The 57037-nt window shown below is 38.8% G+C and overlaps 2 protein-coding genes across 2 annotated transcripts in view; one reads left to right on the top strand and one right to left on the bottom strand.

Moving 5' to 3' along the window:
* Positions 1-242: 242 nt before the first annotated feature.
* On the top strand, positions 243-31623 carry fez1 (fasciculation and elongation protein zeta 1 (zygin I)). Its single transcript, XM_042498607.1, has 10 exons — positions 243-510; positions 5422-5782; positions 10484-10571; positions 14518-14604; positions 18620-18785; positions 22782-23086; positions 23767-23847; positions 25715-25790; positions 25893-25958; positions 30583-31623. The coding sequence occupies exons 2-10, from the start codon at positions 5451-5453 to the stop codon at positions 30597-30599; spliced, it is 1218 nt and encodes a 405-aa protein (XP_042354541.1). The 5' UTR covers positions 243-510; positions 5422-5450; the 3' UTR covers positions 30600-31623.
* A 6020-nt stretch (positions 31624-37643) lies between these two features.
* esama (endothelial cell adhesion molecule a) overlaps positions 37644-57037 on the bottom strand; it is a 75424-nt gene continuing 56030 nt past the window's right edge. Inside the window, exons 2-7 of the mRNA XM_042499717.1 lie at positions 45699-45853; positions 42817-43018; positions 41446-41601; positions 40961-41083; positions 40621-40747; positions 37644-38744 (exon numbers count right to left, since the gene is read on the bottom strand). Of these exons, the coding sequence (XP_042355651.1) occupies positions 38216-38744; positions 40621-40747; positions 40961-41083; positions 41446-41601; positions 42817-43018; positions 45699-45853 (1292 nt within the window). The 3' untranslated portion in view covers positions 37644-38215. The remainder of the gene's footprint in view (positions 38745-40620; positions 40748-40960; positions 41084-41445; positions 41602-42816; positions 43019-45698; positions 45854-57037) is intronic.

The raw sequence follows: 57037 nt of genomic DNA, 5'->3' as shown, positions 1-57037 counted from the left end.
TTTAACATTTGAGGTACACGGATAAACATTGTGCTGCCTTGCTACAGAAACATCTCCTTCCCCCAACACTCCTCCTTGTGTCCTCATGAATATTGGGGAATTAATGTGAGGGAGGAGGGAGGAGGCAGGGACAAAGGGAGAAAGCGAGGATAGTGAGGGAAGAAAGGGAGGGGGAGAGCTGCTATCGTCAGAGGCCCGGCAGTGCGCAGGCTCTGTGAGTGTTGGGCTGGCTGCCTATTGATTGGAAAACAACGGGCTGTGGGAGGACAGATAAGGGTGGCTGCGGGCTAACGGGTGAGGGAAGGGATACGGACCAAAGCTCAGACCACGCTGCCATCTTTACCTCCCTGATTTTATTTTTTTCTCTCTCTTTCATCCTGGAATGAATGTAACTGCTGCTGCTCATCGGTGGCTCTTGCAGTGGAGGGAGGCTTAGACACACATTCTGCCTGTCTGAGAAGATCCTGCCGACAACGCCAAGCCATAACAAGAGTGGCACGTCTACTGCAGGTAATCTGTCTTCTTACTGTAGCTGCACGCTATCATCCTGCTGTTCTTTCCTCCAGTCCTGACCTCTCTGAGGTCCTCGTTGTGCATCATCCACCCTCCATCCTTGCCTTGTAACCATGGTTTCCTCCATCTCTCCTTCCTCGCTCCTTTTCTCTCCCTCCCCCACTCTCCTCTTTTTTCTCTCCCTCTGATGAGCTGATGACATGCACTTGCTTGATTTCCATTTCTGCCACAATACCCTTATTATTGATTTGAAGTGGAATCCATTTTTTTATATTTATGTGGGACTAAATAATGATTTTACAGGCAGTTTGAATACAAATATGATTACAATTCTACTTGGAGTCTTTAATTTTAGCGAGGAGAAGGGTCATTATAGATGTGATTTCATTTCATAGTCCTGACACAAGGCAGGGTCACCATAACTGATTTAAATAGCAATAATCATGTGTTGACATTCTTACAAGATTCCTATTTCAGAATTAAATTAACCAAAATGTGAAAAATGGACTCTGTGTATGACAAACTCTATTCTGTCAGAGGAAAAATGCTTAGAAAACCTGCACCGAATGGGTGTTTGATTTGTTGTTTGGTCATGTTATTGTTGTTATCCCTCCTCCAGTAGCTGTTTCTCTCCATTGCATTAAATGACCTCTGATGAGCTCCTGTGATTGGCTCTTTTCATACCTGCATGTTTGTGGACCCAAGAGACGCACCTGAGACCACCACCACTCTCTGTGAAGGTCACATCCAGAAAAAAAAGGCTGACACACATTCTAAACACACTATGCAGACATTTAATACCTGCACCTCTCACACACCTTCATCCTGCTGATGCTGTCACTTCATGTGTCTCTTTTTGCCGGAACAAAATCAGATATTCTAGGGCCAACCAGCAGTAAATAGAAATGTTACAGCATGACTGAGAAGTGCTGTTAGGAAATTTAATTTGTGATTTTTCACCCCTGCCAAATTTTCAAGCAACGGACATCAGTGGCTCCTGCAAACAGTCCCCATGGCAAGGTTAGAGTCAGCGACTAATGTTCCTTATTTGAGTTGATCAAATAACCTTAATTGGATCCATTGACGGAGGCAAGTTGTCAGTCACTGTCACACAAAGGGGTGATCCATTTCTGCTGCAAGGATTTATTCAACACAGAGTCATTTTCTCAGCAAAGAAATGAGAAATGAATGTTAGCCACAGATGAAGTAGATGCAGTGAAAAAAAAATTAAATCCCTTTATTATTACAGAGAAGAGAGAGAGCTACAGGGAGAATGGACGAGACCCTGAAAAGCACTATCTGGCTGATGACGGAGCAGCACTTTGCTGAGTGGTGTGATGAGAAGGAAGAGGCTTGCACAAGCTTGTTTTCAAATGGGCTCCTCTGTACTCACCCACTTAGACCAGGCCACGGTCCAGCAAAGCACAGAGGATGAGATTTAGGCCTCACTACTGTAATTACACTGCGTCAGATGACCTGACCGATGCACAACTTCTCTGAAGAGTCTGGCTGCTTCTGTTTGCACCCAGTTTAGTCATTTCTGCTGTTTCATACATTTAATTTCATTCCTCTCTTACTAATGGCCCTTAAGAGCTCATTATTTTATCTCTTTACTGTACAGTCAAATTATCAAATTATCGTAACAAAGAAGTAAAAAGTGACTATTAAAATTATTTACTGCAGTTACTGCGAGCTGCTTTCTCGTAGTGTCTGTGAGCTATAATCATCATTGGATTAATTCTATATAATCTATCTAATAGGGAAGCTGAACTAATAATCAAAACAAGGAATCTATTCAAGAGCAAGGAAGTTTAGTTTTTTTAAGTACTACCTGTAACATCAGCCCTATGTAACTTGAGCAGATTGGCATGATTTCTTTTAAAAACATGGGAAGAAGACAGAGAGCAGCAAAAGAAGAAATGACCCAAATGTTAGCAAGAAATTAGGAAAAAGTAAAAGAAAATTACCTGAAAATTAGTTTAAAAAAGAAAAAGTAAAATCATATAAACAAGGGAATTACCTGAAAATAGTATTTAAAATAATTTAACTATGTAATCATGATAAAAATAAATATAGTTTTTTCTAGCTTTTTTTGTGCCCCCACCCTAGACATTTTGCCAAGTTTTTCAAAAATAATTTTATAAATCTACTAATTTACTGTTAATTTGTTATATCTGTTAGCTGGCACTTGTTTTTACATGCCCTGATGAAGACTCTAAATTGTGCATAGGCGTCAGGATCAATTATTAAAGCTTTTTAACAAAACAACCTTTGGAATTTTGTGGCTTTGACCTATTGAAAAAAGATTTAACAAGTCTAACTTTACCCTTCTTTTTTCGTCATATTTGTCCTTGTCTCCTCCAAAGAGCACCTGTTTTTGAAAACTACACGTGAAGTAGTACTCCTCTGCCAAACTTTTTTATAAACAAAGTAATTACCTGAAAACAGTGTTTAAAATAATTTCAACTATATAATTCTGATAATAATGTAATTTTTCCCGAGCTGTTTTGTGCCTCCCCTACACATTTTTCCCTAGCTTTTTAAAAATTATTTTCTAAATCTTCTATTTTCTTGCAATTTGTGGAACATTTTTACCAAGTTTCCTTAGGGTTCAAGGATATAAATACTTGTGAAAGCCATCTGAAAGCAGCACAAGACAAGTGCTCTAGGTTTCAGAGGGTTAAACCAACCCTTGCTTGCCACTTTCCAAAACACAGAAACTTCTTCTTGACATACCTGGATCATGTGATTTATCCCAGTAGAACCATTCCAGAGTGAGCATAACTCCCACTGTGAAGATGCCAACAACTTCATTTGGTATAAAATATAAAACGTATTTTTAATGATAATTGCTGTTTGTGGAAGAAAATTAATATTTTTTCCCCCAAAATCTACTCCACTTCATTTATGTATGAGTAGTACGCACATTTTCTTACCCCAGAGTGTCAGCTATTTACAGTTCAACAAGAAATTATTTATGTTACTGTTATTATCTGCCATGGGAAGACTACACACAGGCCAGATCTTAATTGTAAACAGTTATTTATTAGATCTTGGAATGTCCTGAGTTCACCCCAAAGATATCGCAGAGCTCCACTGTGGGAAAGAAAAAAGGCTTTCCAACAGTTAATGATCTGTATTGACCAGAACAAACTGCAAATGGTGTTTTTGTAGGGACCTCATATCTCTGTGAGACAGAACAAGTTGATAATAAATTAGACACAATGGCACCAAAATTTTCTTGACTGATTTTGAAGGAAACATTTCAGTATACCATATATTGCCATGGTGTAACCCTCTGAAACCTTGAGCAACATCAGTTTTCTTGTGCTGCTTTCAGATACAATTCATGAGCATTTACTACTTACTTACTACTTCCCATGTTTTTGTAAGAAATCAAGCCATTTTTTCTATAGTTTCAACTGGTTAACTATATTCTCCTAAATGGTGTGCCAGGCTGCCTTATTTGACAGGCTAAAATTGGAGACATTTGAATCTCCTGGGCCTCCTGATTCCTTACCTATCTGTAATGTGTTATAGTTAGGTTTTGAAGTAATTTTCTGACGTCTGTCAGAAGGCCAGGAGCCCAAAAGTGCTTTGATAGGTATCATTGTGCTGGCAAGATGTATCTGTGGAAGTAGACCACAGCTAATATACATGCTGGTATTGAGACTGGAAAATGAGCTTTTTAAGTCAGAATCTTTTTCAGAGCAGCATTGTGAGTGTCCGACTCAATCAATGACACAGTTTAGTAAAGGACAGATTTTGTACCCAGATGTTTATGAAACCTCTTGGCCATCAGGATAATTAGCCTTACTGTAATATGTTATATACCATGACAGCTCCTATAGTTTCATGTCCCAGAATCTTGGAAACCTCATCAGTTAAATCCCAAATGATTTACTTAATTAACTGTGGTTTACCAGTACAGCCAACTGGTTTGGCTCCCTTTGGGACTTGGTCCCCTTCTGGCAAATTTACCTCCTCTTTGTCCAGACAACATGGCGCCATAGATTCCACATGAGGTGGGACAGGCGTGATTTAGGAGACGCCAGATAAATCTCTTGGGGATGAAGGTAAATCTGACAGATGAGGACAGACTGTTTTGCTTTGTTTTTCTTTGAACACACATTTGAAACTTAAAACAAACTGCAAATAAAATGTCCACACTAGTGTTGCACAATTAATCTATATTATCAAAAGTGCAATATGACCAAGGGAAATATCCAAACTATTGGAGCAGCAATTTTTGATAAAGCTAGAATGTGTCACAACATACCAGTTTAAATGAAGCATTGTAGTGCTACAGAGAGGCCTCTGCCTGCAAATCATATTCAAGATTTACACTGTAAGAAACGAGATTTTTTAACTGAAAAAAGTTTTTGTCCAAACTGCCTTAAAATTTTAAGTTGACTGGCTTTGAGAAGAGGAGAAAGTAATTTATTACAAAAGTTGAGGTGATTTATTACAAAATAACCTCAACTTCAAATTCAGTCAACTTAGAATTTTAGAGTAGCCCAGATACTAGCCTTTTTATGTTAAAACAATTAGTATCCTTTCACACTTTCTGGGAACATGCTTGTTTTGTGCAGACCCCAGCAAAAATCACATCATTATCATTATTATATTTCTTCAGTGAAGCTGAAATGCAAAAATTCCCACTAAATTTGCAACTCATATTGCAATCACAATACTGTTAAATTAAATTAATTGTTTTTACTTGAGTTTTAACTTGAGAAGACAAGTTGAGGTAATTTTGTTATGATTAAATGTGTCATCTTAAATTCCGTCAACTTAAAAATGCAAGGCAGCTCAGACACTAACATTTTTTAGTTAAAACAAATAGCAATATGGGTTTTTTTTTGCATATTGTGCAGCCCTAATCACCTTCTCTTTCTCTCTGTGCAGGGCTCAGAGATTGACAGACAGGGGACACCATGGAAGCCCCTCTTGTGTGTTTGGATGAGGAGTTCGAGGATCTCCGGCCCTGCCGCATGGATGAGCTGGACCACCCAGCGCTCAAACACTCGTCTTACTCCAACACCACCACCACCACTGTCCCCCTGGCCTCCATCACCCGCGAAGACTTCTCAGAGCTGGAAAACTTCTCTGAGATGATGAGCTTCAAGTCGATGGAGGACCTGGTCAACGAGTTTGATGAGAAGCTCAATGTTTGCTTCCACAATTACAACACCAAGACGGAGGGCCTGGCGCCCATACGCAACCAGTCACACAACCAGGAGGATGAGGAGAGGCTGCAGGATGAAGAGTGAGTGACCACAGTTATTATCTTTAAAATATTCACAGCACATGGTCCACATACTGGAAATATCCAGCCACCTCTTGTGGCATTCTTCAGTCTGTTAATATGTATTTAAGTCTGCAATGTGCACAACTGAAGTCTTAAGACTGATTTACAGTTTTGCAGCCTACGGAAGTGGCCAATGTAGTTGTGAGCATTTATATCCTACATGTTTTGTGGTGTGTCTGTGTTGCTCTGCAGCTACATCCCCGAAGGACTAGTTGGCTATGGTGTTTTTATGCTCGTGTGTTGTGTTTCTGTGAAGTGTAGTTAAGTTTAATTGAATCAAAATTCACATTAAACATAGCTTAATCGCAACAATATTAAATATGAGTACAAAACCAGGCTCCATCACCTTCAAGGTTTACAGACAAAACACTTTCTTGCACATTTGCTAGATATGCTTTCTCCACAAATGCAACATGCTAACACTTTGAGCATAAGTCTTAGACATTTTGCGTTGTATAAATTAACCCTAAGGCTAGCAGACTTTACCTCTACTCATATCAAGCCTGAAACAGTGGATACATTTAACCAAGGTAAAGTTACAAAACTTGGCTCCAATATGCCACAAGATTCACAAAAAAATTGTCCTATAATAGAAGGATGCATAAATTAGGAGTCTACACAGAACCTGTGCCTAAGATAGGCGACACTGTAAAAAGAAACCATTTGTTTTCACTTCAAAAGGTTACTGAACAGGCTGCCATAATTTTTTAAGTTGACTGAATTTGTGAAGACAAGTTGAATTATTACAAAATTACCTCAACTTGTCTTCTCGAATTCATTCAACTTACAATTTTAAGGCATGCAGACACTAGCTTTTCTAAGTTAAAACGATGTTGTTGTTTTTTTACAGTGTACCCTGTCCATTCCACACAGATGTATAAATCCTGTTTTAATGGTTATACTATTGTTCAGTTACATACACTGGCACCTACAGCATTAACCCTTTAAACCTGAGCAAGTTGATTTCACTTTAAAAAAACATGGGTAGAAAACAAACTCAGGGAATTTTGTAAGATTTGGCACCCCTTAATCTCCTATTTGACAGGCTAAACTAATTCAAATCCTATATATGAATTACACTATGCGTAACATTAAGTAGTTCTCCAGGGAAGGGTTGAGGGCTTGAGACGGAGGATGGGTGGGTCAGGGTTTTTCATTGTTTTTTTTTTTCTTCTCCATTTATTTATTTATTTTCTTTCTATGTTCTGTGTTCACTTTATAATGTGAGGACAATTTATTTAAAAAAAACCCAAACAAATAATTAGTAGCCCTCCTCACTGTTGTTCTTACTGTTTGTGATAAAAAAGGAAGAGAAAATGTTTTTCTGGTTGCCATGTATCATGATGCCACTCTTCACGAAAAAAAAAAAAATTTGAAACAAAAAAAAACATGTAGAAAGCAATAAGCAGCTTAACAAGTAATGGCCCAAAAATTAGCAGGGAATTAGTAAAAAAGTAACAAGAAAATTACCTGAAAAAAGGCAAACAAACAACAACAAAAAAGAGTAAAAACAAAAACAAGAAAATGACACAAAAAATCCTACAAAATATTTATCAATTTTTTCTGTAACATAATTTTAGATGCATGGTTATAAATATTGCACATAAAGTTTTTTGGACATTTTTTCCTGGAATTTTAGAATGTTCATCTTTTTTTAACCAATTTTCAGGTCATTTTCTTGTCATCTTTTAGTAATGCCTTTTCCCACATTTTTCAAAGGAATCAAGGAGATTCAAAAAACAACATGCACATCCTGTAGTCGGTACTGGATCCAAGATAAACTTATTTTCACAGAATAAAATCCTTTAAAGGGGAGCTTCTCAGTGTGCGGACCTCTATTTTTTCACATTTAGAAAGGAATCAACCAATTTGCTTAGGTTTCACGGGTTAAATAGCTTGGGAAAGGCATCTCAACACAGCACAAGAAAGCTGTTTTCATTCCAGGTTTCAAGGGATTAAGTAACGTAACATAAAAAGTATGTGTATCAGTATTTTTGGCTTTAAAACAGGAACATAAATTGATGAGCTCAGATACATTGACATATTAAAAGTTCCACAGCCAGGCTATCCCTTCAGCTCTTTAATTACTCACTAGCATTAGGCTGCTATTAATACCATACACATCAAGGCCAAACAATGGCTCAAGCATGTCACACATGACAACTGCCAAAATATTTCCACACACAGACCGCAGCATCCCAAACAAGCAGTCAATCAGCAGTATGACCCCACCCTCCCCAGTTCCACTGTGGGGCTACATGCTGAATTATTCAATGTGCAGCGTTGTACGCCTCAGTTAGCTTTGGCTCTGTTGGTGTTTCTCTGTCTCTGCCTCTCCACCAGCTGACTGCCAGATCCTCCGCCTCCTCTTGCTTGCAGGCTCTGAGGCGGAAACACACGTCCTCACACTGGGTGGATATGAATCAGGCTAAAAATAGCCCGCCTGTAGGTGTAAGAGGAGAGTTTTTGGAAACATGATTTTCAAACACTATTAAATTGCTTCTAGAAATGAGTCCTTAAAGCTTTGGCTGATTTGTGAGCACAGGACACAGGGCTGTGGGTGGATATGAGTCCACAGAACCAAACTAATCTGCATGTTATGACCAAGACAGGAACATACTTCCTTACACTAATTTACAATGGCACAGTCAAACATAACAACTGTTCCAACCTCCATTTTCACAAAAATTCTGGCAAGGATCAGTCTGTTCTGTGAATTCAAGATCAATTTGCGTCTCATTTATAGATATTTATTCACCGCAAGCAGCTATTAATAGAAACTAAGACAGTACTGATGTTCACTGACAGCCAAGTCTTGTGTTATGGCAAAGAAAACATTTCTCTTTTCAGTAGAAGATTTGGTCTGATTTAAAGGGATAATGGTGATAAATAACAGCAAAAATCTGCTGGTTGGTTGAAAACAGCACATTTTGGCCTAATCCCTGCAGTTAGAAATGCAGATATGAGTGAGTCGGACAGGCTGATGGAGACCTAGAATATTAAACAGAATGGTTTGTGTTCAGTGGCTGCGGGCCAGCAGATACAGCAGGACAGCTTTGTAACATGGAGATCCAGCTCCTGCTGGCCTGATGACGAAACCGTGTCCCTGTGTTATGCATGCAGTATGAGCTGTCCATATGTTGTTGTGGGTATTGTGGTGATTCAATTCATTTCAAATGTTTAGTTCCATTTAAAGGAAAAGGAACAATTTGACATTTTGGGGAAATGTACTCAGTTAGATGTGAGGACAATATTTATTGTTGTCAGTTACACTGCACAGCTACACAACAAAGCTTCAGCCAGCAGCCTGTTAGCCTAACTTAGCATAAAGACTAGAAACAGAGGGAACAGCTAGCCTGGTTCTGATGCATTGTTATGGATCTTGCTGCCCTACTGTGCTGTGATTATTTAGAACTAGCTCTAACCATGACCTCTTTACACTAACCCCAACTGTCTGCAATCTCTAGACATCGATATGATGAGTACCAGCCAATCACAGCACACCGGGGCAGGACTTGCCAAAAATATGGAGTGAGATATATAGTAGCACAGTTCTGACCAAAGATTTAAAAAAAAAAAAAAATGCTTCCTTGGAAGACATAGTCTTGCATACCCCCCTCTACATTTTCACATTTCCACTTCAGTTTTCTTGCAGAGTAAAGAAACAGTGTATAGAAATGTACGGGGAGCTGGTACTGGTAAGCACATGTTTTTATCTTTGGTCAGAGCAAAGTAAGCTGTTTCCTGCCTTTTCCTGTCTTTATGCTAAGCTAAGCTAACAATTATAGATGATAAAAGCCCCCCAAAAAATAACATTTTAAAAAAACAACAAAAACACTGCAACTTCCCCAGAATGCATAGGGTCCATTTACAGAATGGTGTTGTTTTAGTTTATCAAACTTTCAGAAAAACATTAGAATATTCTTAGCACAAAATTATTAATATGCTTCATATACTTCATTTTTTCAAGATTTGTTCTTAATTTTCTTTCAATACAACACTTGTTATGCTTCGTTTTCATCACAGAGCAAAGTGTTAATGTGCTGGTGCATACAGTAATGGCATGCAGGCATGGCTGGTGAGGTCAGTTGTCAGCTGAATGGTGTCCACTGTGTGTCGGGGTGTGGGCAGTGCCACTGGGAGCAGGGCAGCAGGCCTGAGCCAACCTCTCAGCAGAGGAGGAAAAGCACAAAGGAGACTTCTCTTCCCAGTTTGATGTCATTGTCTCAGACAGATGCTTGCTGCGGGTCACAGTCAGGGACCACTGGTACAATGATGTGAGGAGCTTTATCTAAATCTCTGCTAAGGATACCTTTAACTGAGTAGTAAGCTGTTTTTTTCTGTTGTGCATTGTTCCTCTGCAGTCTCCAGCTCTGCGTATTGACCACCATCATTGACTTGCCACATTGAAATATTGACTGAGCTGCAGGCTGCTGAAGACAGGGCTGAGTGGACCGTCTTATAACCAGGGAGATAAAACACCAAACTCTAGCCTAATGCTGTTATATAACGGTCTTACAGCCTGTATGGATACACCAGCTTAAAAATGGGCAGTCTTTAGAGCGAAGCCAAAATAATGTCTTGATGCTTGTTTTGATATTTTTGAGCTACTTGAAAGCTAACATGTGTGCATATATGTGTCTGTGTGTTGTTTTGTAGTGTGTGGGATGCTCTAACTGACAACTACATCTCCACCTGGGACGGCAACGACTCAGAGGGACTCAACGGCAATCTTTCTGACCAGGAGGTACATGTCATTCCACATTTTTCTGTTTGCTTTAGATCTGGGAAATGTACCGTTAGGCCCAATAATAAGTAAACTTTCGTTTGTATTTTGGAAAAATGACCTTAATTGGGTTTTTGTAGCCTTTTAGCAACACATACAGTAAAGATGATTTTCTTTATCTGACCAAAGACAGCTATTTAGAAATGAAAATGTACTGTCTGCCCCATTAATTTAAAGGGGAAAAAAATCATTTTTTCTCCTTTTAATGTCCTGCTCAGCCGTTTGGTAGAACACATTTTAAGTCACTGTCTTAATGAAAAATATGTTGACCTTTAATCAACCTGACTGAGCTTTCTCGATCATTCAGTTTAGGCTAAAATATTGGTAGTCTGCCTTTTTAGTCCACCTCCTACAGGCTCTGTGTAAAGGTATTTTAAAAGGTAGGCATGTTTATTCGACATAGTTTCAGAGGTCTAACTGAAAAGATGTAAGTAACTTTATTCATGAAATATAAATCATGAAGGGTCAAATGATTTTTTTAAAACATGCTCTACCAATGGTTGATTTATCCCTTTATTGAAAAGGTAGTGAAGATAAAAGTGACTTTAAACTAAGCTTCGTTGTTGTTAAATAATACATTTAACAACTTTATCTATTATAAATATATTGGAAAATAATTTTACAGGTATGATTAATATATATTTATTTTGTTGTCTAAAGCCAAGCTTTACCAAACAGTTGAATTGGCCTTTTATGGTAAAGGTAGTGATGCTAAGATGATACATTTACACTTCTTTTTAATGAAATAAAAAGGGATCAGTATTCACTGTTGTTAATACCAAATTTTCGACAGTGTCTGAGATGTTTTCAAAGTACTGTAATGTAAGATAATGGTAAATGAACAGCCATCTCATCTATTTGGTAGAGGCCTGAAAAACAATGGGGTCTGTTAAAAAAGTAAACAATATTACATTAGTGAGGACTTTAATTAAATTACAATCTTGTAAAATGAAATGAGTTAAAGCTATGGTTTTGGTAAATAAAAGAAATAGCTGTTTTTCATTTTGAGGAGCTAACTGGTCCATTCTCTCTGAGACATAATATCATGCTGACACTTGAAGACATGCTCGCTCAACCTTGACTGGTGTTCCATTCAGCAGAGACCTCCGTCTTCCTCCCCTCCCCTAATTGGCTCTCACATACAAGTAGACAGCAGGCATTTAGCAGTCTAGGCCATGTTTGTGCTGGTCAAGGCCGGAGCAGATGTTTTTAGCCCAGAGGGAGGGAGCTATTGCATCATAGTGCTCATATTCAGATAGATCCTCCCCTCAGTTGGGTTGTTGGGAGTCGCTCTTATTTAGAGGGTTTATACCAAAAGAGGCCAATAGTAAATATTTCACAAAGGACAAATATTTTTGTGGTTTTATTCTACCATGGTGTCTTATAAGGGATACTTTGCTCATTTTCAACCAGCTTTGTACCATAACAATCTCCCAGCTCACATTTGTGGGATGAAGTTCTTTGGCAGATTTTCACTGGCTCTCGGGCTGTGTCAAACCAAAGATTGTACCTCCACATTTCCATATGTACGCCACCATGAACACAAGGAGTAAAGAAACAGATTGAGAGACCCACCATCTCTCTCGCTCCCTCTCTCTTAAACTTAGACCATTTTCCTATCAAACTGTAAAACTAGGCAGTGCTGCTCAAATATAACACACCATTCTGTTACTGCATTGCCTACTTCTCATCTAAAATGTTTTCAGAAACACATTTTAGCTTCCTTTTAAACTGTATTTTGAGATTATTTGTTGCATTACATCACCCACCAGAGCGATCATTTATTGGTCTGGAGCGGTGCAGTGCATTCTGGTAGATGTAGCTTTTTTACCTCTTGAGCAAAAGCGTCCCTATTCTTCTGCTTTCTCTGGTCATGAAGCAACAATTTCAAACGTATTTGTCTTTGTGAACTGCATAGAAAGCTCAGTTTTATGAAAATACCATCTTTCCTGCAGTGAAAAACTTTTTAATCTTTGTCCTGACCAGGTTCTTGTATTTACTCCAAGTATACCATAACAACAAATATTTCAGAGAAAGCACATGCCTACAATGACATTGTTAATATGTTGATGTTTAGTATGGATAATATTAACCATAATCATTATCTTAGTTTAGCATGTTAACATTTGCCTTTCACCACTTAACACCAAGTACAGCTGAGACTGATAGAAGTATCATTTCTGCAGGCTTTATAAATCATAGAATTTGACCAAATACAAAATTTGACCTGATGATGGCTGTAGATCAGGGGTGGTCAGTTATTTTTCCTGGGGCGCCACATGAGAAGCCCAGATTTTTGCCGTGGGCCAAAGAATTCCTCAGCACATATTATAATTAAAATCACTCCAAACAGCACCTTATTAAGACAACTACATCAAGAGTCTGTAAGCTAGTGTACAGAACTGAGTGTTTGGGGTAAAAACATATCCATTCAAAAAAACAAACAAAAAAAATCTCTCAGCATGCCAAGAGATACAAAGATACACTGAAGGTCCTTAAAAGCAAGATTTAACCTGATCGGGAAAAAATCCTAACCAGTGCTATCTCCTGACCTAAACACAGATGCACATTACTTATTTTACCGCTTATCAGAACATTAATTTGTTTGTCACTTTGTATTGTCAGTGTAAAAGAAAAAATAAAGAAAAGGAAAATTGGGGGAGAACAAGCCTCACAAAATACTGTGAGAGCATCCTTTGAGCTAGTCTTCTAATGTGTGGGAAGCTCTCTTTAAAGACGAGTGAAATGTTAGTAATGTCACTGATTTGAAGCACTGTGCAAGCAGTGCATAAGACTGCAAGCCTGCGAGTTAAAGTTTCTCGTCCCTTGGGATAGTGTCCACGTTATATGTATAAGGAGAGGAGACTGTGAGCATTCCTGGTTCTGCTGCTTTTATCATCGCTACTTCTGACATATTTCCATATTTTTTCGTGTTTTGTCTCGAAGTGACGGCTCAAGTTATAGTCTTTTAGTACGGCAACATGTTCATTGCAAATTAACCATACTGCTTTGCCAATATCTGTGAAAAAAATATGTAGCAGTCATGACTAAACACTCTACGTTCAAGATCGACGTTATGCTTTTTTTCAACACTTATTTCGAGTAGCAGAAATTCTCCAAATTGTAGCTCCCTGCGTCTGTGATGCACAAACAAAATGAAAGTCCTGTACGCTCACACAAACTGACACGCCTCAGTCAGATGTCAAAGCAGCTGACGCTACTTCTGACACAGGAAGAAGCAGACTCACAACAGACAAGCATTTCAAAATAAAAGCCACTTTACTTTATTTCATTTTATTTATTTATTTATTTTACTGGTTCCACACACACAATTATGTGGTTTCCTCCCAGGCCAGGCAGAACCATCAAGTGGGCCGGATCCGGCCCACGGACCGTGTGACGCCCAGGTCGGCTCTAGATTAAACATTCAGGGATTACCATTGTGAGTCTAAATTCTTAAGAGCAACATGATTTTTTTAGACCAAATTTCAAGACAAGTTGTGTAATTTTTCAAAAACAAAAATGTGAGCTGGTGGTGCTAGAAGAAAATTGTCTGGGAATCATGAATATCTGTACAAAATTTATGGCATTCTATCGAATTGTTGCGATATTACCATCCATAGAGCCAATGTGAAATATTCAGTCACATTTCATCAACAACAGAATCCAACTTTTTGAAAGTCATTTTGTGCAAATCAGTAAATGAATAAGGTTTAACCTATTAAAACACTTTTACAAATGGCATAGCAAATTGCTTTTTTAAAAGTGATACTAAATAATGAAAAGGTTCTTTCAGAAAATTACTGTAGATTTAGTTCATCACTCCAAATCAGACTGGCTGCCTTTGAGTCTAAGTAAGTATACTGAAGCAGCCATTTGTTCTCATGTTTGGCCTCCCATTCTGCAGATCCACGAAAAAGAGGAGGAGGAGATGAATGAGAAGAATGACAACGCCAACTGCCTGAAAGAAGAACCTCTCATCACAGCTGATCAGGTGTGTGTGCGTGTGTATGTGTGTGCGTGTGTCTGTGTTTGTCTCTGTGTGTGTGTGCTTAAGATTAAACAGCAGTGTGCCTGTGTCCTGTTTGATAATGAGAAAAAGAAAGCAGGGTGTAACATAAGACTCGGCTCAGAATCGTGCTTGGCCTTTTGATCTTTTACCAGCCACTTTACAGTCATATTGTTTTGTTTTTTTTAATTACCATCATATTCTTTTAAGTATCTGTACCCTTACCATTCAGATTTTTTCTTTTTTGTTGGTCAGCAGCGGCTGCAACTATGGAGGGAAAAGGTCAACAATACATGAATCTGGGAAAGTATTGGAAGTGAACAAGTCCCCATTGCTGCGGTGGCTCCCTCCCGTGCAAGTTTGAATGCAAGCTGTAATGAGCTGTGTCTGTAATGATTAAATGAAACTCTTTATTGATTGTGCTAGCTAACATTAGCTGGTACAGTAACTTACTGTTACATTACAGCACTTGATTATATATAATATGTGAATTTGAATAACGGTAAGATCACCATCCATATAAAATACCTTCATCACTAACTGGGGACCACTGCCTAATGTCCAACCCTCCATGCTGTTGTCACTATAATGTTATAATGTCATTGTGTAATACTGTATCTACAGCTGTCACTGTCAGCAGGCAGCAGTCAATTGCCACCACAGCAATGCCGGCGCCACTAGATGGCGGAACACACAAATTGGTTGCTGGAATCGTCTATATGGCATGGGTCAGGGCCTACCTGTGCCTTCAGGAAACCAGTGGTGGATGAAGTACCTGAAAGCCATTCTTGAATAAAAGTATAGACATTTTACCAGAAAATGACTCTGGTAGAAGTTAAAGTCACCTATTAGAATGTAACTTGAGTAAAAGTCTTTAATATTATTAATAGAATAGAATAGAATATCTTTATTGTCATTGTACACGTACAACAAAATTGGATGCAATCCCCATCAAGTGCAAAAACCATTAAAGTGCAAGCTTCATAAACAAATAAATGAATAAGAATTACTCTAAAACTAACCATAAAACTATAATAAAAATAAAGAAGAAAAGGAAAAACACAAGCATAAAAGACGTTTTCACAGCTCGCTTGTACGACTCAAATCCACAGTTCATATTTGGACGGTGTTAAGTACAGTTATGACTCTAGGGTAAAAAAAGAAGACAGTGTGTAAATCTGTTTGTCCATGTTTTCATAAGTCTGTAACGTCTGCCTAAGGGTAGCAGTTCAAACAACAAATGGCTTTACAGAGGAACTGTAAAGATCTGCCAGGGAGGGGAGAGGGCGGCCGATGATCTTCTGGGCGGTGGTGATAACCCTCTGAAGCGCTTTCTTCTCTGCTGCTGTGCAGCTGGCAAACCACAAACAGACGCAATATGTCAGTATGCTCTCCATGGAGCAGCGATAAAAGGACACCAGCAGTTTTTGAGTGAGATAGTTTTTACTGATGGCCCTCAGGAAATACAGTCTCTGCTGTGCCTTCTTCACCAGTGCTGTGGTGTTAGCACTCCAGGTCAAGTCCTCCTCCATGTACACGCCCAGAAACTGGAAGTCCGAGACCCTCTCCATATAATCCCTGCTGATGTAAAGGAGCTGCATGACTGTTTTGTTCCTCCTGTAGTCAATGATCAGCTCCTTGGTTTTGGTGGTGTTGAGGACCAGATTATTGTCTGTACTCAACACAGACAGCTGCTCCACCTCGTCCCAAAAGGTGGACTCATCTCCCCCAGAGATGAGTCCAACTATGGTGGTTTCATCCACGAATTTGATGATGCTGTTGCTGGATCGGGGGGAGGCACAGTCTTGGGTGTAGAGGGTCTAGAGTAAGGGGCTCAGCACGCAGCCCTGTGGGGAGCCAGTGCTGGGGCTGAGAGCCGAGGAGATGTGGGGGCCTACTCTCACCCTCTGAGAGTGAGCCGACAGTTAGTCCTGGATCCAGTGGCAGGTGGAGTGAGGTAGACCCATGTCTGTCAGTTTGGTCATCAGTCTGTGAGGGAGGATGGTGTTGAAAGCACAGCTAAAGTCCACAAATAGCAGCCTAGCGTAGCTCTCTGCTGCTCTAGGTGTGTATAGGAAATGTGGAGATTTGTGGCTATGGCGTCCTCTGTGGACCTGTTAGCTCTGTATGCAAACTGGTGTGCGTCAAACACGGATAGGAGGCTTGAGATGATGTGAGTTTGGACAAGTTTCTCAAAGCACTTCATAATGACAGAAGTGCCACTGGACAGTAGTCCTTCAGGCTGCTGATGGTGGTTTTTTTCTGCAGTGGAACTATGGTTGAGGACTTCAGGCAGGATGGGATGGTGGACTGGGATAGGGACTGGTTGAAGATCTTGGAAAAGACCCCAGCCAGCTGTGCAGCGCAGTCCTTCAGCACCCGTCCAGAAATGCCATCAGGTCCCACAGCTTTCCTTTGGTTTACCACCCTTAGAGTGCGACTCACCTCATGTTCCTCCACCATGAAGATGTGACTGCTGTGGGCTCATAGATGTAAAGTGGCTGCCTCTGGTGGCTTCACCTCAAAGCGGGCAAAGAAGTGGTTCAGCTCCTGTGCCAGTGAAGTGTCACCATGCATGGCTGCAAGGTTGCTGGATTTGTAGCTGGTGATGTGCTGAACCCCTGCCACACCTGCCTTTTGTTGTTGCTGTGGAAGAAGTCCTCAGTCTTCCTTTTGTAAGCAGCCTTGGCCTCTCTGACGCCTCTTTTCAGGTTGGCTCTAGCAGCGGTGTAATGTGCCCCACCACCAGACCTGAAAGCTGTGTTTCTGACCCTGAGCAGGCACTAGACTTCTTTTGTCATCCAGGGCTTCTGGTTGGGATAAACCTTGATAAGCTTGTCCACAGTGACAGTGTCCATGCAGTACTTAATGTAGCACGAGACCGTTTCTGTGTACTCCTTCAGGTCCTGATGTTCAAAAATATCCCAGCTTGTCCTCTCGAAGCAGTCCTGCAGCTTATGGGGGGGCACCTTCGGGCCATGTTTTAACAGTCCTAGAGTTGGTAGGAGCACTTTTCCTGAGGGGGGTGTACACTGGAATTAAGAGCAGCGACACTGTAATTAAGTATCAAAAATTATTTTATGATATACCTAAGTATTGAAAGTAAAAGTGCAAGTAAATGCTGATAAAACAAGCCGTAATTATTTTGTAATATATTGGAGTAAAAGTATACATTTTATTTAGGAAATGTAGTGGAGTAAAGTGAACATTGACAGAAATATAAAAGCTCAAGTAAAGTACTGATACTCCCTAAAAATACAAAAAGTACTATAACAAAGTATTAGTACTTTATTGCATTACACCACTGCAGGAAACACAAGGACAATTTTTAAATCAGTGCCAATAACTGCAGATAACCAGTGCAGGAGGCCAGAATAGTGGACATGTGCTGACATTTTCCAGGTCTTGTTAGAGCCACTGTGTTTGCACAAGCTGGAGGCAGCTCAATGATTTCTGGGACAATCTGGTGATAAGGAGTTCTGGTCATCTAGATGGCTGCAGACCAAAGCAGGTATAAGGGTTTGTCAATCGCACATTGAAAAAGATCATTCAGTCTTTGCAATGCTTCCGGACAAATATATAGATACCAAGATAAGAGCCCTGAGGAACCGCAGGCACAGTCTTTGTGTTGCTAGCTGTGCCTCTTCCATTCATATGTTGTTTTCTTTGCCACTGACTTTTCACAGAGGGGCTCTCAATCATGTCCAATAAAGCATATGTGCTGTGGAGTGTCGGGCTGTTCTTATATCATGCTGGTACAGCAGTTTTCACAGATGCCTGCCTCCGCTCTACACTGCTGTTACCTGTAGAGACATCAATAATGGATTTAAGTATGATATGTACACTTCTACAGAAAGCTTCTGGCATTTGAGTGGCCTTACTCTACTGGTAAATGGACGGTTATGGATGTGTGTGTACTTAGCCCCGTCTCCAAATCTCTTTCCTGCCCATTCACCCATCTCTCTTTATCCTTCCATTTCACTCTGTCTCTCTCGTCAAGGTCATTGAGGAGATAGTCGAGATGATGGAGAACTCTCCAGATCCCGGCGAAACTGAAGAGGAGGATGAAGAGGAGGGCAGCCACTGCTCCTCCAGGACTAACCCCTCCCTGCTGGAGGAGATCAGGCAGCTGTCCCAGGCCTCCAACAACAACTGCTCATATGAAGGTAAAAGGTTTAATGCAACTTCTTACTTGACACTGGATGGTTTGGGATGTGAAAATACTGCATTCCTGTCAAACACTGGGCCTTAATGCAGCAACATTCTCTTAAATGTCTTTTATATTTTCTCCTAATTTTCTGGTAAGAGAGATTCAACTCCAGATGTACCAAATGGTCTTAACCATCTAAATTTGCTCTTATCAGGTGTGCTCATTATAACCTGTTAGCAAGGCAATGCCCCCTAAACTCCATGTAAGGGCAGGATTTGTGCTGTGTGAAAAGACTAACACATGCCAAGACTAGAGAGATGGCACTAAAAATGGCTGTAAGAAGAAGAAGAAACTCAGCAGCAGTGTAAATGACGTACTGTTAAATGTGATTTTCCAGAGTGTCAGTATTAGGGTTACGGGGAAATAAAAAACCAAGCAGTGAAAAAACATTAGTCGTGTCAGCAACAGTGGTCCAGGAGGTATTCAGATCATTTATTTAAGTAAAAGTACAAATACAGCACTGTAAAAATACTTTGTTACAAGTAAAAGCCCTAAATTGAAAACGTTACTTAAGTACGGGTATGTAAGTACAATCAGGGAAATGTATTGATGTATTAAAAGTAAAAGTAATCATGTAGAAGAGTTTAAATATGTATTGAATAATACATCAAAAATGTCAAAAATAACTAAAAAGAAAAGTAGTATAGGTATATTTGAGAAGCTAGAAACATGATATGTGTTTTGCATAAAAGATGACTTAAACAATTCTAAAAAAAAATAGTTGCCAAGTAATTTCCCAATTTACTGACTGATTGTTTGAGCTGCACTTATATATTTGAATCCCAGGCCTGTTTTACACAGCACGCATCAGCAGTGTGTGAGCAGCGCCGAACATGTTTACTCTGCATGTTAACAAGTTAGAGCATCCACACTGCCCGCCTGAGCAACGCTTGTCGGGCACGTATCAGCTGTGTGTCAGCTGCAGCACATCTAGAGAAATTGTGGAAAAAGTGACATGAGATTAAAAAACTCAACTGAGATAAAAGTTCCTCATATTTGTACTTAAGTAAAGCACTTGAGTAATTGAACTCAGTTTACATTCCACCACTGGTTAGCCAAAGGAAGCGCAGAAACTGAAATTATAGCAATTGGGATCAGTTGAAAAGGCAGAGTAGGCTAGTATTACTTATGTTTTTAACTTTACTTATTCAGTCATTATAATTAATATAAAACCAAGTCTAAATTAGATATACAATATTCATGCATTATTTTCCTTGCAGAGGGGCACAATTTGTAGAGTGAAAAATAAACATGTTTTGTAATGTATTTTTTATTTGAGTTTTTTTTTTGGGGGGGGGGGTTGTCTTTATCTGACAGGACAGTTGTAGTGTGACAGTGGGAGGGAGAGGGGATGACATGCAGCATGGGGCTAAGGTTGGAATCAAACCTTAGGCCACTGCCGTGAGGTCATAAGCTTTGTGGAAGGGGTGCCAGTTCTACCAGTTGAGCTACTGTTTTTCTGTTCTCTTGGTAAGGGCGACTCGATCACTCCGTTTCTTACTTAAAAGAAGAGCAAAAATGAGAAAATAGCCCAGAAATCAATGACAAAATAAGAACAAATCATGACTATGAACAAAAAAAAGAGAAAATCTGTCTAACGTTTTTTTGCACAAGGCCTGTTGTTCCTTGTAGATTGCCCGGCCAAAGAAGCTGCTTGGTTCGCCAGCAGGGCGATCACTCCTTCTATTGGTAGTATCCTTTTGGTGACAATTAATATTTCTCTTTGAAGCATGTTACTTGATATCATTAAAACACCAAATGATGAGACCCCCCCCCCCCCCCCCCAGGCTGGACATTAATATCATCATTCCTTTTTTATCCAACATTAAGGCCAATTTCGAAGAGTGCATAGACACCAGGGTCAAGGACAAACATGCACATATTGCAATACATGTCCATCTCGTGTACTAAGTTCTCTTATATTCAGTCTTCACGTCTTATTATTGGGGAAGAGGAGAGATACGCATCAGTATTCATGTTCAGCCAACCCCCCACCCCCACATTTCAAGTCTTAATTTAGTGATCCACATGGTTACATTAGTCATCTCATTCCAGCAAGTCCATAGGTGAGAGTTCAAGAGAACAAGGTGTTTTCTGCCATAAGGCGTCCTATCACCCAACATATTGTTGATCCATGTAGTGACCGAGTTGCATTAAAAAAGCATATGAGGGTGAGCGTCTTTAAGGTCACACAGACGTGTACATTAATTGATTTGTCTAATTTGTTAGAGTGCACCAGAAGCAGAATCAGCTTTAATGGCCAATAAGTGAGACAGTTAGAACAAGGACAGCAAAGGTGAACATGGACATTTGGCTACTGTGTACAGATATAAATACAAACAGAAAAGTACAGAGGTGTGTGTGTGTGTCTGTCTCTGTGTGTGTCTGTCTCTCTGTGTGTGTGTTTGTGTGTGTGTGTGTGTGTGTGTGTGTGTGTGTGTTTGAGTTTGAGAGAGCGAGAGAGAGAGAAGCAACTTGTACTGCTGGTTTTGAAGGTGCTATGGAAATAGCTAATTTATTGCACATTTAATAAGCTTTGGAGGAATTTAATCTTTTCTGAGGCAAAAGGATAAATAAATTTAAAGTAGTGGTGATTAAAAATATGTAGTTTGATCCTAACACACATCTGTCTTGATTTCATAATAAAATGTATTAATTTTTTCAAGTCTGATAGCTTGAAAGAAAAATCATCAACAGGAGCAGGAATGAGCGTAGGATCAAGTTGTTCATATACTGTATACTCTGTACTGTATATGAGCTGTAAATTGATTTTAAAGTATAATGATGATGATAATAATGATACATGTTCAGATTTGGATTCACTTGTGCTTTGTTTAGTAAGAACCTAATTGTTATGAGATTGATCATATAGACAGCAACATGCAGCAAAACTGTCGTCACTTAACCTGTGATATTGCCACACTGCCACAGAGACCAAATAGCAAAACAATTAAGACCGTTTTTGTTGCTAAAAGTCCTGCTTTAGTTAACTCAATCTTTTGCTCGTTTGTTCAAACTGAACCACTTACAGTGAATTTTCGCACATTACGGCCTACAGGTTAATTATGCTGCTCTACGGTTTACTGCACTGCCCCTCATTCTGGTTTAGTAGGAGCCAACAAGCTACCCAGCTAGCAACCTTTGTTCTATAAACATTCTGAGAATAGTACAATGCAATGTTTTAGTATCTTCAGCACTTGGCCTGCGGCCTCGTGCCTACAACCGAATCACAGCCGTGATGATATGAGCACAACATCACTCCCTCTCCTGTGATATTGCTTAAACATTCTATGATCTGTCACCTCTCAATATCACCTAAACATCCTCAGAATGTTGCAGTTAAAATTATGTCTTAGTCAGCTTTTAACCTTACAGGAACAATATTATTTTTTCTTAAAAGGTTCTTTAAACATTTGAGTAAAATGTTTTCTTTGAATCATTATTAAAACTAGTAGGTAAAGTTAGCCAGTGTTGCTACTAATAATGCTGTCCCGAACCAACAGTGTTTCTGAGGAAACAATGTGCCGTATATGTATTTGTAACTTACAGAATGACCTACTCTACATATAACTACAGTTTTACAGGTTGTTTATTTAATTTTCACACATATCTGACCTGAGAAGAGTCAAAAAATTGCTTTGTAAGGGTAGGTACCAGTGAGAAGCCTAGTTCATCAGATCAGTCTGATAGGATGAGCTACTGGTAGCTCCTCCTGAGGGGGCAACACAAATTTTCAGAGGACAGGGCTAAAAGAAAAGGATATTTTGTTATTTTGCATTTCATGTCTTTTATGTTTTTTTTCTTTTTTTGAAAAGTTAACCAGTTAATTTCCAATCAGTGAGCATTGTTCTTTCAAAAGTAAAATTAGCTGAAACTTACATCCCTAGTCTGAACCTATGGTTGAGAAAATAAAACCCAGCTATCCCTCTCTATGCCTTCATCTCCTCTGCAGGCCTGAGCCTGATGCCCAGCTCAGCGCTCGTCGAGCTGCTGCACAGGGTGGAGGCCGCCATTCGCGAGTACTCAGAGGAGCTGGTCAGCCAGCTGGCTCGACGTGAGGAGCTGGAGTTTGAGAAGGAGGTGAAGAACACATTCATTACTGCCCTGATGGAGGTGCAGAACCGACAGAGGGAGCAACGAGACAGCAGCAAACGCCGACGCCGGGACAAGGCCCTGAGCCTGCAGGGGGGAGGGACAGCTCCTGTGAATACAGCCTCCACAGGCCACACTGAGAAGACTGGGAGCATGCCTGTCAAGGTGAGAGGCAGGGAGGGGTGGCCTATAGTGACTTACACACCTTTCAAATAGTGTTTGTGTGTCACAATTTAGGCCCTTTCACAAGAGTTTTGCAAACTTGAGTTTTCATCAGTGTTATTACAGTTAATTCTACCACAGTAGGCTAGATTTACCAAGAAAATAATGTTGTGCAAATGTGCGCTGCGGTTTTCACTGAGTTAAATGAGAAAAAGGTGAAACCACAGCGCCTGACAGCTCTCCCTCTCCCCTCCCTCAGACTGGTAGCATAATGGATCTCAGGTCCATTAGCTTCTAAGTATCTTCCAGGAAAGATCCTTAAGTGACCTGTTGTCTTAATACAGGAACAGCCCAGTCTCCTCCTGGCCAGTAACAGGGAAACAACCTAATGGATTTTCCCTTCATTCAATGCAACAGCAGTGTTTTTATGTGGTGACTGCTGGGTACCTGAGGCTGCAATACTAAAGTAATATGAATGTCGATGGCATGATGATGCTGATGCAATATAAACAACAAAGCTAATCCTATTTCACCATGATGTCTGTGTGAGATGCTGAAGGGTCTGCACTCTGATGAAAAATATTCTTGATCATATGCTCAGTTTAATCAAGGAAATGATGATCATTTGTTGCTAATAATAGCATCTATGTGTGCGCGTGTGTGTGTCCTGGTTTGACCTATAGCGTTTCAGCATGGAGGGACTGTCTAACATCCTGCAGACGGGCATCAGACAGACATTTGGAAGCACAGGGAATGACAAACAGGTGAGGTCAATGGTCAATTGTTTTTTTTTTTTTTTTTTTAAGCTTACAGTGTGGCATAGCTGCACTTAGCTACAAATGAAGTTCACTATGCAAACAACACAACTGTTACATGGCGAAACAGGCACTAGCCATTGGACAGCAGTATTTCTAAGTAATCATTTGAATAACACTGACAGGTCATTTGCTCAAAACAGCCTTTATTTATATAGGCACACGTGTTATATCAACGTGGATGCAGTTTTATAGCAACATGTCCATAGAAATGTAAACAATCATGATCGACATGAGTTACTTACAGGAGGCCACACAAACTGTTGTGGTGACACTGATTGATTGCAGCGATGTTACCACACATGGTGTTTGTCATGTATGTTCCAGCTATGGTCTAAGCTCATGTATGCATGCCACTGCCCCGGTTCAATACACAGTCTCACAAAGGAATGATCTGCCCCCTTAATGTAATCTAATTTCTGTTGATTTATACATGAATTTAGCATTTTGTGTGTCTAAGCTGATCATAATTGAAAATGTAGGTCTGTTTTGCTTGCATGAGAATACATTTATAACTTAGCTTTAGAAGTTAATTTGTCTGTTTAAAGATCTGTCAATAACAGTGGGTTCGAATACTGGGTTTTGAATTTTGCTGTTTACCCTTGTGTTTAAGTTACAAATTGTGCCTTTCACTTAACCTTTTTTTTTTACTTGTTTGCAGTGTACAGACTGACTTTTAAAGAAGTTGTTCTCGAAATACACTTAATTACTTTATTGCCCCGAGTTTACTAAATAAGAATCTACCAGCAGCAGCTGCTTTGCTTAATGTAGCATACACACTGCAGCGCATTGCACCTGCTGGCACTGAACCTTTCAAAATTCAGTGAAGCAGAGTTCATGAGCATATTTCGGAGTTGGGATTTCTATCAGCTAACTAACCTCAGAATAAAAACTATAATAACAGAGGCGGGCTAGCTCTTAATCCCTGTTTCCAGTCCTAAAGCTAAGCAAAGGACCCATATCGTACAAAGTCAGATTTCCATGTCTTTTTAAATTATAAAGCAGGAGTAGGTGCTGTGTAAATATTGTGCATAGAAATGCACACAGTCCGCATTCAGAAACCTTCACCTCTGAACTAGCTGTCATGGCGTCCATAAGTTTGTGATGTCATAACTACACTTAATAATACTAAGTAATACTAAATTATAAACTAAGGAAAGTGCAGCTACAGTGCCGCCACAGTCATTCCCTGGCTGCAGTGATGGGACAGAGATGCCAAGAATGCAGATCTGGAAGACTCCAAAACACGGAGCAGGCTGGGCTTTTGTGAGAGGGGGCCTTTAGGAGACAGGTGCTAAAACAGAGCATTATAGGGAGAGGGTGAAAACAGTATTGAGACGGACAGTGTGAGGAAAAATAACATGTTTTTGAACATAAACCACATAAACATGTTCTAAGAGAGAGCCCAAATACAAGAATGAAACTGAAAATTAGCATAATGTGTGACCTTTAAGCAAACCTTCTTGAGTCGAGCTGTTTAACAGAAACATAGGGTACTGTATGAGATGGTATTGATCTTTTAAAAGTAACTCTTAACCCTTCGAATACTGAGCAAATCGACTTGATTTCTCTCAAAAGCCTGAGAAGGCAATGAGCAACTAAAGGAAAAAAAGAACCCAAAATTAGCAAGAAATTAGTAAGAAGTACAAGAAAAATACCTGGATTTTTTTTTAAAGAAAAACGTGTAAGTTAAAAAAAAGGGAATTAATCTGGAAAAAGTGCTTGAAAATGATAATTTTCTGATTATTTTATTTTAAAATATCTAAAGACTATTGCTGTGTTGACATCTGTGAACACTGAACCGTTCTGTTTCCAGTATCTAAACACAGTCATTCCATATGAGAAGAAGGGCACCCCTCCATCTGTTGATGACCTGCAGATGCTCACAAAGAGTAAGTATAGAATCCAGGACATTTGTATCAATGGAAAATCATAATAACTGGCTGGAAAAGTGTATACCTAGGGTTGAGATACCTTTTATTTCTTTCATGTAGTTCTTTATGCCATGAAGGAGGACAGTGAGAAGGTGCCTACTCTGCTAACTGACTACATATTGAAAGGTAAACACATCAGTTTTTTTACTTATAAAAAGTGAAGCCCTATTTTTGTACTGACATGTACAGCAAAAGAACACACACTAAGACCACAGTAAGAATTGCACCATTTCTCTGATTGGAATAATGAGCCTCATGCAAAAAAATGAACACATTTTCTTAGATTTTTGGGGTTTTTTGTGTTTGTTTTGTTAACCCCCATTGATTTTTGGGATTCACCTTTTTTCTTATTTTGCTCTTCTCTTAGGGAAGAGAAATGTTATGACTTCAAGAGCACTCTGACCAAAATAAGAGAGAAACCTCTTGTTTTCACAGTTTACAAATTGTTGCTCAGTTCAAGGAAAAATACCATACAATCAAATTTAGATATTTATGTTTCAAAATAATTATAATGTTAAGGTTATTAAATTTCATGCCCAAAGAAGTGTCCTGTACATAGTCCATTGATTTCAATGACTGTAATGTCACTTACTGTGCGTCCCTCCTCTGACCAGTACTGAAATGTAAGTAAGTATGTTTACTCTAGTGCTGTACTTAAGTACAAATTTGAGGAACTTTTACTTAAGTTGAGTTTTTGAATCTCATGCTACTTTCACCTTCTACTCCACTACACTTCAAAAGGAAATACTAAGTGCTAAGAATTTTTGTTGTGCAGCTGAAACAATTATTCAGTTCATTAGGAAATTAATTGAAAAATATTTTTATTTTTTCTGTTGATTGATTTTTTTCATATTAACATATGAAATTAACTGTGAGAATAGAATAGAATTTTTATTGTCCACAGGGGTGGAAATTGTCTTTGGCCCACCAAAACCCTAGAGACAACAACAATAAAAAGCAGAAGAGCAGTTGGTAAAATGAACACATAAACAGGTCATTAGGAACATTTGAACATAGTCCATTCAGTCCATTCATGTCACTGACTGTCTGTGGTTTAAAATTCATCAGTCACTTTGTTGAGGTGAAATCTGACAGTAATAATTGGTCAATTATTACTTTTCATTGCATGAAAAATGACTTACGGGAAAGAAATAATTGCCAATTAATTTTCTAATAAATTGACCAATTATTTCAGCTGCACTTGTATATTTTCATGTTTATGATTTGTGTGAAAAAATCCTAATTTGTAAAGCAGTTATCTAATAATAGTACTGGAGTAAAAAGTACAGTATTTCCCTCTGAAGTGTAGAGGAAAAGAAGTGGCATAAGATTACTACGCAAGATCTGATATCCCCAAGTAAGTGTTGTCCCTGGATCAATGTCTACCTTGTTTGTCCAGATTCACTTTACAACCAACCAATCAGTAGCAATTATCGACTGTGATGTCATTCACAGTGCACCATGCAGAAAAAAGAAACCACTCATTTCAAAGCCATTCAAGCCAATAGTATCTATCTGCAGGTTTGCAGGCAGCAGTTTCAGGACCGCAGATCTAGGACCCTCGTTTTTCGCGACAGCGCCACCCAGTGAATTGGATGAATGCAAAAATACACAATATCTTTAATATGTGTCGAGTGAATGCAAAGCCCAATACCTACAGCCAAGCTGTACGCATGTGCCTGAACCTGCGGTTCTAAAAACTGCTGCCTGCAAGCCTGCAGATACACCCTTAATATTCAACACCACATGCAAAGATTTTCTCGGATTTTCAGCACACTTTATTACTAGATATATATTTAACCTCTTTTGGATCTATTTTAATGGGAAAGTAATATGTGTGAAATGTGTGATGTTACAGGACTTGTGGTTATGACTACACTCATAAATACACATAATGCTTACTGATGTACTGTATCAATAGCCATAAACCATTCAAGAATTGACTTTTAATGATTTATAAGTGGAAAGAGTTTTATAGATGCTCTTGTTATAAACTAGAGGTTGAATGCCGGGGCTTATAATGCATTATAAATTTCTATACTCACTTATTTACACATCAACATTTTACTGTAGTAAGGACTCATAGTGTGATATAACAATCCATGCTGTATCATTAGTTACCATTGTATGTGTTAAGTAAAGTGAGGTGCATATTGATTCATTCATAACAATTTATGCTTCATCATGTTTCATTGTAGGTGTTGAGTAAAGTCTAATCATTTTCATTTCATTTATAAGAATATATGCAGCGTCATAAGTGATTAATGCGTACCATACACTAGAATACTTTGAAAATGCATTTAAAAGACTTAATTCCAACAATGTATCAGAGAGTTTTTAGCCACAGAATTAGATTTCATAAAGACTGGGGATCTTGCAGTGTCAGAGAAGGACAGAAACTGTTGCAGCCTTTGAAATCCACAGTGAGTATCCCATATGCTGTAGCTAGGTAACTAGCTAACCACTTTCCCCATACCAAACAGGCTATCTGCAACCTGAGTTAGCCACTGGGATGTTTGCAATTAGCCTACAAGTTAACCTAATGATTTAGCTGAAGATTGCTAGCTCCACTCATATATATGGATACATGATATGACTTTTGAAGCTAGCAATTTAAAAATCAAACACACAGTTAGCTTGCAGGCTAATAGCAAACAATCCAGTAGCTAATTTTAGCTCACAGGTAGACCCTACAGTGGTTAGCTGGCTAGCTTACAGCATATAGCATAGGCTACTAACCAGGGATTTCAGGAGCTGCAGCAACTGCTATCCACTTTTTTATTCTCCACTGTTACACGGTACAAAATGTAAAGCCATGTCTGTATTTTTGACCACATACAAAAGTATTACTTTTTTTGGTATTTTGTACGACACACTATTGCATAACTTTTTTGTGGTGTTTTCTAAGACATACTATAGTAGACATTTTTAAGGGATTTTGGAGGACATACTGTACTTTAGTATGACTTTTGTGGTATTTTGGACGACATACTTTTGTATACGTTTTTTATGGTATTTTGGAAGACATACAATAGTATGACATTTTTATGGTGTTTTGGACAACACACTTTAGTATGACATTTTTATGTTTTTTTCGACTACATACTGTAGTATTACATTTTTATGGTATTTGGAAAACAAACTATATTATCAGTTTTTATGGTATTTTGGACAACAGACTATTGTTCTACTTTTTTGGTATTTTTGACGACATACTGTAGTGTGACTTCTTTGTGGTATTTTTGACGACACACACTAGTATTTTTTTTTTAATGGTATTTAGGAAAACATGCAATAGTTTTACTTTTTTATGATGTTTTCTATGACATACTAGTATGACTTTTTTATGGTATTTTGGACACCATAATATAGTATGGCAATTTAATGGTATTTAAAGTGTTACTTTTTTATGGTATTTTGGACGACATACAAAAGTATTACTTTTTTATGCTATTACTCTTTTATGGTATTTTGGACCACACCATTGTATTTTTTGTGGTGTTTTCTACGACATACGAAAGTAATACTTTTTTAGGGTATTTTGTACGACACACCATAGTATTACATTTTTATGGTATTTTGGATGACACACTATTGTATTACTTTTTTGTGGCATTTTCTATGACATACCACAGTATGACTTTTTTATGACAAATTACTAACCTATAACAATTTTATGATGTTTTGGACGACAAACTATAGTATTACTTTTCTGTAGTGTTTTGGAAAACATTCAGTATAGTATGACTTTTTTTATGGTGTTTTGGATGACATATTGCAGTATGACTTTTTTTTATGGTATTTTGGACGACATTGTATCGTATTACTTTTATATGGTATTTTGGACAACATACTGTAGCATTAATTTTTCATGTTTTTTTGTTACAACATACTATAGTATGACTTTTATATGGTATTTCAGACCACCTACTATAGTATTACATTTTTATGGTATTTTGGACGACATACTATTGCATTACTTTTTTTTATGGTATTTTGGACGTCTAAGTATTGTATCACTTTTTTCTGGTATTTTGGACCACATACTGTTGCATTAATTTTTAATGGTGTATTATGAATTTTTATGATATTTGGAGGACATACTGTAGTACTATAGCTATAGTATTATAGCATTATAATGCTGTCATAATGCATTATAGATATAGTCTTCATAGAAAGTGTTAACGTTAAGTAACACTATATTTTTTATTTCAATATTTAGTAATAAAATGTGCTGAAAATTCGAGAAAACCTCATCTCTGCATGCGGTTGCTGCTTGATTGGTTTTGAAATTGGCGGTTTCTTTTTCCTTCATTGGCGGGTGTCAGCATGGAGCACTGCGAGTTACATCACAATCGAGAATAGGTGTGATTGGTTGGTTGTAATGTGAATCATGGACAAACAGGTTAGTCATCGATGGAAGGACAACATTTACTTGGAGGTATCAGATCGTGCGTGACGTCACTTTTGTCACAGGATCTCTACATAACCAATTTACACAGTGACACAAGAGGTGGCGTCTTCAAAAGATTACACTCTGCAACCCAGTTTCAAAAGCTTGGGTTTTCAGGCCCCCAAAATGCCATTGTCATCTGAAAGAAAGGCCAAACCACAGCAAACATTTAATGTGAGTAAGTATCAGAGAAATTTAAGGGAATGTTGCTGCGTGAGGCCCCCTGTTTGGTAAATTCAATAAGTGCCAAATTGAACTTCCTCATTTTGCGACAGTGATCACTTTTTCCCTCTGCAGTCTTGTGTCCTACCTAAAGCACCGTCAGGCCAGAGACCACAGTGTGACGGAGAATTCTTCCTCTGAGGGCTTCTCAAGCCTCTGGCCCAAGCTGCATGACCTTCCATCTTTTACCATTATCAACCATGGATCCTCACCATCGACATTATTGTATTCACCTCAACTATGACTACTGCCTTTCGCTGAGCTCACCTTCTTCCCTCCTGCACATAACGCTCAGGCCAGACCCAAAACGGCCACTGTCTGAATAGTTAAGTGGGACAACCTACCCACATGTAAAGGACTTCACTAATGGAGCATGACATGCTACTAAATATCACAACACCACTTTGGTACAGGGATAAAACGTTATTGTTGTTGTTTTTTTTGTTTTGTTTTGTTTTTTACTTTATAGTTCCTTTATTTCTTTGTTCCCTTTAACAAAATCTCAATGTTGCCAAGTTCTGACACTTGTTCATAAACTGACCTCGTAACCACTGGGTTCTGTTGATTGTTGTGTGCATTGAGTCATAAGGACGACACTGTAAAATAAGTGAAATGCCATACTTCATCCACAAGTGATCATGCCCTGTTGTGTCTGAGATGAAAAGAGTGATTCATTCGAATACAAAAGCCATGCACCTTTTTCTGCCAACTTAGTACTGTAGCTCCATGTGAATGACAGCAAACACACAATTACGGGTGCGGTGCAGTGCATTATTAAGTTATTTTCTCTTTTTGCTTCACTATCTGAATATCCAGTGCTCTTCTGACTTTTTTGAAATCTCTTTTGATTTGTATCTAATATTTGATATAAACTCTGTTGCTGGTTTTCTACTTTTATTTCCTGTGTCATCAGAGCAAAAGGCTTCTGCTCATTCCACTCTGTTCAGCCGCACTGAGGTGTATCACTGACTTCTCCCTGGATATATCATCCCCTGATGAGATGAGCTCATTTCAATAAAGGCGTGCGTATTTGCATATTAGCATATTTATGACTTTCTTTGCGCCATGTTAGGTGAATGTTACATTGCTAATCGCAAATTCTAATAAACATTCTACCCTCATGCTGACTGCATCTGCCTCTTTCTGTCCATACACCTTGAGTTTAGTTGGTCACATGATGAAATTACCATCAAATTGTCATAGTTTAAGTATTTCCCAAAATAGAAAAATGTACATATGATATATATAGAAACCATAATATATGATGGTTTGTCCTCCAAAATGGCAAAAAAGTCATGCTATAGTATAGTAACACTACATTGTATCGTAGAAAACACCATTAAAAAAACTATAGAATAGTGTATCATCCAAAATACCATAAAAAAGTCATACTATAGTATGTCATCCAAAATACCACAAAAAAGTAAAACAATAATGTGTTGTCCAAAATACCATTAAAAAGTAATACTTTAGTGTGTCATCCAAAATTACCAAGTCCTAAGTACCAAAAATACTCTACGATGTTGTTCAAAATACCCAAAAAGTTACATAATGTAATTTGTAGTCTAAAATACCAGAAAAAGTCATACTATAGTATGCAGTCCAAAATACCATAAACAAGTTATACTATAGTATGTCGTGCAAAGTACCATAAAAAATACAAGGGGTAATACAAGGGGCGCCTGGTGGCTCAGTGGACAGAGAGGCGCCCCATGTACAGAGGCTGTGTCCTCGCCGCAGCGGGCGCATGTTCAAATCTGGCCTCAGCTCTTTGTCTCCCCCTCTCTCTCTCCCCCTTTTTAGGCAATTTAAAAAAAAGAAGAGAAAAATACAATAATACAATAGTATGTTGCCAAAAATACCATAAAAAAGTCATACTATCATCCATCCATCCATCCATCTTCTTTTGCTTATCCGGGGCTGGGTCACACAAAATACCATTAAAAAAGTCATGCTATGGTATATCGTCCAAAACAGCAACACAAAGTCATACAATGTTGTCAAAAACACCACAAAAAAGTATACCATGGCATGTTGTCTGTCATACCATAACAAAAGTCATACAATTTCATGTCACCCAAAATCAAAATGCCACATTATGGTATTTCTCAAACATCATAACAGTTTAAAAAAAAAAAAACCTATCGAATGTCATCGAAAATACCTTCAAAAAGCAATTGTATAGTATTTCATGCAAGATAGCAAAAAACATCATACTGTTGTTTGTCGTCCAAATTAATTCATACTAAAGTATTTCCTGCAAGATAGCATTAAAAAAATCATACTAAAGCATGCCATACAAAATACCTTTAAAAATGGATACTACAGTATGCCGTCAAAAATACTATTTAAAAAAGTCAAAAACTAGTTATAGCATGGTTTGTCAAAAACGGTTACACCTGCACACTTACTCCATGCACACAAGTTTATTAGAGACAGCATTTCACTCCCACTTGGATCTTTGTCAGTTCAAAAACCTACGCAATGTGTGTACAACTATCCTTTTTTCAACTCATAGTATGGTATGTCGCCAAAAATAGTATTAAAAAAAAAATTCCCCCCAAATACTATTATTGGATTACAAACACGACCACTACAAACATGAGGGGTGTTTGGTGTGGCTTACCTGCTCTGGACAAGATGGTGTTTCTGAGCAGGACAGGAGGCATCAGTCTGAAACGCGCTGCTTAAACAGAAACGAGTTACATATAGATAAACGCCATAGTCCATAAAAAAGTCATACTATGGTATGTTACCCAAAGTACCATTAAAAAGGCATACTATAGAATGTCGCCCAAAATAGCATAAAAAAGTTACATTGGCCTAATATATATCTAAATGGCATGAAATAGTCATGTTATAGTGTTGTCCAAAACTGCTAAAAATGTTTTTAAAAATTCAAACTCTAGTATGTCATCCAAAATACCATCAAAAAGTCATACTTTAACATTTCCCCCAAGACAGCATAAAAATATCATAGTATAGCATGACATCAAAAATGGCATAAAAATTCATAGTATAGTATGTCACCGAAAACAGCATAAGTACGACATACTATAGTATGTTGTTCAAAATAGTTATGTTATACTATGACTATTTTTTGGCAATATATTCTATGACATAATTTTTGCATTTTAATGAAATCCTATACATTTATTATTCCTTATTTTTTATGACATAGCATAATGTGGCATTCTTTTTATTTTTTTGTGACGAAATATGTTGTTTTTTGTCATTTTGCATTTTTAAGACAGACAACAGTGTAACTTCTTTCTTATTTCAATGACATGCTATAGTATGATGTTTATTTTTTGTTACATATACATATTATACTTTGCTGCTTTTTTCTTTCTTTCTTACACTATACTATGATGTGTTTTTTGACAACATTTGTAACCAGCAGAGGGCAGATGATGGCGTGAATTGACTGTAGTTCATGTCTGATTACTGCCATAGAACGTGGTTACACACTCCATTTTTGGGTGCAAGTCCTCCTACTGAACGATATCAAGGATTCATTTTCTATGTGTAAATGGCATCATATTGTTTCTGTCTCTGTGGACAAACATCCTCCTAGAAATGACACCAAATGAGAATCGGCTTTGGAAGTCAACACATTTCCATGTGGTAAATAAGGCTAATCTATCTTTAATATGGACATTCTGGAAGCTTTGGGGGAAAATATGCACACACACAACTGATAATTTCTCTTTTAATTGAAAATTTTATACAAAGCATTTTTCCATGAACATAAATATGGAGGATACACACTGCACATCCATGTCCAGTTTCAACCTACTGCAGAAATGAGCACAGGTTTGGCCCCTTTTTGACCTAAGCAGTTATACAATCCATCATGGTTCATAACTCACTGACATTTACTATTTAAAAACTCTCTTGTGCTCTTATACATCACTGTATAAAAATAAAGGCTTGTCTTGAATACATTTTAATATTCAGAATGTACACTTTTTTTTTTTGAGACACCCACAAATTAAATCAGTGTAGCTGTAAAGACCGTCATATTCAAAGTGATGAGCTCGTCAATTTCAGCTCCCACATGAACTCTTTCCGTTTTTCATGAATGTATTAAAAACAATACGGCCTTCGTCAAAATGACCCAATTACCATATGCTTCAGTGTAATGACAATACAGCACGATAGATAAGATTGTTACACATATATCTGGTTTTCCTTTCTTCTCTAAATCCAAATTATATTCTAACGTGTGTTTTACTTGAAAGAGTCCAGAATAATAAAGAAAAAGGCCACAGTTGAAAATAATACTTAGACTTCAATGCTTATATAAAAAATGATTTGATACCGAAGTTCATGTTATGTTCTTGAAACACTGCGTGTAAATGTGCTCAGGTCCTAAAGCCATCTGGATACATTCGGATTTTACAATATAAATGTCTAGCATGTAAAAACTCATCTGACATCACTAATGAGGTCAGAAGTTTAAAGACCACTCAGTAAAGCAGTCTTTCACAGAACAGGGCCGTATGAGCTCTTTATCAGAAATACTGACTGAAAGATGATAATGGCAGTGTGATGCAGGAACTGGTTTTAATTCAAAACAAGCACCGAAATTTTCCTCAGTGGAATCTAGCCTTTAGGTCTTGCCTGGTATCAGATAGATCTGTCACCTCGTACATGTTTCCATCGTCTGTCTGACATTGTGTCCGATCCCACTGAGTTTGTGGGGTGTGAGAATTTCATTATCTCTAACAACAGACATATTTGTCTGAATCTATCATCTTTTTACTTCCACGCCAATGTGTTTGTATTTCTGCATTTTTTGACAGTGGAGGAAAGCAAAGTGAAACAAACTACGATTTTGGGCGATATTGAGAAGACATGCCGATTTAGAGCTGCCTCAATAGCAGTGTAAGTCTTGGCTATAGTGCTCACCATTGTTACTATTTCTCATTGGTTCTGGCAAAATGCTTGAAAACTGCCTGACAACAGAGTAGTCCTGCCCATTGCGCTTGGTTAATCGTTAGTCCCCCGCAGCACTTTTTTTTTTTCACCCGAGAAGTCGCTCTTCCTTGTCCTAATGCCTGATCAATGGGTCGAGAACTTGGTGAAGTGAGCCAGTTCAGCTCAAATACTGCCACTTTGCGACCTTTGGGGTGGGGAATCATATGCCAAAAGAACTGTCAGTGTTGTTATATGCCACCAGACATCACCAGCCAATACAGCATGATACGCAGACGGACGGCGTCACTTGATATGCCACAGAACCGTGTCAGGTTGAAACGCTGCCGGTGTGCAAGGGCGACTATGGGGCGATGGATTGATCCAACAAACTCCAGACTTTAATGTGCAAGTCTGGTGTTCGCTTCCCGTCTAAATGGATGGTGATGGGTTTTTTTACACCCTATCGTGTGCCTCCTTCCCCTAATCCTAAGCACCGTGCCAGTATGGGAGTTTGTTGACATCTCAGTGTTGGTAGCCATGTGCATTTGTTGCCGAAACATAACCACCTGCATCGTCATCCCACCATGTGCTTGTGTCATAACATCAATGTAAAGAGGAGATGCAGAGAGATACCTAAAGCGTAATATGTAGACACGGAATTCCACTGCAATGTGGCAACATAGGATGAGAACGTGTTCTAAGATCTAGACCCAGGTATCTTTGAGTGAAAATTCAGTGCTTATTTGGATCAGCAGTATTAAGTCAACATATTCTGATACAATATTATGTAGTTTACTTTAAAGTAGTAGTAGTAGTTTATCTTTTCCATCTTCTCACAGGATCACTAAGCTCCTTCAAGAGTCTTCACAACACCCTGACCTTAATGTTTTTGATGGAAACAAGCTCATATGAGCTTCCTGTTACCATTTCATGCTAATGTCTATTAAATTTGAATAAAGAATTGATTAAAAAAAGCTTTTTGGTCGGGGATACAAATCCTTCAATGTCACATTGAAGTAAACAGATTCTCTCCTCACTGACCTACACTGGAAAATAAACATTTAAGTGGAGCATGTTGAAATAACGAAGCATTACATCCTGTTTATCTTTGGTTCAGTATCCAGTGTTGCAGGAAAACATGTATCATATGTTCCATACAGGCTGTGACCAACATCTCCAAAAATAAATATCATACATTTACAATTTCAATTCTGCAAGCAACTTTAAATTATTACAACTAAAGTGTCGACTCATGTTTTAGCACAGTCACCACGCTGCAGTTCTGAATAGAGCTCAATATCATAAGAAGCTTTTGCTAATCTGTGTTTAAGAATTGAGTCTAAGAGCATTTAATAAACTGAACCACCGACAGAAGTAAAGCCAAAAAAAGGATTAGGATACTTTGCAACGCCAAATTTGATCATATTTATAATATTGTTTTATATTTCTCTCTACTAGTCTGCTGCAGAAATATGCTCAATAATACACAGATTTTCATATTTTACAACCAGTCCTCACTAACTTCACTTTGAGCTCCTCTGAACAGGTCTAAAATATATTGTGCTTCAAGCTATTTTGGTCATTATAACCCCTTTTTTGGGTAGTTTTTAACCCTTTGAAACCTGAACAAGTAGGTTTGATTTCTTTCAAAAACATGGAACGAAGGAAATTAAAGAGAAATCCGTAATAAAAATAAAAACAACAAAAAAATAAATAAATTAATTAAAATAAAGAAAATTACATATAACAAAAACAAACAAACAAACAAGAAAATGACCTGGGGAAAGCACGTAAAAATTATAATAATTATGTAACCTAATTTCAAATATGTAACTATGATAATTATAAATATAGCCCCTAGATTTTTGCTTTTTTTAAGAGATATTTTTCCCTACAGATAGCAATGAGCAAATTAACAAACAAGGCCCCAAAAACAGAAAGAAATTCACAAGAAAATTATCTGAAAATGAGCAAAGGTTAAGGTTAAAAAAAAGACTTGAAATAAGTGCAGAATTTCTTTTAAACTGTATTTTTCTGTAACATAATTGTAACAACATCATTATAATAATTTCAAATATGTATTTTTCTGGACATTTTTTCATAATTTTAACTTTTTTAAAACTCATCTTCAGGCCATTTTCTTCATCACTTTTTACTTATTTCTTTCAGTTTGTGGGACATTTCTCATCAAGTTGGTCATTGCTTTTTTCCCCATGTGTCTGAAAGAAATCAAACCAATTTGCTTGTGAGGGGTGACCAGGTTTTAAAGGGTTAAATAAAGTACAGCTGACCTGCATAACCCTTTTCTTATCTGTATATGAGACCTGCACACACATGATGATCAAGCTGCTGCTCATTTTGTGGAATTCGTGTGTCAGGAGAGAACAAAACATAATAGGACATTAAAAAGCTACAACTGAAAAGAACAAAGTACAACAAATAAAATACATTATTAAAAATGCGCATTGGTAATGTAGAAAAATGGATACTGGACAAAAATGTATGAAAATCATATCTATACATAGTTTGCAGTGTTTACAGTGTTTACAGAATATGAAAGACTTAATATAGTAAAGCAAGTTAACAGTCTGTGTCTGAAAGTCTTGCCAATAAAGCTTGCTGGCACCAGCGAGCGTCAATAAGTGAATTTTACCTTTTTATCTACTTTAATTCTTTGCTAAATATTAGTTAAAGCGTTCCCTTAAAAAAAAAATCAGCTGACCCTTTCTGAGAGCGTAAAGAGGCAGTGTTCCACTGTTTCTGTCGACAGCACTGTTTGCTGGCGTTAGACCAAAGATCCGGCCTGGTTCTGTGCAGGCACCATGATGGGCACCCCTCCCATGCGGGTGATGTTTGAGGCTGTGATGGTGGAGGTGGGCAGCGGTGGCGGGGAGGGAGCAGCTTGGAGCTGCAGGTGAGGCTGGCTGTAGGTCTGCGGCAGCACCTGAGCCTGGGGCAGCTGGGTGTAGCGCTCCGGTCTGGGGAGGGAGCCCCCGTTGGCCTCAGAGGAGACGGTCTGTCCTTGAGGCAGGGTGGTGTCGTTGTTGTAGCTGTAGTGGGTGGGGGTGGAGGCTCCGTGGTGGCGGGACGGGCGGTAGCCATCTGTGCTGCCTGTGGCGGTGATGATGGAGGCAGTGTATGAAGGGGGACGCTGGGGGTACTGCTGCAGGTGGTGGTGGTTGTTGTGGTGGTGGGAGGGCTCTTTATGGTGTGGGCTGGAGGCGATGGAGGACAGGGTGCCGTTCTTGGAGATGATATCTGAACCCATGCCGCTCTTAGCCCAGGACACACGCTTGGGAGCCTGAGCGTCCTCCCTGGAGGTGGACAGGACACACAAGTTACCATTTATAGGGGCGCCTGTAGCTCAGACGTAGAACGGGTCATCCTCTAATCAGAAGGTTGGTGGTTTGATTCCCGGTTCTTCCAGTCAACATGTTGAAGTATCTTGGACAAGATATTGAATGATGGCTGTTCCATCAGTGTGTGAGTGTGCGTGAATGGTTAAAAACTGTTTAGCAGGAGGCACCTTGTATGGTAGCCTTGGCCACCAGTGTGTGAATGTGTCTAAATGAGTGAATGTGACTTGTAGTGTAAAAGCACTTTGAGTGGTGAAATCACTGTACAAGTGCAGGTCCATTTACAGTGGAAACTAAAATTACTGCCTGGCGGTTGTATATCTTCGTGCACTAGTCAAGTTGCGCTTACAGTTTACATGCATGTCAGTGAAAACTTCTACAACCGAGCAGCACAAAAGATCTCTACAATCAGCACAGTGTCAAGGTTAGTGTCACCAATTCAGTCTCTGACCGGCATCCTGCGTTATGACGTAATGGCTGTAAGTGTTTTGTTGACCTTTGACCTTTTGGATATAAAATCTTGTAATTTCATAATTTAGTCATTTTGTCATAATTAGCTTATTAGTTGCATTGTGGCCAAAATCATCTTTTGTAAGGTCACAGTGAGATTGACCCATGAGCTTCTAATGAGTTCATTCTTGTGTCCAAATGAATGTTTTGTGCCAAATTCGAGGAAGCACTCTGAGGTCTGTCTTTTCGATGGCATGTTCAAGAGAATGAGACAGACTCAAGCTCAGTGACCTTGACCTTTGACCATCAAATTCTACAGAGTTCATCTTTGAGTTCAAGTTGACGTTTGTGCCAAATTTAGAGAAATCCTCTCAAGGTGATTGTGATATCGTGTTGACAATAATGAGACAAATGCAAGGTCACAGGGACCTTGACCTGTGACCTATTATCTGCATTTCTAAATTCAAATCAGTTGATTGTTGAGTCCAAGTGGATGTTTTTTGCAACATTTGCAGAAATTCCCTTAAGGTGCTCTTGAGTTATTGCATTTGTGAGAATGAGATGAATGCAAGGTCACAGTGGCCTTGAGCCTTGATCTCTGACAACCAAAGTGCAAAAACTTTATCTCTGACTCATAGTGGACATTTGTGTGGATTTTGAGGAAACTCCCTCAAGGCGGTCTTCAGCTATTCCATTCACGAAAATGGGACGGATGGACAGAACCACCGCAACAACAACAACAACTAAAAATGACATTATGTAAGATTTGCAAGAAGAAGTTACAGATTAGCTGATTGACAGAAATATAAACCAGCAACTATTTGATAATCAAACACTTTAGTCACTGATGCAAAAATGCCAAATGTGCAGCCTCCATCTTCTACAATGTGATCATTGTAGAAGATGTTGGACGACATTGGACTTAAGAAAATTATGTCTTTTTTTTCTAGTTTCTGACATTTTAGAGACAAAAAAAAATAATTGCTTGATTGAGAAAACCGTGAGACGGACGGAAAATAAAATGTAGTTGCAGCCTTACAGTTACAGGGACATATCAGTCAACCACTTTGTCACTTACATTACCTCCTCTTTTTTATTACTGCTCAAAAATCTAATTTTTATTATTTTATCTTTTTGTTAAAACTGCCATTGCAAACAGAATAAACTGTTTCAACAAAAAGTAGCAGGTCTCATTTTTATTGAGCATTAACTTTATAATTGAATGAAGTTAATCACCTCAAACCAAGTGAAATTCTGGAAAGGCATCAGACAGCCTTCATGTTTGAGTTTTGGAGTGTTCTACTGTAAGCAATGTGTTTTTAATGATAAAATACTCTTTTCTTCAGTGATTAAGGCTATTCAGAGGTAAACAGCATGAACTTACTTGATTTCATTGGCCATGTCATCCTCGTTGTCTCTCCGCCTCTTCAGCAGGAAAAAGAAGATGAAGAGGATTGCGAAGCCAATCAGTGAACCCAATGTGGCTCCAACTATCATCCCCACATTAGTGGCTAATCATGGGACACACAATGATTACAGTCACAAAAGCACATGTCTACAGAGCATACAGATCTTTTTTTTCAAAGGTTTTTTTCTCTTCAAAACTGTCTCAAATGAGTGATAAAAATAGGAATTGTTGCGTTATAAGTAATCAAACACCAGCTTATATAATTTTCTCTTTCTGTGTATATGGTGATTGTGTGTGCTGTTGTGTGTTTACGTACAGGTGACGATGTCCAGGTTGATGACGCAGGTCTCTGAGCCAGCTGAGTTGCTGGCTGTGCACACATACTTCCCTGACATGTTGCTGCTCAGGTTGCTCAGTTTCAGAGTGCCCATCTTCTCATCTAAAGCAGCAGAAAACACGCAGAATTACAGTCAAACATGCATGTATGCATATTATTCCATTTGCACATGAAAATACACACATGACAGCACAAAGTCAGAATGCATGACAGTGGCATGCATTGTTTTGACGCAATTGTGGATATGCTTAATTTGACACTGTATTTTGAATTATACTACATTACTATATAACTATAGTTTGTAGGATACTTGCTACATACACAACTGATTATCATATTTCTAGAATTAAAACAATGCATAAGCGCAAAGACTGTCCTTGCTCAACTCCAGTAACAGGAGCAGGTCCATACATGGTACTGCAAAGTGAGTAATAAGAATGAGTAAGTGTGCTGGCTCCACTCACTTAGCATGGGTGAGAAGAAGACCTCCGAGGTGGGACTGGTTTTCTTCCACCTGTACAGAGGGATGGGCTTCCCAGAGCTGGATCTGCAGCTCAGAGTCACATTCCCCTTCAGCACCGGCTTCCCTGACAGAGAGCACTTGGGAACAGCAGGAGGGACTGACACAAGAGGATTACACAGAGTTTATTTTGTTAGAATCTACATCATAATATATGTCATTTAACCCTGTTTAGTCAAGTTTTCAATGTAAGAAGTACAACTATATTTATAGTTCTTACATTGGAAAATTGACTAAAAAGTCACTGTAAAATCTGACAAGTTGATCTTAAAAAAATACAGGAAATAAATATAACTGTTCTTACCTTTTGTTTACTTTATATCTGTTTTTAAGATTTTGCTTTAAGTTTTGTTGTGTTTACTTAGTTTCTTGAAGGCATCTTAAAAAGACAAGTGACATGAACTTAAGCTTAAGCTAACCAAGTTAGTCTGACTCAGCTGAATAGTTGTTTTATCTTGGTGGTATTTAAGAAACTGATTGCATTTGATAAATAAAATAAGCTTAAGAAAGAAAGATTTGTTTGCAGGATTATTTTCATCCTGAACATCTTAAGACAAGGCCAGAGTTAGCACGAAACAAAAGGAGCTGTAAAATCAAACAAATCCACTTTAAATCCTCGTAAAGTAAATCTTTAAAAAATAATTACTTTGACGAAATATTTCTCTTTAAGGAAAACATTTCACTGTTTATTAATTAATTAATTTATTTTTCAGTTTGGTTATATCCTGTTTTTTTAATGAACACAGCATATTCATTAAAATTATATACACCAATACAAATATAAATATGACAGATCCAGCAGGGACACTAATTTACATTCATAGTCCCTTGGCAGACAATAGAAATACAGAAAGAAAAGGCAAAGAAGAAAGAGAGAAACAAACAAACAACAATTCATACAGAGGAATCAACAGCAGCAATGTAAAGTATATGGCCTAAAGTGCATGCTATAAAGTGCATGATGCAAAGCGCCTTATCAATATGCAAAGTGCATGATTCAGCACGTGTTGATTGCGTGAATGTATCATGTACGCCCAACACATACATACAACAATAGTAGTGTAGTTATTCAGTTAAGTCAGACTAATTTGATTTACTTAAAAAATTAAGTTGCTGTCAGTTGCATAGAACAAGTTAATTAACCCCTCATTTTTAAGTTGCAAAAACTTCACAATTAGGTATGAAATATACATACATTTAAACTAATAGTTATATTTATTTATCTGTATCAAGGCAGTTGGTTTCTTAAATTTCTCAAAACAAAGAGCAGCTTGTGAGCTCACAGAACGTGGTGCAGGCAGGATGTGATTCTTACCCCTCACGTCCAGGCTGAGCTCAGCGGTGAGACCAGGATTATCAGGGATGATGACCTGGCAGAGGTACCGTCCTGAGTCAGTCTCCTGGGTGTTGTTGATGTACAGCGACACGTCCCGTGACGGCATGTTAGCGGTGAACCCGACGCGGCCCTTAAACTGGGAGCTGCCCACGCTCATGGAGCCTTTGGTGGAGGCGATGATCTGGATGAAAAGACACAGAGAGCACATATCAGACGTAAAGAAACAGGAAATAAAAACGGCTTGTGAGCATGCAGTTCAGGAACATGTAATTGTTTATATTAGTGAACAACGGAGAGAGCCGTTTCAGTGACATGCATGTCAATATGATTGTATTTGGTGGTTAACCCAGAGTCAGAGGGGTCAGAAGGATTTTAATCCTAACATCTCCTGCCCAAAACATTGTGATTGTTTGGACATTTTTTAAAAAAAACATTTGGTTAAATTCATGACAGAATAAACTGAGTTACATGAACACAATTTGTACTCTACTCATAAAATCTTCTTATAGAATCATGTACAGCTAACGTTAACCCTCAGTGTGCCGGAACACACAATGGACACTGCTAAGAAAAAAAGAATAAATCCCAACTGATGGGATTTTGTGTGTCTGCATTTGAATGCTTAATGTACATCACAGGAGTTGGTTCTTTGAATATCAGCAGTGATTTCTGCAAACAGGGTCAACAGTCAGCACCTCCAAGTCTGAGGCCATGCTTCTCTGCCAGAAAACGGTGGATTGCCCCCTCTGGGTTGGGATAGAGTTACTGCCCCATGTGAAAGAGTTCAAGTATCTTCACGAGTCCACAAGTGAGGGTAGAATAAAGCGTGAGTTGGACAGGTGGTTTGGTGTGGTGTTTGCTGGGATAGGAGCATCATGCTGGGCTGTTTGAGGCTCAGAGGGAGCTGAGTCGAAGGCAAAGCTTTGATTTACTGGTCTATCCATATTCCGACCCTCACCTCTGGTCATGAGCTAGAGACCGAAAGAATAAGATCATGGATACCACAAAACATGAGTTTCCACCACAGTGTGGTAGGGCTCAGCCTTAGAAACAGGGTGAAGAGCTCAGAGATCCAAAGAGAGCTCGGACTAGAGCCGCTGCTACTTTGGAAGGGGGCCAGTTGAGGTTGTTCAAAAACATGGGGAAAAGGCGATGAGCAACTTAACAAGGTATGGCTCCAAAATCAGCAAGGAATTAGAGAAAAGATACAAGAAAATTACCCAGAGAAAAAAAGAGGAAAGACTGAGAAAAAGAAAGGAAATGTTAAAAAAAAACCAACAACAACAACAAGAAAATGACCCAAAATGTTCCAAAAACTAAAAAAAATATATATAGTGGTTTATTTTCTTCTGAAACAAATTTAGATAAATAATAAAAAAAACATTTCTTGGTGGTTTCCAAGGTGGTCATTGCCTTTTCCCCCCATGTTTTTTTTCCTTTCTTTTTTTTTTTTTTAAATCAAACCAATTTGTCAATTTGTTTCAAAGGGTTAAAGACTGATTTAACAACCTGCTTAAGTAACATTGAAATTTCAATGCAGATTGAGTCAATACCACTTAGTTCATGGAAGCCAGTTAGGTTTGGTGTGAGACAAAAAACACTAAACAGCTCACTACATAGTTAGTCAGAAGCATTTACCTCACATTATCTTGACTGCACACCGTGGGGATGGCTGTGCATCTTTGTAACATACACATGCAACTCTCTGAAGAGCTGCGGTATCCAGGTTTGTCTTTGAGGCAGAGACAGTTTGTTCTTTTTATTCATCTTTTTGGCTCTAAATGACAGTGAAGCAGAGTGGGACACTGGATGGCCATCCAGGCAAAAAAAAAAAAAGCTTCACTTTTAATCAACTGTGTCTTTTCCAGCTCTCTGAGTTCTCCTCTCCCCTGTTTCCTTTCTGATTGTGATCCTCTTTTGGCTCGTCCATCTGTACAGCCCAGTAATCTGACCCGGGCAGATATGTAAACTGAGCCACAGCCAGGTCTCCAGATAATGTGTAAAAACACAATACAGAGTTGAGGAGGGGGCTGTTCAGATGGGACTTGTTATGCAAGACCCCTCTGCTTCGTTTCATGTTTTAACGCAGCCATTATTTCATAAAGAATCTGATATGGAAAAACACATTTATCCTACTCCACACTAACTACTACTACTTATTATCAATCATACCTCCGCTATTATTATCATAACTATAAGTGAATTATAACCACATACATAAACTACAATATGTACTAACATGTAATATTACATGCTATCAAAAAATACATTTATTAATTTTATCACTACTACTATTGTTATATGTTATTGTTACTTTTATTGTTGCTGTGCATCTATCCCTCTCTCTCCCTCCTATGTATCACTTTGTGTACTGTAATTTTATTGTTTTTTACAACATCTATTGCATGTCTGTGCATCCTGAGAGGGGGATCCCTCCTCAGTCGCTCTTCCTCAGATTTCTGCCATTTTCTCCCCCATGTTTTAGGGTTTTTTTGGGGGAGTTTTCCTTAGTATCGGTGAGGGTCTAAGGACACAGGGACATCTGATGCTGTAAACCATCTGTGATAACAGGCTTTATAAATAAAATTTAACTGAACTGAATTTATTTCCTAATGCAGGAGAGCTACAGTGCTCGATACAGTGCTTGTATTAAAACCTTAAACCTTTTGTGTCTTGGATTAATTTCTAAGGGTTTATGAAGGAAGAGCTTTGCCAGATTAACAGTGTAAGAACAGGCAAAGGTTGTAGGTAATCCCACATATTATAGCCACAGCTGCTGGGCTGGAGATACTGTATATACAGGATATGAAGCAAAACATGAACAAATATCACCTCCATGATTCTGGTGTTCATTTCCTTACCAGCTGGGAGACGTTAGAGGAGAAAAAATTCCAGAGGATGGTGTTGGTGCTCAAGTCACTGGCCGGGATTGTGCTGTACGAGGCCTTCAGCACCACCATCTGACCCTTGATCACATCCATACTATGCTGGGGCATCTGGATCTGGGCCCATATCCCTGTTTGGAGGAGGAGGAGAGAGAACTGTTAGTGTGACCTCTCTGTAAGACAGGTCAAGTTTTCATCCTATTCACAGAGTGGAGCTGAATGCATCTGTATTCATAACAGCAGTCAAAATTTCATTTGCAAAGCTGACGACACAGTAGTAAACACGTTTTGAATTTCATATCATGTCATAACTCAGCTGCTGCTGCTGCCTTCAAGAAAACTTTTACAATTCTTATGTTGTGTAAAAATGTCACCAGCACACAGATTTGACAAATTAGGATCTGATCCAACATTACTCATAACAGTGATTAAAATGGACTGTGGGGAAGAGATTTCACATGCCATAAATGATAATAACAGCATCTGTGATTAACCCTTTGAAACCCAGGGCAAAAAAAGTCAATTTAGATTCAGGAAATTACTTTTTAAAAAGCTAGGGAAAAACTGTGCTAACAGATATCACAATTACATATTTAAAATTATGTTATAGAGTTATTATAACTTTAAATGCACTTTTTTCAGGTATTCTTTTCTTTTTACTAATTTCTTGATAAATTTAAGGACATGTCTTTATGCGTAGCTCATCCAGTTTTTGAAAGAAATCAAGCCAGTTTGCCAGATTTCCACTTACTATTAAAAGTCTTGCATGAATGTCAAAGGACAAAGGCAAGTCTATGCATTAAGAATCTGAGAAATCATTGGCTCATTGGTCAGTTTCATCATGTCGTTGGAATAAACATATAAAAAGAAGTCTGTTCACCATCATGAAAATCATTAAAAATGTTGCTCCTACCAACCAGTGTTGGGAGAATATCCATGCAGGTGAGTACGTGAGGTCTTCAAAAGTCTACAATAAACATCTTCTGAGTTGTCAACATCAAGCGACTGACTCGCTCAGCAGAAACTTAGTTCAGAACAACAGTTTCTATCAGGTCATCCCAAGAAGTCAATCTGTCCAGCTGCATGTCCACAGAGCTCTCTGTTCTTCATCCAGACAAGATTTGATCTAACAGACTTATCAGAGGCTTTATGTGACGTCTATATGTGACGTTGACATGAGAAAAAAAATGCTGGGAATCCTGCAACAGCACACGAAACAACTCTTTTATCATCAGTGTCAAAATGTTTACCTCTGTTTCAGTTAGAAATGACATTATGTAGTGAGAAAATAAGGAAACATATGTAATAATAAACAACATGTCGTCAGACATCAACCCATATTACAGCTATGTAAGGTTCCAGCGACTGGAAATAAATTTGATGCTATGTTACATAATGTGATGGGTTGTCTGTGGAAGATTACTGCAACAATTTCATTACGCACAAGAAAATTCAATGACTTTTCCAATACTTTCAATGATATTTAGCAATTACATGACTTTTACAGCCTGAAAAATGCAATTGTGAAATATCATGATTTTAACCAGAGAACTTATTTTAGGCCTCTAACCAAAAACTCATTCAAAAAACCTATTGACTTCAAGATGAGCACACTGGGAGTGCTAAAATGCTAACTCATTTCCAAGTTTTAAGACAAATTCCTGGGGAACTCTATGTTAGCATCTTCTTGATGCTATCTTCTTCATAGACACCATTACATACAATAATCAAAAATTATTCAAGTTACAGATTCTTATACTTTTCAATAAACGAGAGGAACAAAGTAAAACTCAATATTTCTCTGTGATCAACCAAAAGGGACAATGCATTTTACTTGGATTCATGTCATTGTTGCTAAGTTGGTGTCTAACGAACCTATTCTTTACTTGATTACTACATTCAGTATCAGTATTATGTCACACTGTGTACTAAATGAAATACAGAGAACAAGCTTGTGAATCCACCAGAGGCTGTCATGTGGCAAAATAAGAAGAGTTCATGTATCTGGAGCAGCCTGAAATGCACCACTAAGGAACTCATTGTCAGAGTAAACTGTGGTGTGCATGTGTGACCAGAGTGGGGCAGCAGAGAGCCAAAACACATCTGCTACTAACAGAGAAATGTGGCATGCCCTCTCTGCATGCTTGTATTTAGCTGTTTTTCTGTTGAAAATAATTTTATATGTGTGATGTTTACTTTAATGTGTCAGCAGTTAGGAAAATTACCAACTTATATTTAAGTGCACTGTAACTGCGTGACAGTCAGCTACACATTTGATTGAGAAAATTCACTGTTAAGATCACTGTGCTCTATTCATTCAATTATTTCATGCAATATTTTTTTGCTTACTACCATAAGTTTCAAAGTTTTGAGATTCCCTACTTTGGGAAAAATATTGTTGCTTTGGATAATGTTGTTAGAAATCAGAAAATTCATTCACTGTCCATACTAGAACCTCTAAGACAGGGATAGTAACAAATAAATCGAAACACCCCCCCCCCCCCCCACACACACACACTCCCAATCTTCTCATTTTCTTTCTCATCTTTGACCTCTCCCCTCTTCTCTGAGCAGGATTTTTCTTTGTCTTTCAGACTCTTCCCTAAAAAAAATATCCCTTTTAAAAATTTGAACATTGAGGAGAGGTGCATCTGAGTCAATTCTGATCAGTCTAACACGGCTGCCAGCTCTCAAGTGTTTATGTGTTCATCAGAAGGCATGCAATGTAGAAATGTGGCAGGTGTGCACATTTTAAAAAATTGATAAGATTTCGGTGTGTGTGCTCATTGGCATGAGCTTCGTGTGAATACTAATGCAAAATGATTGGAATCTAGCTAATGACATCCTCTCATGCACCAACTCTGCAGCCACGACACTGCACTCCAAAAATAGTGATTTCAAAGCCACGCAAGATTTTCACACACACACATGCACGATGCATACTGTAGTATCCTGCATCACTGTACTGAGACGGGGACTGAATAACAAGACATTCTCACTAATTGGTGCCATTGGGTGCCACCATTGTAACTAACAAGAGTGTGTCTCCATGCACAGGAAGTGATGCAATCAAATGTAAGTGCAAAAGTATGAAGTAGTGTTCTGTCCAGACTCATCAGTGACTGCTGCGCCTCCTGACTATATCTGCACCAGCTATATACTACAAAGAGGAAACTTGGTCTACCAATGTCATGGTACATGACTTGTGGGTATTGAAGTCCGCAGTATTCAAATAGTGGCCTCGGGCTGGCTACTATTTGGGGTCACCAACTTGCAAAGTTCCCTGGTGTTGCTTTAAAGTCACAATGAAAGTGTATTTCAGAAGTGTCCTGCCTGCTTACTCCAGCATATTAAGGTGGTGACACAGAAAGTGGTGAACCAGTAGGATATCAGCTAAAGAGAGAAGAACAGATTGATGTTTTGTGGTGCGATTGTTATAACTTGTTTTTATATGCAACTCTTGTTACAGAACAATACCTTACTTTTAGGCACTTCTTTTTATATTTGACTTCAATAGCAGCCCTTTGGCCCCTTGTGGGCAGTGGAATCAAGCAGTGTAGTCAGTTCGTATTTAACCTAGTCCTGCCCTACTGTGATGTATAGGGATGTCATTTCTTTTTGCCCTCCCCGATCCAATCTGATCCGATCCGATCAAATCTGATCCAACTAATTTATTATTGAGTATCTGCAGATAACGAGTCCTGATCCAATACTTTTGTTTTCCTAGATAATACAACTGCACAGTGCTCACCTTAAGAATGCTTAGTTAAAATCATTAATAAAATTTCCTGCATCCAAGCTGTTCCTTGATGGGTTTTTTTTTTTAACTTATTAGCCTAATATTGCTATTTATTTATTTTTGATTGGTTAGTACTACTGTGCTGTGACTGTTAAGTACTCTTTACATCGATTAGGTCAAGGCTGGTTGTGCAAAGAGGTCGTGGTTAGGGTTCATACTAGCCTATCACAGCAGAGTAGGGTGGGACTAGGGGGAACAATCTTGGGAAAAAAAAACATTTTGACATATAATCCCTTCAAAAATGATCTGGTGAGCTTGTTAGGAAACGGTTGCTTATTTACACTGAGCAGTTGGGGAGGGACATTAACATTATCATTAACATTATCTTTGTCAGTGGACTACAAGCATCTACATATTACACTCTACTGTAGATCTGCTGTTGAAATTCCGGGATGCCGCAAACCAACACCAGGACATTATAAAAAAAAGCACATGGTTAGGATTAGGCTACAAAGGCATGTGGTTGGGTTTGGAGTAAATCATCATGGTTTTGCTCTACATTTACACAGGAAGTGAACAGTAGGCTCCTAGATAAAAGTCCATGGTTGGCTGATTCCACCCACCATCCCTACTGCCCACCCTAATGCCCACCCTAGTGCGACCTTCCAGCTCCTTAGATTACTACGAGTCACATTCAACCATTCCCAAACACACAAACTGATGGCTGAGGCTCCTGTACGAGGCACTCAGTTTTTAAACAGACACCAAATGGAACAGCCATCAGAGGCAATTTGGGGTTCAAATTGTAACTATGACTTCAACATTGTCTACTAATAAACTGCGATCATGAAATTACTGATTGTAATGAGATTCCGGGTTCCCCCTGGTGTTAGGAAAATCTAGCTTCAATTTCAAATAAATGTATTTTCTAATGAACAACTCTGCTTTCCCTGCACAGCTGAAATTAGAACTGCAACAATGTGCCATGTAAAGAGATCTCCACAGAGAGTAGGTGTAGGTATCAGCTTCTCTGTTACTGTGGAGACGGATGGCGCTGATAGAGAAAGGATCAGTGCTGAGAGAGAAAGAGAATGTATGTGCTATACAGTAAAAGACTGTCTAAGAAAGACTCAGTCCGGTGAAGTCATTATGAAATCCACAGAGGTAAGGAAGGAGATGGATGAAAAAAAAGGTGCTGAAGAGGAGAGAGGAAGGACAATAGAAGAGATTCATTGTATCAGTCAGTCTTTGGACCCTAAGAAGATTTGCTGTAGCGGTGAGAAGCAGACCTCCAGTCTGGAGAGGTGTTGACTGATGGATGGATGGTTGGATCAGTGGACATACAGAGATGACAGAAAGAGGCTTAAACATAAATGCAATGAGTCACTGTGGAGCGGCTCTCTGATGATTGTAGTAAGCCTGTAACAGACTCTACTGAGAGGCTGCTGTAAGTCTCAGAGAGAGGGACAGACGGACAGATGGAGGAATGGATGTACTTATCCATAGACGGTATATTACATACAGTATATGATGGTCGGCACATCCCTAGTTTGGAGACATATCTAAAAAAGTCCTTCCTAAAATCTCAATGTCTGTTTAGGTGGACACTACAGTATATTGAGAGTATGTTTTACTGTGTTACCTTTCTTTCAGACAGTGGTTTCCATTAAGTTAATGAAGTGATTGTATCGTTCTTATCAAAGCCAGACTCCATTGACAAAAACAGTAATTTAACATAAATGTAAACAGGAGCTGCTGTTGCCTCCATCAGTCAGTTTCATTGTGTTATTGTCTGACTTTCGCATCTGAAAGGGTTAATCGAATTCACCAAAGTCACGCAATAAGACAAAGTAACTAACTGATGGAGGCAGCAGTAGACCAGCAGTTCCCGTATTCAGCAAGTTAAAATAATTGATTTTTTAAATCGAGTCTGGTGGCTTTGACAAGAGCGGGGCACTGAAGCTGCTAACAGCTTTCCTGTTGGAACAAGCTGTCTGACAGAAAGGACAGCGATGAAAATCCTCTCAGTATTGCATACAGTGGAACTCCAGCCTGCTTCTCCAAACTGGGGGCATGGAGACTGATATCTACTGCACTCTTCCCTGTCTTTGTGCTGCGCTGTCTCCTGGCTGTAACTTCAGAATTGACTGAAAGACTTTTGACAAGAAAGCAAATAATCTCATTTCCAAAAATGTGTCTGAGTGTTTGATCAGAAGGACCTGAGAGGCTCTGTTGTTGCTTTGCATGGACATGGTGCTTACTATTGTAGAAAACAAAACATAGTATTTTGTTCTAAAGCTGCAATTTGGTGACCTGCAGTGTGCATACAAGACCACCGAGCAGGGATTACTCCCACACCAACATTTCATTGCAGGAAATGGGCCAAATCTCCAGCTCCTCATTAGTGTGGATGGGCTGCTCTTCATGATTTAGCCTGATCAGACGGTGTGTTTTTTTCCCCATAAAAATCTTGCCAAGTGCTGCTGTAAGAAGATTTCCTGACAGAAATCCTCAGTGATTCCGATGAGAGTGCAACCCACCAGGGGGAAAAGATGAATGAATGAATGGAGAGATGGAATATGGAGGGATAAATAGAGAAATGAACAAGGCCACATGAATCAGACTCATAACACTCACTCTTCACTCTTAATTTGGTCAGTGAGTCTTAATCTATCCCAGTGTGGCAGCTCTGAAATCCACTCTGCAGGCTTCATGACGATTGGCTTTAAATATTCCATGGTGACTGATGGCGGTGCAGATGGAAGCCTGCACGCTCAGTGTGAAGGGAATAAAGGGAGTAATGAGGTCTAGATGGGTCTCACTGCAGGTAATGAGGGAATTTCACTAAGTCTGATTTAACAAGGTGTTTCATGGTTAGAAGGAGCAGCTTCTTTTCATCCCTCTGCCTTTACAGGTGAATGTGCACTGTAACAGGACTTTATATGGCTACAATGGGGACGTGGATCTTTGGAAACATGATAGTAGGCTTACAGGTTTACAAACGTTTTTAAACCACAGCCCCATCAAAGGATTTTTTGAGCTGACCGATAGCAGGTGAGAAATGTAGTGCCAAAGAAAAAATGCTGTGTGATGGCAAGGTCAAGTGGTAAAATACTCTGAATACAACATCCTTAGCTTAGGGTACAGATTTGGTTGTTGGGTTTGATGATTACGTAAGATAAGAGTTAAACTTGTAATAGAACAGGTAGAAAAATGGGAGATAAAAAAAAGATAAATTACTTCTGCCTAATTTCACTGGTGGTGGTGGACAAAGTTTCTAGTGTGCTTATTTTGTGAACGCTGTCGAAAAAAAAAGAATCCAAACAATTCAGCTTAACATGGCAGGATATTAAACACGCACTATAACTCTTTTCATACAATGTTGTTTACTCGCGGTAAACTATTTCCTGTTGGCAAAACAATGAGACTGGCTGATAATGTAATCAGGCTGTTTTATGACAGCGACTGAAAAACTGAGCTGTTTATTTGGAAAACACGGCAACATTTTATTCATGCACCAGTACATGTTGAATTTTGCCTTTTATTTTCATTTTTTAATTAAACACAGCTCAGACTTGTGTATGGTTATAGGCTAGGACTCAATACAGAGCAAATGTACAGGCAGGACACGAGGCAACATATGAGTGTTGAAGATGACACAATGCCTCGGTGAGAATATGAACCTCAGAGCCAAGTGTTTATTGTACACCAGTTGGTTGGCATTCCTCTGAACGCTATATGGAGGCACAACAGAGCCAGTTCTCTCCCTTGATGAAAATAGTTGTGTACATGTGTGTTTGTGTGTGTGTGTGTGTGTGTGTGTGTGTGTGTGTGTGTGTCTGCATGTGTGTGTGTGTGTGTGTGTGTGTGTTTCTGTAAGTGCAAATCTCCTAATTACAGGAAACACTTCGGATTGAGACTGTTTACTTCTGCAGGCCTCGCTGCAGATAAAGCAGAAGTCAAGGCATCTTTGATGGGGGTGAACCTGACTCGCGTCTTTCATGCTATAAAGATGGGTGGAGTGGCTCGGTGGCTTCCTCTGAGAGCGTTATCAGCCACTTTGAGTAAACCACTGAAGCGAAATAGATGGAAAATGAGAAGGTCATAGGTAAGATGTTGTGAAGTTTCTTTCTACATCCCAATTTCAAATACATCTGTTCGTCATCTTATATATGAAGAAGAAGCTTTGGGAAAAAACCCAATCTCTACAACAGCCTCAGTAAAGAACAAGATAATGAAGGGGTGACAGGGTGAGAACAAGAGCAATAAAAGACAGAGAGGAGAGAAATGATCTAATCTGGAAAATCAGTGGTCAGAAGTAGTTCAGTGTTGCAAAGATGTCCCCATGGAGTCCTCTCTCTGGGGGCTGGGTGGAGGCATGATGCCATGGACTCTCATGGAGATAAACTATTGACCCGACTCATGGGACAGCTTATCCCAATTTCAACAGATCTAACTTTGCCATCAAAGTGGGAGAAAATATGTGTGACTGAGCACCTATCAGGAGTTAGATCAAACAAAAGCATGAAATGTTGTTAATATTTAGAAGAATGTCTGCCCATACACCGAGAAGCTGACAATATTAAGGTGTGCTTTCAGGCACATGGAAAAGGTTCATCTAGTCTCAGAAATAAAGTCTGAATGATTTTTCACTATATTAATTTACTTGTTTTTTTGTCTTGTCACAAAGCTGTGGCTTCACTTCCTTCCTTGAGAAGGGTCACAGTTGGTGTCAGATGTATATATACCTGTCTTGGCAAAAACTGCAAGTGACTCCTGGTACTAAATGTACAACCAGATGTAATGTGAATGCAATGACTATGTTGTGTATACTGTCACACAACCTGAAAAATGTAATTTGCTGTCATTTTTCAGTCACATTGATCCTGAAACAAAATTTTGAGATTCATACAATGTTAGAAAGTTAAAATTCCAAGCTTGCTAATGATATCAGTCTTGTTTTTGCACTCCAAAAATTAAGCAAAATACTTCACAAAATAACTGTCACTGGGCCATGATCTTGAGGAAACAGCCTCAAAAGTTTGCAGTATGGTGACTGCGAAGATACTGGCCTTCCAAACTGGACTCTAGGGGATGTCCCAGTGTGTAATTTACACAGAAAAGCTTGTGGATACTTGACTTGTAACCACCAAAGTAACGAAAACAAGCATACCCAACAACGCGGTGCAAAAAGACAAGAAAATATTGGATTGGTTCAGTGGTACAGAGTCACCTCTTTTCCCGTCTCTCATTTACCATGCTGTCAAATCTGAGTTAATTATACTTTGGTGCTCATGGTTTACTTAAATTGAACTGAGCGATTGAATTGTTGGAAATCTAACTGAGCTCACAATGTGTAGCATGGCCACTGATAATACCTAAGGTTTGAATAAATATGTTATATAGAACTTACCCAAGCGGGTCATCAGAGGCAACCCGGTGGGTTTCAAGAGGTTTTCATATTGTGAAAGCCAAGAATTCACATGAGAACTCACCATCTTGGCTTTCAGAATATCAAACTCTTATCATCAAATCCAAACAAAAGCCCAACAGTGACAAGAAGGAGATGTTGACACAAATACATGTTTATCTAGAAATGAGCTGTTGCCACATCAAATTGATTTTGATAGAGCACACCATAAATGGTTTTTATAATCAAACACGTGTTGCACATTTAAGGCAGTCCCTAACTTCATTTCTTTAGTTTCCCACTACTGTCGAGTCACGCAAAGAACTGAGTATCCATATCATATCACAAGGTTAAAATAACAGCTTTCCAATATCATTCAAGCTTTATCCTGCACAACTAATCTGGTAAAAACTGATGAAATATTAAGGATCAAACTGCTGAATATCAGATTATTGAATTTAAAACTATCTACAGCTTCATGTTTTCAGTCTGCAGCCTAGTTGTTAACATTTGATCAAATCTGCATCACTAAAAGTCTGCCTGCTTTGACAGTAAAAATCTGATACAAAAAAGTGTACAATAACAAAGTAAGACAATGTGTTGAACATGTTAAAGAACAGGGAAAAAAGTGGGAGATAAATAGTAACATAATACTGCCTCCAGTTTCACTGCTGAATTGACTGTTGGTGTGGACCAGGTTTCCTGTACACTAATATCCACAACAGTTCAGTTTAACAGGCCAGGATATTACACACAGCAGTTCCTGTTCACACTAAACACATAGACAACACTCAGCTGAAACACTGTGGCACTGCAGAACAGTCTGAAGCTTATGATCACGAGACAAGATCTTAAGTTGCAAAGAACACCTTTGTTTTATTTTTCTAAACAGATTTTGTCCTCAGTGGACTTTAGAGAGTACAACACTCGTGGAAAACTGTTAATCCTGTGTCAAGTCAGAGGGAATATTACTGCAAAAGTTTGGATTTTGTTAACATCTGTTAAAGTATATTATCTGTTAATGTGTAGAATTTAGTATAGACTTTCTAGCCATTCAAATTAAGATTCAAGTTTTCCACCTCTCGTGTACTTACTCTGATTCCTGTTTCAATGCACACTGTTGCAACCACTTATAACAGATGATGTTAAACAGTTCTTTCTGTGCACTACATAAATTACGCATTTATAATAACAGAACTCGGCACTGAACTCAGCGCTGAATAATTAAGTCACACCTAACATCACACATTCACAGCTACAACACAAGCTGAGCATGCTTTTACTTTTACCTGATACCACAGTGTTAATGTGTAAAATGATACATAGACATGGCGTGAATACTTGATAGCGCACATTTACAACAAATTAACCAGTAGGCACAGCCCACATATACAAATCCAAACACACACAGAAAACACCATATATACCATATCATGCAGGTGCCGTCAGACTGTCCAGGACTTGATGTGGCAGCATGATATGTGGGCAGGCAGCATCAGTTGAGAACGTGGCCCAATGGAACCTGATGCATCTGCATGTTATGACACTGGATGACCACAGGTTGAAACGCTGTCTGTAACAGCTATATAAGAAGCACAAAGGTCTCATTCGGGCAGGTGGGAGGGGCAGTGGATGGATTCAACAAACCCCAGTCTTTCCCACGGAAGGTTGACGTCCGCTTTTTCTCTATACCTTTATCATTGCCTAATCCACCAGTGCCAGCATGTGCCTTCATCGACGGCCCAGTGTTGGGTGCCATGCTCTTTTGATACCTAGAGCGTAACATGTACAGAAGTCCACTTCAAAGTGGCAACATGTTACGACTTGGGATAAGAACGTGTCTGTGAATTATGACATGGGCCATAGTGGGAATAACCCCGGAGGCTCAGGGGCAAAACTCAGCAGACTTCTCTGCTGCTGACATTCCTCTCCACCTAAACTATAGCTATAATCTACTCACTTTTCACATACATAGAAGCACTGCAGAAGTAATCCCATTACAGTGAGAACCAAAACAGTGCTTCATTTAGCTGTTTTTCTGAACCTACTGTCGATATGAAGCCATTTGGTCCTCACAAACACAGAGGCGCTCATGTGCTCAAACACACACACAAAGACACACACGTACAGCTTCTCGTTCTCAGAGAGGGCTCAGGGCTAGAGAGC

The sequence above is a fragment of the Plectropomus leopardus genome, chromosome 13 (genome assembly GCF_008729295.1).
Source record: "Plectropomus leopardus isolate mb chromosome 13, YSFRI_Pleo_2.0, whole genome shotgun sequence".
Lineage (NCBI taxonomy): Eukaryota > Metazoa > Chordata > Actinopteri > Perciformes > Serranidae > Plectropomus > Plectropomus leopardus.
Note: the sequence above shows the minus strand (reverse complement) of the source record. Positions and strands in the feature narration are given on the sequence as shown.

Coding starts and splice junctions, on each gene's coding strand:
- fez1 (XM_042498607.1), top strand. CDS start 5,451: ATGGAAGCCCCTCTTGTGTGTTTGGATGAGGAGTTCGAGGATCTCCGG. Junction 14,605..18,619: donor CTCTCATCACAGCTGATCAG/GTGTGTGTGCGT, acceptor TCTCTCGTCAAG/GTCATTGAGGAGATAGTCGA. Junction 18,786..22,781: donor CAACAACTGCTCATATGAAG/GTAAAAGGTTTA, acceptor TCTCCTCTGCAG/GCCTGAGCCTGATGCCCAGC.